General features: G+C 33.5%; 3 protein-coding genes and 1 non-coding gene across 4 annotated transcripts; all 4 read right to left on the bottom strand.

The window, feature by feature from the left end:
- Window positions 1-23,938: 23,938 nt before the first annotated feature.
- On the bottom strand, window positions 23,939-30,562 carry LOC107900547 (SNF2 domain-containing protein CLASSY 1). The gene is made up of 7 exons (XM_016826174.2): window positions 29,965-30,562; window positions 29,377-29,438; window positions 28,950-29,197; window positions 26,967-28,424; window positions 26,663-26,800; window positions 24,346-26,294; window positions 23,939-24,159 (listed from the first exon to the last, which is right to left on the bottom strand). The coding sequence occupies exons 2-6, from the start codon at window positions 29,423-29,425 to the stop codon at window positions 24,381-24,383; spliced, it is 3,807 nt and encodes a 1,268-aa protein (XP_016681663.1). The 5' UTR covers window positions 29,426-29,438; window positions 29,965-30,562; the 3' UTR covers window positions 23,939-24,159; window positions 24,346-24,380.
- Window positions 30,563-31,445: 883 nt separating this feature from the next.
- On the bottom strand, window positions 31,446-33,918 carry LOC107900546 (laccase-5). The gene is made up of 6 exons (XM_016826173.2): window positions 33,786-33,918; window positions 33,526-33,677; window positions 33,154-33,398; window positions 32,942-33,070; window positions 31,897-32,856; window positions 31,446-31,815 (listed from the first exon to the last, which is right to left on the bottom strand). Exons 1-6 carry the CDS (start codon window positions 33,873-33,875, stop codon window positions 31,685-31,687), a joined length of 1,707 nt encoding a protein of 568 aa, XP_016681662.2. The 5' UTR covers window positions 33,876-33,918; the 3' UTR covers window positions 31,446-31,684.
- A 6,410-nt stretch (window positions 33,919-40,328) lies between these two features.
- LOC121219017 (small nucleolar RNA R71) lies at window positions 40,329-40,435 on the bottom strand. The gene has a single exon (XR_005915499.1). It is a non-coding gene; the product is annotated as a small nucleolar RNA R71 (small nucleolar RNA).
- Window positions 40,436-47,876: 7,441 nt separating this feature from the next.
- LOC107900220 (probable methyltransferase At1g29790) lies at window positions 47,877-49,108 on the bottom strand. Its single transcript, XM_041095613.1, has 2 exons — window positions 48,629-49,108; window positions 47,877-48,587 (listed from the first exon to the last, which is right to left on the bottom strand). Exons 1-2 carry the CDS (start codon window positions 49,106-49,108, stop codon window positions 47,877-47,879), a joined length of 1,191 nt encoding a protein of 396 aa, XP_040951547.1.
- Window positions 49,109-60,948: the final 11,840 nt, after the last annotated feature.

Here is a 60,948-nt window from a genome sequence, read left to right as displayed (position 1 = left end):
TACTTTTTCAGTCCCGGACCTTTCAACCTGAACTTTAATCTTCAGTTGATAGTTTTCTTCTTGAAGGGCACTAAGGTCCCGAGACATCTTGGCCTTTTCTCGTTCGAATTCTTGTCTTGCCATTTCTAGCTCAGACGGCGTTTCCTCCGAGAAAGGATTCTGGATGGTGTAGTTTGTTGATGAGATTTGCTGACTATTTACCCTTTGCTTCCTCCATATATCGTAATCTTGGGTAAGGGTATCAACATACAAAGCTAATTCCATGAAATGAATTTCCTTCCAATACTTTGCAGTGTCTCGGACTCTCTTCATATATCCTTCACCCGCGAAAGCGAACTTGAACTGTGCTAATCCTCCAGTTGCGGGGAGGAATTGTCGTGAAGAAAATTGCCTTTGGACTAATAGCGGAGCATATTTAACTCCTCCCCATAACCCGAGTAAAGGTACCCAATCTTGGCTTCCACATTTGTATAGCAGAACTGAAGGACGGATCCAGGGTGCTCTCCATGTTATATTCTCGGCGCGAAGATTCTGAAAAGCTGATACCCAATGTTGCTCGGTGACTTCCTTCGGCCATTCTTTATTGAGGTAAGCTTCTAGCGGGGAGAATGTTTTAGAAAACATATGGAACGGAGTGCGGTCTACTTTCCAGAAGTGACTCAAAATCCAAACATTGAGCAACTGCACACATCCGATAAATCGTCCCTCCCCTTTTCTTCGACAACTACTCAGGGACCTGAAGGTCTCGGCTAGGATGGTCGGGACAGGGTTGATTCCTTGTTTTAACCTTTCGAAGAAATCAACTACTGCAACTTCGAGATGTCCGAGAACTTTTGGGAAAATGACCAAACCATAAATGGCCAAAGCGAATAGATTTAGCCTTTTTAGCATGTCGGGATGGTTCAGAGCCAAATCTCGTAGGGAGGACCATGGAATGAAAATGGTTTCATTCTTCTTCTTTATCTGTTTTTCGGCCCATGCATCAGTCATGTCTGTCAGTCTCACTAACTTGTCAGTCTCACTAACTTTTTCTTGAAGGTCATCGGCTTAGGCTCCTTCATATATATTTTACCGAATTGTACATTGTCGATGCGGAGTAAAGCAGCATACTCTTCTATGGTTGGAGTCATGTCTTCTTGATTGAAGGTGAAACACTGATAAGCTGGGTCCCAGAACCGAACCATGGCTTGAATCAACTGTTCGTCTATACGGATGGTGATCAGATGAGCTATATCTCCATACCTCTCAGTGAAAATGTCTTTAGTGTCTGAATCCCACTGATTCCAAATTCGAACCAAATCCTCAAAGTTATTTTGGCGAACATTTACAGTTATATGTTCGGGCAAATTAGCGACACACCCTTCCACTAGATTATCCCCCTTTTCTCTCTGAATTTTTAGAGACCAGTCCCGAACCACGGCATTCTTCTCGGTTATTTGTGTAATTGACTCCTCCATCAGAAACCCATTTTTTGGCAACCAACTTTTAATCAACACCTTCCTAATATGATGCCTATGATGCATGATGAAAATAAAAATAAAAACAAACAAACTTGGTTAGTAAACACAACAAATATAATTTGAAAAACAAATTAAACTACCCAATCCAATTATTTTGCATAAACAGTGTAAATAAAAGGCAAAAGGCATTTTCCCCGTGTACTTATTTTGGTGACTATAAGCGGACAGAGGTTCGGCATGGCTCTAATTGGATAGCTTGTATGGTTCGTTATATGCAGTTTCGGTTCTAGACAGGTACTCGAATTTCTCGTACTATTATCTGCTAAGATCAGCACGAAGCCTCGGTCATAACCTATCACAGGCTCACGAGTTCAATTCGAGGGATTACATTTGCTTATGCCTATGCGGAGGGACAAGTTAACTCACGAAAGCATAAGTCATATGTAACCCGAAAGTATTCACTAGCCTGTGCGGAGGGACGAGTTAACTCACGAAGGCGTAGCGTTTACTTTCACTTAAACGAACGGAGCCCGGGTAGAGAGCTCATGTTATGCGAAAATGCAAGTACACGGTGTGTGGGGAACAACTCATAAACCTTTACGTTTCACTTAAAGAAACTAAACCAAAATTAAAACCATAAAAATTGAAAACTGAAAAACAACCAAATAAGCAAGTTAGAAGAAATATTTACAGCACGATACAAATGCATGAATTTTGAAAACGAGATTTTCGAATCACGACCAAATATTTACTTTGAACAAGGAAATTTGAAAATTTTGACAAAAAGTGTTTAATTCCAGACACGACTCTCAACAAGGCTGTCCGTAGCGGAGTCGCCAGCTGTAGCGACGTAAAAATTTTGGTTTGGGGCCACTAATTGTGACAATCTAGTGAAAAAGTTTGAAAACTGAAGTTTGATTTTTAAAAAAAGAGGGAGTCGACACCAATCCTTTTCCTAGGTGTGATCGGACACCTATTAGATTCATTTTTTTTAAAACAAAAGGAAGGCTGAATTTAGGTCTACGTTAAAAGCCAGAGGAAAATTAGGGTTCGGGAGTCGGTTACGCGCGAGGAAGGTATTAGCACCCTCGCGACGCCCAAAAATTGTTATCTCATAAACACATGTTGTCTTAATTTTCAAAAATGCGAATTCAATGTATAATATTAAAATATAATATTAGAGATACACATAATAGTAAAAAAATAGATACCTAAATAATATTAAAATATACATAATAATATATATAAAATATAATATTAAAAACTTATGTACGTAACACGTATAAAAGAAATATAATATTAAATCATTTACATAATATACACATATGATTTTCAGGTTAAATACATATTTGAGTACTAACATTACATAAAAATATACTTATATATATAATATATTAAAGTTATGTACATATATAATAAAATACATGAACAATACCACATTCAACATGTATATAATATATAATTAAAATGATAATACATACAACATATAAATTACATAACAAAACATGCACTATGATAATAATAATAATAATAATAATAATAAAGATAATATTGAACTAAGAAGAAACAAACACAACATTCATGAAATATTAAATAAAGTGGGATAAAAAATATTGAATATTAAGCAATACATATATACATACACATATGAAGCAAAAAAAAATTAACACATAATAATAATAATGATAATAATAACAATATTAATGATATTAATAATTCAAAAATAATGATGATATTTAATAAAAATAACAAAAGAGACGAAGAAGGACTAAAATTAAAACAATAACGAAGTTATGGGGTCAATTTAAAAAGGAAATAAAGAGGAGGGACTTAATTACAACACGCGCGTAACTAGGAGGGTCAAAAGCACAATAAATCCAGATGTTAAAACGCTGCGCAGCGTGGGGGACCAGAACAAAATCAGGGCAAAACAGCGGGGCCGAATTTAAAATATAAAAAAAATTTATTATAAAATGTTGAAAAAGCGGAGGGGCCAACTGCACAAATAGCCCCTCCCTTAAAAACACGCGGATCCCCTGGTCGGACGGGTCGGGTCGACCCGACCCGCATCAAAACGGCGTCGTTTTCTGCTTTAAGGGGGTCCAAAACGGTGCGTTTTGGACCCTTATATAAGCCAAAATTTTTTGTTTTTTCATTTGAAACAGCTGAGAGAAAAAAAAGAAAAAGGGGAGGGGAGAGGGAAGCCCGGAGCGATTTCCGGCCAAGGGGGAGGGCTCCGGTCCGATCGCTGGACCGTTGCCGGCGCCGGCGCCGGCCACCGCGTAATTTTCTATTTTTTCTCTCTTTTTTTTGCTTTTTATTTCTTTATATTTATTTGTAAATTTTTATGTATTTGTGGTGAAAAATGGACTTAAAACAGTTATTGAAATGAAGAATTACCTTCGGTTTTACTCACTTTTGAATCTTCGATCTTTTGTATTCTGCCTGCTTGGATGTTATTTTGCGTTCAAACTCTAATTAGGCTGCTATTTTTTGCTCTATAATCGAACCTTCCTGTCGTTTTTATTTTTTAAGAAACAAAGAACCATCCCGCCCTTTACAGAAATCCAAATCGGCTTTTATAGCCTTTACAATATTTTATTTAATATTTGTTGTCTTGTCTCTTTTCTGGTCTTGCAGGGTATGGAGGTGCCAGGCATGCGGGGATGGTGTTGGCAGAAGCATGGGGCGTGGTAGCCGACATGGTGGTGTTCGGCGCAAGTGGGCAAGTGGGGGGTAGGTGGCTAGGGTTAGTGGGATTAGGGTTTCTGAATGCTGAGTTTAGGTTAATGGGCTGGGGTAGTTGGGCTTCGGGTTTAGTTGTTTAGGCTTGGTTTAGGATGAGATGGGTATGGGGTTTAAGTAGGTTTAGTTATTGGGTTTTGGGGGTGGCCCAAAATTGGCCTGTAAAATAGTTTTGTCTTGGATTTTTGTTTTATTTGATCATTGTATAAAAAAAATTCTCAAATTTCATTTTATAATAAAGGATACATAGAATCATTCTTGAAGATAGAGGATTATGAGTATTCACTTCTTAACTAAGCAATCCGATTTGATTTAATTTATCATCACTTTTACACCACAAATAACTCTTTAATGTTATGTACAGTAGGGATATTATTTTTTTATGCATGGTTTAGTAATAAATTCATTCAATTGATAAAATTTAGTCACTTCGATAATTTATTTTTAGTAAAGAGAAAGAAAAATTTGCACTTATTTTGAAACGGTCTTATTTTTTTATAAAAGTTTTTACCTATCTTTTTATTTTCAAGTTTAAACTTATACTAATTATTATTTATTTTAAGTCTAATTATTGCAATATATATATAATAAATATATTTTTTTCTCATATGACTACACTAGAAATTAAACGAGACGTCATATTTATATTAATGTAAATTAAATAATTGTTTTTTTAAAGAAACTGTTAAATTAAGTTATTATAAGAAGACGTAATTAAAATTATGGAATAATGAGGGTGGAAATTCTTTGCTAAAATTAATACAACAAGCTATTATCATAAGTAATTCAGTCCATTTGTGGTAGCAAACAAACATCAAAGCCCCAATTCCAACAACAATGTCCCCATCAATTAAGATAGCCACCAAGGTTGATTTTTTATTTTTTATTTCTTTTAATTTTGGTAATTTCAATTTTCAACTTCCTTGCCCAGCTGGGCTTCACTTAATTCAGTATCCAAATTAGTAAGTATTTTAATATATTAATTTTATTTTTTAACAAAAAAATTATTTTTTTTACAAAAACATTATTTTTAATGTAATACCCAATTTTAGCCCGGGCTCACATATGAAAACATAATTTTCGAGGATATACAATCTTAGATATGATATGCAATCTTAGATATGATATATACAATCTTAGAAGATATGATTTTGTAATATTAAAGATTTAATTTGTAGATACCCTTTAATCTTAGCTGTTGATGTAATTGATCTATACCATTGGATTTGGGGAGGCTCAACTATAAATAAAGGCCTCTCCCTTCACACACACACAAAAAAAAGGAATCAATAAAAAAGGGAGAACGATTGGCAATTTTTTAAAGGTGGCTTACTATTTTTTTCGATTATTTTTTACTTATTTACGATTTTAAAAAAGAGAGAAGGTAATACCACTACGAATTTTATTTATTTATTTTATTTAGCCCTAATAAAGTGACGCGTTTCAAAGGATGGAGATATTTTCCCATTCGAGCCCTATGAGTTATTCGCGCCTTTTAATTGGGCCCTTCATTTTTTTTAATTTATGTTGATTTTCAATTTAATCTTTAATCTTTCATTTTAGGTTTTTAGTCTGTTTTATTAATTTTGTTATTTTTATTTTTATTATTATATTATATATTATTATACCTACATATATGTGCGCATATGCATGTTAATATATATACATATATATTTTAAACGTTTTAATATATATACATACTATATACATACTTTATTATTATTTTATTTTCATAGTTTTTTATACATATATATATGCACATTTATATTTCATAATATTTATACGTTTGCCTATATTCTATGATTTTGATATGTTTATACATTTTTGTAATATATACACATATATTTATACTCCATTCAAAGCTTACTATAAATATTTTCCACGTTTTATATTATACTTATATATTTCATTTTTTTGTAAATGCATGAATATATTTTATATGTATATATTTATATTTTCCTTGTTTTCATAAATGAATTATGTATTATATATATAAGTTTTATAACCCAAAATTTTATGATTAAATTATCTTTATGTCTTTTATTCTTCATAATTTCAAATGTATATATATTTTGTACCTTTTTCTCTTTATATATTTTTTTGTTTATTTCCTTCATTTGCTTATTGATTTATGTTTTCATTTATATTCATTTGATATTTTACATGTCATTGTTTATGTACATTAATTTCGTTTATTTCTATGCCATTGTTGTGTTTATTATTACATTTTATATTTAATGTAGCATCACATCATTTTTTTTTATTTTAAAATTTTCAAAATTGAGATAACACTCGTATTTAGGATTTCCAAGCAAATTGAACCTTAACGTATTGGGTTCCAATTTTCTTCGTTAAATCCAACGATCGAGGGTTGCTCATTAATAAAAAAAATATATAAAATAAAAAGCTTGTTGTTGGGGAGTTAAATATGTTGTATCCTAACGTATTGGATGTGACGTATTGATTTCTCGAGACAAAGATTTTTGAAAAAATAATAATAAAGGAAATATTTCAAGTTTGGGATTTTGAGGAATTGTGCCCTAACGTATCGGGCCACGATTTCTTAAATCTTAAACAAATGAATATTCTTTTAAATTTTTATTACACGAGTATTCTAGCCTAATTCAGTTTTGAGGAAATTAGAATGCCGTGCCCTAACGCATTGGGTGTGACATTTTCTTTCTCTGGAATGATAAGGGTCTTAATACGTAACGTTTTTAAGTTTTTGCTAAGGATTATATATTTTCAAATTTTCGACATTAAGACATTAATTAATTAACTAGGTACCAATTTTTGGGCATTATGAGGGTGCTAATCCTTCCTCATACGTAACCGACTCCCGGACCTGTTTTTCTAAAATTCGTAGACCAAAGTCGTTTTTAGGTGACCCATTCACACCTTAATAAAAGATTGGTGGCGACTCCAAATTTTCATCGACAACTAATTTTTGTTTTTTTTTCCAAAAATAAAAGTTGGTTTCGACAGTTTGGTGACTCCACTGGGGACACATACGAGAGTCGAGCCACAAAGTTGATTAATTTCTGTCTTATTGTCGAGAAAATAATTTTTTTTAAAAAATCATGAGATCATTGTGCATTCATTCATTTTCTTGCTTAATTGATCTTTGCATTATTCATTACATGAGTTGAATGATTTTACCCTTCTAAGTGGGAGTGAGAAACTATTCCTTCGTGAGGTTTTCACCTCTGTATAGGATAGTGGATTGCTTTCGGAATACATCAGTACCTATGCCTTCGTGAGATTATTATCTCCGTACAGTCATAGGGAAAATGTGCTCCCCTGAACCGAACTTGATCTATATGAGCCTATAATGGATGAAGATCGAGGAATCTGCTGGTTCGGGTACCCTTACTTTAGAACCGAACCGCATATAATGAGCCTTAGGAGCCTACCCTAGGTAGAATCACACCGAATGCCTAGAGGTCACCCAAAAACTTGGTTTAAATTTACGATCATTTTGTTGTATTTTGTCCATTTTTGTTACGATTATAATTACTTCGGTTTGTAATTACTTTATTGGTTTGGATTTTGATGTTTCTGCATATTGCATTACATGACCATTCGATTATATCCTTTTAAGTGGGAGTGAGAAGCTATTTCTTTCGTGAGGTCTTCACCTCTGTGCAGGATAGCGGATTGCTTTCGGGATACATCCGTACCTATATCTTCGTGAGATTTTCATCTCCGTGCAGCCATAGGGAAATGTATTCCCCTGAACTGAACTTGGTTCGTATGAGCCTATAATGGGTGAGGATCGAGGAATTTGCTAGTTCAGGTACCCTTACCTTAGAGCCAAACTACATATAGTGAACCCTAGTTGCCCACCTTAGGAATAATTACACTAAACCCTAGTGGTTTCCCGAGTAGGTACTTTATTCCTTTGCTTTTACTTTGTACTAACTTGTTTTTTTATGTTGTTTTTATTATGATTGCATTACATTTGCATCTTAAAAAAGAGGTGTTGATTCACGTTCGGTTGCTAAATAGAGAGCTTGTCATAATAAAATGGGTTTCTTGATAAAGTGGATGACAATATGGTTGTCCGAATATGGTCTAAGAACACATGATAAGAGAAGGATGATAATTTAATGGAGGGCTACACGACTATGGCTCCGTTGCCCAAGGATTCAAGATGACAAAGATTATTCGAGAGCTGCTAAACCTTCTTAAAGAGAAGCCAACGAGCATCACGAGGATAAGTGAGCAACGAGTTGCGACCCGGATCGAGCAAAAATGAGATAGAAAAGATGTTTTTTGAATAGTTTGTGAGATTTATCTTAACGCTCGAATGAAGAAGAGGATTGAATATTTACGCCTATGAGGGCAAGGCCGTATAAATATCAATTTTATGTAAAGAAATTTGTTTTCTAGTAAAGTTTTCTAAATGGAATTGAATCAGAATCAACATTTCTTTATGCATCCATTGCATGCATTCGCGTTACATGACATCATACGCATTAAAATCCACTAAAAGAGCCTAATCGATTAAAATCATTCTTCAGTTAATTTGGAAACCAACCAACCTGCTAAACACTGTTATAGTACCCAAGCAAAGATCAGAGAAATGGAATAAAAGTTGGAAAAATTAGAGCGAATGCAGATACAGATGCAGGAGAAATTGATCAAATTTTAGCAGGAAATGAGAGATCAGATGCTAGAATTATAGAGAATCATGATTAGCCAGTTTGACCGATTGCTAGCTGGAGAGTTAGAAGAAATGAAAAAAATCGGTGGTCCACCTTGGGGTTGATAATGAGGATCTTGCTTATTCTCTAAGTGGTACTCCGATAAATGTCCAGGTCCAGCCAGATGGGTGTCCACAAGGGGCATTCTTAGCTATTAGATCCCAACATTATCAGACTGGTACATCAACACCAGTGAATTACTAGACAGGCCTAGGATCCAATTTTTCTGTTACTCTTCTTAAACCAGTAGAAATGCAACAGTCGAGGGTGGAGTACCTAGATACTACAAAGGCCCCAAGGAAAAGGGCAAATAAATGGGATAATGCAAGTAGATATAATAAGGGCCACTCAAAACCAATCACTGTGGGTCGGCCAAAAACAGAAACCACCAGACATCAGAGCCCTTTAAAGCATGAATCTGGTGGGAAACCAGGTACTGAGAAGCTCCAGTTCACATCAATTCCGATGGCGTGTAAGGAGCTGTATCAAAGCCTATTCGATGCGCACGTTGTTGCACCTTTCTACTCAAAACCCCTACAACCTCCGTACCCTAAATGGTATGATACAAACACGCAATGTGATTATCATGCGAGAATTACGGGGCACTCAGTAGAGAATTGCATTGCTTTCAAAAAGCTAGTTGAAAGACTCATCAATATAGGTGTTATCAAAATTGATGGTTCATCCAGTGCAGAAAATCTGTTACCCAATCACATAGATGATGGGGTGAATGCAATATATGAAGAAGGGTTAGGAAGCGTTCACATCAATGCCGTGCATGAAGACAACTGAAAAGGGTCCTTGTTGGATATTCGCCATTATCAGCTTGGAGGTGTTCTAAGTAATTGAATTGCGAAAGAAATCTCTGTAGTCTTTAGTGTTTATTTAGAGTAATGTTCAGAACATTCTTGTTGTTTTTAGGCTAAAAATGATAGGAATTCCTTTGTGAAATAGGCTCATGTCTGAACATCATTATTCTAATAAAATAACATCTTTACATTTATTTTTGAGCCAATATTGTTTCATTCTTTGCGAGTAATTATTCTTTCATTCTTTTGGGTTCTCTTCCACATCATTCTTTCATTCATAATTATATTGTACAAATAATTATTCATAAATTCATACATTCTTTTGTATATTCGTTGGTACTTGCTACAGGTCCCCATATATCAATGACGTGAGTGACGCTGCGACAGACTCAAAATTTTCTTTTTGAGCGAGACATGTGTTTAGTGAGATCTCATGACTTTGAAAATGACATAGATTGTAGCCTATCTCCGGACTTGTTGAGGATGGTAGAGCATGAAGGAAATTTTACTTCCTGAGGAGACAGTAGAGATTGTGACCTTAAAGGAATGTACATAACCGGAGAAACAAAACAAGACCTTGTTGAGTTACCTCAAGAGTTCAAAGTTGTCCTCACATGGCCATATTAGGATATGCCCAGGTTAAGCATTGTCATTGTAATCTAAACAGTAGTACGACATCAAAAATTTGCAGTATTTTCAAGATAAACAACACGAACAATGCAGTTAGAATTCTTTGTTGGGGCAATGCTTTCTTTTTTGGCTCATCATAGTTTTACCCGTTAAAGTCAAGTTGCCATTTCTTCATATTGAAAAGGAAGATCTAAAGTTTTTTCGTCAAAGTTAAATTTCGTCCCAAAAGGCTCTACGAGAGAAACCTGATACTGAAGAAGATCTTTCGCATACAAAATGAAAGTGGAAGATTTTTATAAAACCTTATCTGGAATGACATTGATTTTGATCAAAAGGGATGACAACAACTTGTCTCTGTCGGGGCTTTGCCTTTCTCTTGGGCCTATCGCGGTTTTTGCCTATTGAAGACAAGATTCTTTCTCTCTGAGTTTTTGGATCCAATTCTAATTGAAGAGGAATATTCAAAGTTATCTATCATGGTCAAATGCGCCAGAAGAAGATAATGCGAGCTAACAAAAGGTTCAACCCAGAGAATTCCACGAGGGTGACCTAATGTTGAAGATCCTCCCTCTACAAAAATATATTTTGGAGGGAAACGGATTGGAAAGAACCTTATGTTGTAGAGAAGGTTTGTTTTTCAAATGAGCTTTGATTTTGAGCGAGATGGATGATAAACCTGCAAAGTCCTATAAACTCAGATTCAATCAGTAAATACTCCGCTTAAGGAAAGAGATGACTAAGGTAAGAAACCCACAAAAGGCACTTTGAGTCGGAAAAAAAAATGACGAAACGAAAAAAATGAAAAAGTGAAAAATGAAAAATTAAAATGGAGAGGCTAAGGTGAAAACCCGCAAAGGGTGCCTTAGACAAAAGGGGATTTGAGTTGAAAACCCGAAAATGGCGGCTCAAATATTGATCAGAATGGGCATGAGGTAATTAGCGCAGCTCAAATGTTGATTAGAATGGGGCATGCTGTGATCTTTCTATACCTTAGTCAGCAGGAAAGGGTACGCGATATCTTGGGGCATTGATAGAGTAATGTAGATATCCTAAATACATGTCAAACTCAGAATGGTCTTCAGGAAGTTTGTACAGAGAAGTTCAAGCTGCGATATCTGGGGCACCTCATCTCCATACTATTTATTTTGAATTTGTTGTTCTTGGAATACTTCATTCTTTTCCAAGATACGCATTCCCAATCAATTTCTTTATCATTCTTTACTATTTTTGATAATTTATTCCTTTCGAGCTATGCTCAGAACTAACTTTATTCTTATCCATTGTTATGACCTTTTTCGCAAGCATGTTGCATTGGAATAATGATTAATGGACTAATAAAACTTTCACAATGGAAGTTTTGCATATTACTCTATAAGTTTCTAAATAATACAGGAGCCTGAAACATGACTATTATTTAGAATGCACCAGGTTTAAAGGTTGGAAATCTGAAAAGGAAGAGTCTAAACTAAGACTTTCTCTTTGGATTTTGTTGTCAAAAACATTGGTACCAAATGATAAGATGTCGTGTTGATGACAAAGCTTAAAGCAATAGAAAGAGGCTACCTCGGGGAAGAGAGCTTTCATTTACGCATGAGCCTTTGGTACGACACCCTGGGAATGGTGTAAGAGACCAGAAAGATTTAGATCCTGTATCCTTGAATTGTGATAGGAGTGGATTGAGAAAAAGCTATATATATCCACCATCGGGTTACAGTAGGACAATGATGGTACAAATTTTACGTCCTAGTGGATTGAACTTTGAGGTTTACAGTGGGGGCAATCTGACTAAATAAAAACGTCAGCTGAGTGAGGGCATTATAGCGCGTCAGTGATAAAACCTTAATAAATGTCGAGCAATGATAACTTAAGCGATAAAGAAAGATCGTTATATAAAAAAAATGAAAAAATGACATTCTGCATTAATGCAAACATCATTCATACATACTTAATTAGGAGCATTTGACTCATTCTGATCATGACATCCTAATCACTAGGCATAATTAGGTTCATAAAATGAATTATACAGGTCATGTTCCCCAGAGAACAAACCGGTGAAACACTAAGCCTTGTCTCCCTGAGCAACAGCGGAGTAGGTTGAGGATCGTAGATCTTATCTCCCTAAGCAGTAGTGGAGTAGATCGAGGACGGCAAATCTTATCTTTCCAAGATAGTGGGAAGCAGATTTAAGCCACCAAGCCTTGTCTCCCAGAGCAGCAGCGGAGTAGGTTGAAGATTGTAGATCTTATCTCTCTAAGCAGTAGTGGAGAAGATTGAAGACGGCAAATCTTATCTTTCCAAGATAGTGGGAAGCAGATTTAAGCCACCAAGCCTTGTCTCCCTGAGCAGCAGCGGAGTAGGTTGAAAATTGTAGATCTTATCTCCCTAAGCAGTAGTGGAGCAGATCAAAGATGGCAAATCTTATCTTTCCAAGATAGTGGGAAGCAGATTTAAGCCACCAAGCCTTGTCTCCCTGAGCAGCTGTGGAGTAGGCTGAAGATTGTAGATCTTATCTCCCTAAGCAGTAGTAGAGAAGATCGAAGATGGCAAATCTTATCTTTCCAAGATACTGGGAAGCAAATTTAAGCCACCAAGCCTTGTCTCCCTGAGCAGTAGCGGAGTAGGCTGAAGATTGTAAATCTTATCTCCCTAAGCAGTAGTGGAGCAGATCGAAGATGACAAATCTTATCTTTCCAAGATAGTGGGAAGCAGATTTAAGCCACCAAGCCTTGTCTCCCTGAGCAGCAGCGGAGTAGGTTGAAGATTGTAGATCTTATCTCCCTAAGAAGTAGTGGAGCAAATCAAAGACGACAAATCTTATCTTTCCAAGATAGTGGGAAGCAGATTTAAGCCACCAAGCCTTGTCTCCCTGAGCAGCAGTGGAGTAGGCTGAAGATTGTAGATCTTATCTCCCTAAGCAGTAGTGGAGTAGATCGAAGACGGCAAATCTTATCTTTCCAAGATAGTGGGAAGCAGATTTAAGCCAGCAAGTCTTATCCTCCTGAAGTTGCAGTGGAGCAGATTAAAGCTATAAGTCTTATCTCCCTGAAGTTGCAGTGGAGTAGATTGAAGCACGAATTCCTATACCTCTGAAGATGCAGTAGGATGGATGTGGCTGCTTGAAGAAGAAGAGCACCAAGATCCAGCGTGACCGGGCAAAAATTGGCCATTTCTAAAGGCTTTGCTCCATTCCTATTACACAACAATGAGCAAAGAGGGGCAGCTGTAATACCCAATTTTAGCCCGGGCTCACATATGGAAACATAATTTTCGAAGATATACAATCTTAGATATGATATGCAATCTTAGATATGATATATGCAATCTTAGATATGATATATGCAATCTTAGAAGATATGATTTTGTAATCTTAAAGATTTAATTTGTAGATACCCTTTAATCTTAGCCGTTGATGTAATTGATCTGTACTGTTGGATTTGGGGAGGCTCAGCTATAAATAGTGGCCTCTCCCTTCACACCAAAATAAAAAGGAATCAATAAAAAAGGGAGAACGATTGGCAGTTTTTTAAAGGTGGCTTACTGTTTTTTTTTCTTTTTCGATTATTTTTTTACTTATTTACGATTTTAAAAAGGGAGAAGGTGATACCACTGCGAATTTTATTTATTTATTTTATTTAGCCCTAATAAAGTGACGCGTTTCAAAGGATGGAGATATTTTCCCATTCGAGCCCTATGAGTTATTCGCGCCTTTCAATTGGGCCCTTCATTTTTTTTTAATTTATGTTGATTTTCAATTTAATCTTTAATCTTTCATTTTAGGTTTTTAGTCTATTTTATTAATTTTGTTATTATAATTTTTATTATTATATTATATATTATTATTATACCTACATATATGTGCGCATATACATGTTAATATATATACATATATATTTTAAACGTTTTAATATATATACATATTATATACATACTTTATTATTATTTTATTTTCATAGTTTTTTATACATATATATATATACACATTTATATTTCATAATATTTATACGTTTTCCCATATTCTATGATTTTTATATGTTTATACATTTTTGTAATATATACACATATATTTATACTTCATTCAAAGCTTACTATAAATATTTTCCACGTTTTATATTATACTTATATATTTCATTTTTTTGTAAATGCATGAATATATTTTATATGTATATATTTATATTTTCCTTGTTTTCATAAATGAATTATGTATTACATATATATAAGTTTTATAACCCAAAATTTTATGAGTAAATTATCTTTAAGTCTTTTATTCTTCATAATTTCAAATGTATATATATTTTGTACCTTTTTCTCTTTATATATTTTTTGTTTATTTCCTTCATTTGCTTATTGATTTATGTTTTCATTTATATTCATTTGATATTTTACATGTCATTGTTTATGTACATTAATTTCGTTTATTTATATGCCATTGTTGTATTTATTATTACATTTTATATTTAATGTAGCATCACATCATTTTTTTTTCGATTTTAAAATTTTCAAAATTGAGATAACACTCGTATTTAGGATTTTCAAGGAAATTGAGCCCTAACGTATTGGGTTCCTATTTTCTTCGTTAAATCCAACGATCGAGGGTTGCTCATTAATAAAAAAATATATAAAATAAAAAGCTTGTTGTTGGGGAGTTAAATATGTTGTATCCTAACGTATTGGATGTGACGTATTGATTTCTCGAGACAAAAATTTTTGAAAAAATAATAATAAAGGAAATATTTCAAGTTTGGGATTTTGAGGAATTGTGCCCTAACGTATTAGGCCGCGATTTCTTAAATCTTAAACAAATGAATATTCTTTTAAATTTTTATTACACGAGTATTCTGGCCTAATTCATTTTTGAGGAAATTAGAATGCCGTGCCCTAACGCATTGGGTGTGACATTTTCTTTCTCTGGAATGATAAGGGTCTTAATACGTAACATTTTTAAGTTTTTGCTAAGGATTATATATTTTCAAATTTTCAACATTAAAACATTAATTAATTAACTAGGTACCAATTTTTGGGCGTTATGAGGGTGCTAATCCTTCCTCATACGTAACCGACTCCCGGACCCATTTTTCTAAAATTCATAGACCAAAGTCGTTTTTAGGTGACCCAATCACACTTTAATAAAAGATTGGTGGCGACTCCAAATTTTCATCGACAACTAATTTTTGTTTTTTTTTCCAAAAATAAAAGTTGGTTTCGACATTTAAAGAGAAAATATTTGGTATAGTAACGTATTAAAAAATGTCATAAGTCTATGCGTTTTTTAAAAATTTAGAATTTGATCTCTATACTTTTATTTTTAGGAATTTAATCCCTCTACCTTTTAGATTTCAAAATTCAGGTCCGATTGTTAACATTATTATTATTTTGTTAATTTAAAAAAGTAAAAGGACTAAATTTTAAAAAGTATAGGAACATATTTCAACCTATTTTTAAAATACACACGAATGTCTCAAATACTAACCCATTTTTAAAATAGAAATTAATTACATTGTTTTAATATATATATATATATATATATTAACTTAAGCATTAATTTCTTCTAAAAGAAACTTGAGCATTAATTTATATTCTACTTTTAAGAATATTATATTAGTAGATATATTTTCTAGATGCATGGAAATTCATTAAATTAATTATTATTTATGGAATATTTAATATAACTTTTTTATAAATAGTAAATTAACTTTTCTTAAAACATATTGTTAACAAAAATATAATTGCATAAACATCAACTTCAGATATCAAGTTGGTTGTACTCTATCACCCACCTTTAGTTTTAATGGATAGATATCCAAGAGATCCCTAGACCATAAGGCTAGAAGTAATTTGGTCCCTTCCAAAATAAGGGAAGCAATTAGTTTATGTACTACCGGCAGGTGATCGAATAAGGCCAATTGGGGATAATAATCAGCTCCAAAATTATAAGATACTTTGAAATTCATAAAGGTTATAATATTCAGTTCCAAAATTTTGAAAAAAAAATAAAAAATGTTTTTTTAATTTAAAAAATTCTTCAAATAATATTTAAAATTTTGGAATTATTTTTATTTTTAGCATAAATTATACAACAAATCACTCTAATTTTTTTTGTTAATTTAGTCACTCTAATTAAAATAATTACTCAAATTAGTCACTGTCGTTAAAAATTTCATTAATCCACTAACGGATTTGTGACATGACATTTTTTTTACTTTTAACTAAAGTTAGAGAACTCTCTGTAATTAGTCCAAAACACTTTTTTTTGATTTATTTGCAACATAAGACTAAAATTTGCAAGTTTTCTCTTTTTCCTTCTTATTCTTGTTTGTTTATTTGGAAAAGTAATAGAGAAAAATGATGATAGTTTTGACTCTTTTAAACAACCTAATCCCATTCTCACCCTCAACTTAACATCCTTATCGTAGTTTCTCTTAGCCATTCGTAATCACACTCATCTTGTGAATTCAATTTCCAAGAAATCAAGCAAATCTTAACAATCTAGTAATATTTACACAAATATTTTCATCTTAGCAATAGGTTGTACCAAAATCAATAATTTTACTATAAATTTTTTAAAATATTGAAATTGTAAAAAAAAAGTACTGATTGACAATAGAGAAAATAGCATTAAAATCAGAGGTTTTAAAATCTAAAATGTCATTGCTGCCATGGGAGAAGCATCAGAACCATTGGTAAATGATAATTCCGCAGATGGTCTCCAACTGCATTCTCAACTTTTTTTTATACTTTGAAAACTAAAAGGAAATTGATCGAGTTGAAGATAAATCGAGAGAGTTTTTCTCTACTTTTATTGTCAAAATATTAATTAAAGAAAATTTTAATGTTTTAGTATTTTAAATTTTGTCTCCTATGCGTGTAATACTAATTTTACTAGCTGTCATCCATGAGAGTGGGGTTGTGTTGTTTTAAAATAGTCAAAATTATCCTCATTTTATTCTATTACTTTTCTCTAAAAACAAACAAGGAGAAGGAGGAAAAAGAGAAAACTTACAAACTTTAGTCTTATGTTGCAAATAACCAAAAAAGATATTTTGGACTAATTATAGAAGGTTGCTAGCTTTACCCAAAAGTAAAAAGAAATGCCACATCAACAATTTGTTAGTGGATTAAGGGAATTTTTAACGATAGTGATCAATTCGAGCAATTATCTTAATTAGAGTGAATAAATTGACAAAACAAAATTTGAAGTGACCAAAATAGGAATAATGCTATTTTAGAGTGACCTGTAGTGTAATTTACCCTTATTTTTAACATATATTTTTGAACTTTATATTTTTAGAATATTATATAATGTTTTTTTTAATTATCAATTATGTGCGGGAAGATGTTTTTAACAATTGTATTTATCTTTGTTATTTTTACCAAGTCAACTTTTACATGGTTAATACTGTAATGGGCCAATTTGGCCCGGGTCTTAAAGTAGTAGCCAAAAATAATAGAATCCAAGATTACAGTCCAAAATTGAAGGTCCAAATTACAATACAAGCCCACTACTCAAATTAAACCGAATCTAACCTTAGCCCACAAACTAAAAATTTTCAGCAAAAAAAAAAGGAAAACCCTAAGCCCCAGCGTCGCATGCCTTGCTGCTACCGCCACTCCACCTCCTCCCACGCCACCGCCGCCACTTGCCTATCACTGCCCATGTGCCTGACACCTGCAGGACCAGACCACATGCAACAACAAGAAACAAAAGCAAACAAATAGCAAAACGACAAAAATATAATAACCAAGAGTATTGGATCTGGCTATAAAAGCCTAAATTTCTCCTTTGTATTTTTTTACGCAAACATTGATTCCGAATACCAAAGAAATCAATAACAGAATAGAGTTTCAAAGGTGGTTTTTTTTATTTTCAGTTATCATAGATTTATTTATTTTTTTATTAAATAAAAAACAAAAATAGAATAAAACAAAAGGAAGTTGAAAGTATCTGTGGTCGAGCCGTGCGCCACCGTCGGAGGTCTCCTCTGTTCGCCAAGGCCGCGAAAACCCTTTGGGATGAGATAAAAAAGGAGACAGTGAGGCCGAAAGGCCATTCTTTTTTTCTTTTTTTTTCTTCTTCCATTTTTGATTTAAAAACACCCAAATCGGGCATAAAACGTTTTAAAAAGGGGATCTTTAAAAAATTTTGGGTTTTTGGTCGTTTTTGGCCTTTCGGCGTGGCGGCGCTACGGCGGAGCTGCGGTGGAGCCACCGTGAGAGCTTGCCTGCGTCATAGGCCAAAGAGGGAGGGGTTGAAAGAAAACTCTTCGTTTTTTTTTGAAAAAGGAGAGAAATGAATTTTTTTTTAAAAAATCTGATTTATCAAGGCTGACTAAACGACGTCATTTAGGGCTAATCACATAGCCCTAAAACGACGTCGTTTTCCCCTACCCGCGCTCGCGACCCGACCCGCCAGGGATTTGCGCGTTTTCAGAAATGGGGCCAATACCCGTTTCAGCCCCTCCGCTTTTGTGGCATTTCACAATTTAGAACTCACTTTTTTTCTTTTTTAATTTTGGCAGTTAAATTTGTTGAGTGTTCCAGTTTAGCCCATGGTTAAAACGCCGCGCTTTAGGACTGGGAAATATTTGCCTCGACGTCCCTCGCTCTTTGAGCGCGTTTCATTTCAGTCCCCTAGCAACCCTATTTTATTTATTTGTAATTTAAACCTTAATTTTTAGCCTGATTTCAATTCGGTCCTCAACCTATTTAATTAATTTTTTATACATATATTTAAAAAAAATAGTTTCATTAAATATTTCAATTAATATTTATTTATTTACTCATCTTCAATTTTTAATCAAACTTACACCATTATTTATTTTATTTATTATTCATTTTATATATATGTATTGGTTTGTGTATTTTATTTATGTCATTATTATTACTATCATTTCATTATCTAGTTACTTGTTAATTTTCAAATGTTTTCAAATTTTAAATTTCTTAGTATTATCTTTATCGTTATTGTTATTATTGTTATTATTATATTGTTACTTGCATTATTATTCATGCATGTTAGCATCAAGATTTATTAGTTTTGTGATGCATACTATGTCATGATTATTGCAAATGTACGTTACTATCGTTGTTAGCCATGAATAGCTCCTTTTTACGTATTCAACAACTTCTTTAAAAAACATAATAAATTTAATGCATTTTTTATAAACACTTCTTTTCCCTTTTACCCTAATTGTAAAAAGAAGAAGAAAGATCTCAAAATAAGGTAATGTTTCAAGATTTAGAAACTCGAAAAATCGTATCCTAACTTATGGGGTTTCGATTTTCTCATTAAACCTAAATAGTGACATATCCTTTTAAATCTCAAAATACGAAATTTCAATAAAATTAAAGGCAAGTTCATTCTCGAAGGTTCTAAATATCGTGTTCTAACTCACGGGATGTGATATTTAATTACCTTGAGACGAATGAGTCGTTAACTCTCTTTTTGGTTTATTCGAGTGTTTGTATTAACTTTAATAAAAGAGGATCGTATTTTTAAATTTCCCTTTGAATTTTCAACTTTCGACATTAAGACATTAAGTAATTAGCTAGGTACCGATTTTGGGCGCGTCAAGGGTGCTAACCCTTCCTCGGGCATAACCGACTCCCGAACCCTTTTTTTGGATTTTGTAGACCAAAAATGATCGTTTTAATAAAGTTAAACTTTTATTAAAATGGTTACATTGCGAGGTGACCCAATCACACATCATAAAAAGGATTGGTGGCGACTCCCATTTCTAATTTTCGTTTTCAAACCAACGTCGACCTCGTTTGCAAAAAATGGTTTTGAAAAATACCATGTAAAATCATCTTTATTGCTTACATTTGAATAGTATAGGGGTTAAATTGTTCTCGTTTAATTTGAAAGAGATTAAGGGCCAATTCTCCATTAATGTTACAGTTGAAATTGCTTTTCAAAAGAATTTTTGAAAATTTTGAAAAGTGTGGTTGATGTGTGTTTTCCGTGACTAACTAAAAAAACAACAAAGGCAAGTGCACCTATCGATAAGTAGTATAGCTACGGTGAGTAAAGATATCGTATTCACAAGAACTAAAAGTATTAGTAATTACCGTTTTCTTATTATTTAGCCAACAAATTGGAGTGATGGGTTTTAAGCTAAAATTACTAAACTAATTTAGCTAAGAACTCAACAGAGAATGAATCAGAAAAGTAATTGAAAGATAACCAATGAGAGAGATAATACCTAGGAAAGAATCCACCTAGACTTCATCTATTATTATGAGTCTGATTTAAATAATTTATTCACTTGGTGTCTTGATTCGTAGAAATCTCTAAATTATGCTCATATCTCTTTCGAGAGTAAGAGCAACTGACACTAGGTTGATTAATTGAAATCTCTTTCTAATTAAAACCCCTATTTGTCGCATTAACTCGATCTATGGATTCCCCTATTAGATTTGACTCTAATCCGATAGATTTATGTTGTCCTATTTCTAGGATTGCATGCGACTCCACTCAATTATGCTAGATCTACTCTTAAACAAGGACTTTTGCTTCTCTGATTAAGCACATTAAACATGAATTAATATCCCAAAAATATTAAAATAAGAAATGAGCACACATAACTGAGAACAAGAATCAAGTATTTATCGTGTAAAATAGAAATTAAATAATAGAATTCATCATAGGTTTCATCCTCCCTAGGTATCTAGGGAATTAGTTCATAATTTTGAATAAAAACATCTCAAAGTCAGAGAAACCACAAGAAACAAAGAAACTCGTAAAATTTTCAAAAGAAATGAAAAGGAGGTCTTTGATCTTGATGAAAATCTACTTTGGAGTTGGCTCCAATGGTGTTCTTCGAGTTGTTTTTTCGATATTCTTTGATGGCTTCCGCTTCTCTTCTTCTAATTAGTATTTATAGACTTTAGAATGCATAAAAAGCTTAAAAATTGTGTTTTTTTCGTGCATTTGGGATTCAAGTTACGAAATCGACACAGTCTGGCACATGATCGTGTGTCTAGCCCGTGTGGAAAGCCCCAGGCCGTGTGACTCTTGGAAACAACTCTATTTATCCGATTTTGGCTCATTTTTCGCTCCTTTCGCACTAAAATGCTCTCCCAAGTATAGAAACATGAATTTAAAGGATTAGGAGCATCAAATTAACCAATTTGCATAAATAATCATCCAAAAACTCATTAAAAATGAGATTAAAATATGTTACTTTTATCGTTTATCAATGGTAGAAAAATGCCATGGAAAAGCGTGGTTGTTAAATTTTATTATTTTTCATTGCCACTAAAAATTATGATTAAAAGTTAAAATATCTATTTAAAACATGATAATAAAAAGTAAAAAATTTAGTTAAGTTACATGATATTTAAGAAATTTAATATAATAATACATGAAATATTTAAATAATAATATATAAACTAACCTAATTTTTTCATATACCTTTGAAGTAGTTCATATAAATGAGGAGATTTAGATAATTTAAACTTCTGAAGCTAAAAGTAGATGAATTTCGACTTTTTTTTTATCACACTTTTAAATTTAACTCCAAAAGCCAAGTGATGTTTTTTTTTTTTACCTTGTAATTAATGCAGTCATCAAATGCATTTTTTCTCACATTCTAATAATACAGGGATTGAATTCTCCTCTCACTCGTAGAGAAATTTGTTAATTAATGAGAATGTCATTGTCTTCATCGTAAATGAAGGCTTTTTGAGAAGAGAATATGGCGAAAGATCATATACCTAAACCTAATTCAAGAAGAAGTTAAGAACAAGAAAGCATATACTCTTTGTGGAATTAATAAAAATGTTTGGTAGATAAGGTAATAATTAAATTCTAGTAGCCAAGTTGACTGATGAGGGAAATATAAATAACTAACTGGTCAAGCTCATGAATGTGGTAGGGTCTATGTATGGAAAATTTTAAATTTATTTAAGGTTGCCAATTTGTCATTAAAGTTGTTTGGTCATGGAAGCTTCTCCAGACAACCCTTTTTTCTTTGTCTTTCATAATTTAATCCGGAATTGTTATTAGTTTATGAGAAATTAATTTTTCAATTCTTTTGCTTTACTAAAACACATCACAATTTAAGAATAAAATCCAAATATATTATTATACTCATTCATACCGATAATTTGGAGATGGCCAAAACTTTATAAGGTCGTGTGATGTCTGACGGATTATGAGAATTGAAGGACTGTGATGGATTAGGTGTGTTTTTAGGAAGGCTAATCTAGTTGCTGACTATTTGGAAGACAAGCTTACAGGTTTATAATGACGCCCTTAATGAAGTCTTAAAAATTCTACAGCAAGATAAAATTAGTGGTGTTTTTTGGACAATATAATTTGAGGTAACTTCGTTATTTGTTTATCACCAAAAGAAATAATCCAAATATACTAAATACTAAAACATAAATGTAATTACACGTTAAATTTTGATTTTGTGATGGACTGAATTGTAAATGTTGGAAAAAACCCAAATATACTAAATGTACAATGTTATAAAGGAAAATGATATGAATTAGTTCATTTATATGTATAATTAGTTGAATTAAACTAAAACTTATAAATGGCATTCAATCAATTAAGTGATTCAAGTAATTTTACATTTTGAAATAATAAAAACACCTTGGATGATAAATATTATTTTGAATTGATAATCTTACATTTTTTTACAATTAAAAGTAATTTCACTATCAATTTCATTGTAAAATTTTGATCAATTTTATCCTTTCATTTTATGATAGTTTTTATGTATTAAGTAAAAAAGTTATTTGATACTTTCCTAGTGGAGTTTTTTAAAAGAAATAATTATATAAATAAATGCAACACTTGTCACACTCTCAATCTATTTGTGGAGTCTACAAAATTTCACTGACAATGTATCAAATGGTTACCCTATTAGGTTAGTATTAAGAATACTGACAATGTATTTTTTTTTATTCTACAAGCAACATTAAAAAATTAGCATGTGTCTTTTTTAAATATTTATTTTTAAAATTTTACTAAATTTTTATAAGACATTTGTCAACTCCTAGCTTTACTTATAGAGTTTAAAACTCTATAGTACATTGACAATGTTATTTTTTACCTCCACAAGTAAAGTTATAAATTTGCCACGTGTCCTATTTATTTTTATATACTATTTTTTATTTTGTTTTACTATATCCTATACATACTTGTCATCAACCCAACCTTGCTTGTGGAGTTTTTAAATTTCACCGACCGCATACCAAATAGTTTTTCTAAATTTTGAGAAAAAGAATTGTAGCATGCCTAGTTTCAATCCCCAAACCGGGATTCAAAACCCATACCTACTAAAGATACCATCACTTAATTATTGAGGACATGGTTTTGTAGTTAATTTTATTGAAAAAGGGTTACAATATATATCCCTGGTTTCAAGCTCCAATCCCCCATGCCTACCCATTGTTTTTGACATTTAGCATTTCTTAATCTCTTTCTATATGATTAAGTAGAGTACAAGAAAACCTTTTTATAGTGGCATTCCTAGTACTACTCTCACTTTACAACCATTATTGTTAGATGGCATTTAAAATATCATATCTCCACGTCCATGTTTATCTATAGAATACATGGATGCTTTAAGAAAAAAAATACCAAAGCAAAAAAGTTATCTTTGAAAGAAGGGAACTATGAAACAGCAGGAAAGTTGTGCCATTTTACAAGTTAAAAAGTTATTACCTGTAGAAAGCACAATTATAAAACATAATACAAGCAAGCTGAAGAGAAAACAATCCAAGTTTGGCCTACCTCTTGCTCTCTCTCCTTAAACATCAAGTCTCGAGGTCTGAGTTCCTCCTCTCTAGACTTGCTATCTACGAAAACGAAAAAAAAAAAAAAACCAATTAATTAAGCTGTAGAAAAGGTTGCAGTTTTGATTCACTGTACAGTCTTTCCATGAATCCAGTGTACATATTCATGCATAAAAAATAGATATATACATATGCATGCATGTATGCAGGGAGTAATTAATTTGTAACAGAAGATGACAAGTTTCTTACAGTTATTACTGTGGTCGGAAGCTAGTCTCTGATCATCAACCTGTAGAAGCCTTTTCGTTTTTCATTATCATATGAAATGACTTAACTTTGTCCTCTGCAACTATCTCTCTCAATACATCATCTTCGATCTTTTCTGCTTGCCACTGAGACGGATCTTCCACGAATGCTTCGCTAAAAATCATACTGGATACCCATTCTTTCCATGTGGTCCTACGATACTTGTCCTCTTCAAGCGTGCCAGTTGCCAACAGCTGATACACATAAACAACCTTTTGCTGACCAGGCCGGAAAGCCCGTGCAATAGCCTGCTTTGTCTTGGAAGGATTCCATTCCGAATCCAATAAAATCACCCGAGATGCAGCTGTCAAACTAATGCCTTCAGCACATGCGGTAATTGAAGCGAGAAGTACCCTTGAAGCACCACCTGGTTCCTCAAACTTGTCCATCACTCTTCCTCTCTCGAATAGCTCCAAGTCTCCTGTAAGGACCAATATTTCTCTACCCTTTCGCCATCGGAAGATTCTCTCAAACATTTCCGCAAGCAAATAAATGGGGGCAATATTGTGGCAGAAAATGAGAACCTTTTCATTCTTGATGATTCGATAAACAAGGTTCAAAACAAACATCACCTTGGAACCTTTTCTAAAATCGAATTTGATCTTCTCAAGTTCCAGCAACTCTTCTGTACTGAAAAATTTAGCACTACAGTTTGAAGTCCGGACCAAACTAGGATGTATTGATGCTAGCGTTATCAAAAGCTCCAATTCCAATGGATAGCCAGTATATGTAGACATTATTTTGTGGAGTTTTACCAAAATCTCATGTTGTATGTCTGTTGAGTTCATCATTAAGGTGTAAATTTGTAAACCAGGGAGGCAGTCAAAATTCCCACCTTCGTACACGTCAATAAACCCGTTGGTGATTTTCCTCAACATGTTAAGACCTTCCATCCTCTCTTCTCCGACGCTAGCATCGATCTTCCTGGCAATTTTGTCTAGGAAGAGTTTTCTTGCTCGGTTTTCTAACAAATTGCGAGCTTTGTCGAACCGCTTCTTTCTCTTGTATTTAGGGTCTAATCGCCGCAAAACTTCAAACACAAATTTCGGTCTTGCGAGGCACAGGGTGTTAAAATATTCACAGAAGTTGTTCTGAAACAATGTACCCGAAAGCAATATCCTCAGATCTGTCTCAACTTTCATCAAAACCTTTCTCAATCTCGATTTAGTACTTCGAGGGTTGTGCCCTTCGTCCAATACCAGGAGCCCCGGACTTTCACGCAGAACCTTAGCCATAAATTTTCTGTGCTCAAACTTCGAATCTTCTCGCATTAACGTCAAGAACGAAGTGTAGCCCATGACAAGAACACTTGGTTGAGCATGCCACTTTTGTATTTTATCTAGACAATCCAAAACATGCATAACATCTTGACTAGGTCTCGGAACTCCATGAAACTTCACTGCATTCTTCTTGAAGACTCTATAACTTCTACGGCCATGAATTAAATGAACGGGCACAGGGATTTCCCACTTGATAAATTCCTTGTACCAAGTATATAGAGTTGTCTTTGGAGCAAGGACCAAAGGCCGCTTTCCCGGGAATAACTTCAAGTAGCTAGCAAGAAATGCAATAATGAGAAACGTTTTCCCAGATCCCGGTGAATGAGAAACTACACAACCACCTGTTTTTTTCGATAATGGCTCCATTAGTGCAGGTATCAAAGAACCCGCGATATTTAGCCATAGGAATTCAAAGGCCCTTTTCTGGTGGAAATGTAACTTCTTCCTAAGTTCAGGGATTAGTGCCCATACATTGTCACTTTCTTCAGATAATCGTGCCTGTATGGTAGTGTAATCACAGAAAAGATTCAGGCCCTCTTCTCCGTCTGCTTTATTCTCTGTCTCATCTCTGTAGCACGAATTACCATCTGCTACCCAGGTTTTATGTTCCAGCTAGAAAAATGGAGAACAATTTAATCACACATCTAGTAGAGCAATATAAATTAATAGACCGCCACAGTCTGATAAACTGAGCAAAACAGAGACAACGGTCTAAAGTTAAGCGAGCAGGAAAACTAGTTCCCCAAGTAAGCTTATAAAAGATGCCAACAAAGATGGTACATCCTAATATTGGCAAAGCATCCATGTGGCCAACACCAACACCGGGACAACCACATATTTGACAATTATGAGAAAGAAAAAAGAAAAAAATTGTGGCAATGCAATGTGATAAGATGTTGTCGGTGCTTATAGGGGAAACAACATTAAAAAAGAAAAAAGAAGTAACTGGAAAAGCTTGCAGTCTTGAGTTTTGGACTTACGAATGGTGCGGAAACATGTTTTATTTCAGTGCTAACAAAGCCACAGATACGACATAGAACCCCGACTTCATCATCCAATTTGAATTCATGCTGACAATTTTCACTAGCTTTCTGGAGAGACTCAGCAGATACTCTAGCCTGAAAATCATTTAAACAAATTAACCATGGAGAAGAGAAACTTAACTGGGAAACAAAATTTCCTCATTTGGTATAAAGGTATAAATGCATCAACAACAATTAAACCTACATACTTCAGGTTGGGGTGGGGCGAAAGGGTGTTTGTATAAATTTCAGTTACTCTTACCTCATCGTCATCAAAGTATGATGATGCCATACATATTTCCATTTCTCTCCACAGCATTTCAGTTTCAGACATTTCTTCCTCCTCCTCAACTGGTGGTTCTTCTGGTTCTGTTTTCTTATTCATTTCCACGGACGTTGCTTCCTTAAACTGATTCCACCGGTCAATGATGTGCGACTCATCTTTTACGGATGTAGAATCGATGTTCTTCATATACGAATTTATAAGTTTATTGTATGCACCTGCACTCAGAGTTGTCTTTTTGTAAGTTTTCAGTTCATCAAAATCTTCCATTCGTGTTTGAGAAGACCTATAACTTTTACTCTGTGCTTTCGTTGGTTGAGGTCTTCCCTTCCACCCAGTTCCATAATCTAGATACTCTAAAGCAGGAATTTTCTTCTTCTTGTTCGCAGTGTAGCGTTTCATGTTATAATAATGCAAAGAGAGTTGTTCAATCTCTTCTGATAAATTCGTCGGAGTTCTCTGCATATGACAGTTTCCAAAGGCTGGATCACCTGTTTCCGAAGACACAGGAACAATAGCAAGAGTATTTTCATCTTTCCTTGGATTTTTCACTCTTGGTCTCCTGGGATATTTCACACCTGATCTGCTCGGATTTCCCACACTTGGTTTCCTCGGAGTCGTCACATCTGATTTTACCTCCTTTGATACATTCTTACTTTTGGACATGGTATCTCTTTTTTCAGACAGGGTAAGCTCTTCCGTTGGACTTGCATTGATGCATAACAAGTGTGATAGCGGCATGTTCATATCAGCTTCTTGTTCCTCTCCCTCTTCTCTCCAGTTGCTAGTTCTACAAGCAGCTGTAAGATGCCAGCTAGTATCTGTCCCTCCAGGATGATCGCAACCAACAAAACGCTCAGGTTGTACAAACCTGCGTTTAGAGCGTCGCAAGTTCATAGCATCATAAACTGGCCATTGATTGGTTTCATCAACACTATAAACTGCGGCAGCTTCATTATTTCCAAGGGGGTCAAATTGGACCACATTGGATACCGAAATACCATTATCCGATTTGATATTTACAGCATGGAAATAATTATTATATTTTAAGGGACTGTCATCATCTTGATCCAGAATTTGATAGACAATCTTGTTCTGCACCGATCTCACATCAAATGCAATCTGCTTCAAAACAGATGTAACAAGCAGCCATGATATATCAGATGAGAATTTCCCCAAAAATATCTTAGTTCGTTTCAATGTCGAGCAGTCCTCTGAGAAATTCCACCTATAGTGCTGATCCTCGCATGCATTCTTTTCAAGCTTTTGGAGGATACAAATATCATTGATTCCTATTACTTCAGTCTCTTTGCTAAGAGTTCCTTTCTCAGAACCGAGAGGAGCACGGTTATCATACAAGTTTATGTAAAACTGGCACGAGCATTCAGAGTCATGAGGCTTCCTCTCAATGGAACTTATTTTAGCATCAACCCACACCTACACATAAACAGAAGCGTTAGGTCAAAACCGAATGCCGAAATCACAACTTTCCATAGGAATCATCTATGTCTAAAAAAGCTAAGTAAAGCATTAAATGATAGTTCTTTTAGCAAGAAATTAGAAGATTAAAATATTTGGATAACCACACAACCTATCAGCATTCAACTTTGCCCACAGTGAGCCTCTTATGGTTAATTTGTGAAGGGCAATTAATTTACTTCGTTGTCCGACATTATACCAGTGAGCTTGGCAAGGGATGAGAAATAGAGAATAGAGTTATGTTGGTCCGACTCTTCATTTTTCTTTAACTACTCTGGACATAGGTACGGGGATATGACCCTCCAAGGATTCCCCAAATATATACCTGTGTCAGACATAACAATGCCCGACACTGACAACAGAGTTCGAGTCATGTAGGAATTCCAAATGACAGATATCAGCAAAAGCTGCAATATTTAAATGAATTAATAAATTTTCAAATTAGGATGCTTGGATTGCTCAGTCTAAGAAAGCATAGCTTACAGGTTCCGGAGTCTCTTCATCTAGACTTTCTGTCTCCTGAGGGCGAGAAAGGATGCATATATCAATACCAGGCCTCAAAAAGCAAGTGCAATCGGGCAAAGTTGCCTTCCGAGACTTAACACGTAAATCAGAGAAGGGTTTCTTCTCAATCAGATATTGACCATCTATCAGATGCAAAGTCATGAATCCATTCTTAATTCTTATGAGTTCCACAGCTTGCCATGAGTCTTGGACGAAGACCTCGAAAGCTGATACACGAGAAATCAGCAGGGTAATACAAAACCAAAGAAATGGAGAGACATAACACTACTGTTATCCAAGTTACATGATAAACTACTAGGAAACCACACAAGCAGTCGGATTCCCATTCGAACAGACAAAATAAATACACCGAAAGTGCAGATTGTTAGGAGGTAATAATGCTTACGATATTCATCAAACGGATGCTCGGAATGATATAAATGCCTTTTCCTCATTGTGTTATATGTTCTGCAGTAAAAATGAATATATCAGAATCACATATAACTGCAAAGCTTGAAAAAAAAGCAGCAATTTTCACGTTCTGGAAATCAAATTCATGGTTATAAGGAAAAGAAGGGTAAAAAGTACATTAATTGAATATGTAATCTAACAAACATCTGTGTCCAGGTTTAAGAATGACATAAAAATTCAGTAAAACTATTAACAGTATCCAGTAAATATCCTACTTTACCTGAAAAATTGCAGGATCAATCATATATTTCCGAATAAAGAAAAAATCCTATACAATTATCACGGACAAGGAAAGGGGAGGGTAAAAAAATGCAAAAGAAAGATCAGACTTTACCATAAAAAAACAGGATATAATTTGACAGAATATGACCACCCATTTCATGCAATGATCAGCAGAGAAAAGAAAAGAAATAAAATTATAACATAGCTGAAAAAGATGAAGATCAATAAAAGAAAACCATATGATTATAATCTAAAAAACCAGAAATGAAAGGGGAAAAAGAAGTCTTTACTTAACATTTACCTGAAAACTGAATCTGGGTATTAAACAAAATCAGATTCCAGAGAGACAACCATTAACACTGAATGAAGTGAAGAAATGAGTGAGTGACTGAAACAAAGGAAGAGAAAAGGGTAGAAAAAAAGGTGAAAAGATAGACAAGGACAGTGGGGGCGAGGAGTTCTATAAATAAAATATATGTCTGAGAATCTTGGGTTTTGGGTTGATGACTTTATGTTGCAATTTGCATGACTCAAAAGTTAAGAAGTGGCCCCTGCTGTTGCAGGCAAGGGATGGCAAGTTAAGTAAATAAGAGAAACAAGAAAAGGGTAGTGATGGGAAGGTGTGTTTGTGAATGAACGGCGGTGATTGATGATCATTGGTAGTTGAGTTTTGCAGAATATAGGGGCCACCAGAAACTGCTGGATTTTGCTGATAATAAAAAATGAGATTTTTTTATTTATATATATATTTTTGAGGGTAGGTTAGAAGCACGTGTAAGATGAACAAATCAAAAAACAGCAGGGATGGAGTTTATATGGAAATCTATTTACTTCATTACCAAAAAGTTAAAGCCCCACTTTTTTCTTTTGGCTTTCACCTCTCTCTTTTGGGATTGGTTCAGTCACTCTGTTTCATTCATCACCTTGGGTTTTAAGACTTTTTAGCCATTGATACTGATTCTCAGGGAAAAAAAGAAAACTTTTGACTTTTTTTTGCTTGTTTTAGGGTGTTTTGAGGTTTAGGGTTTTATTAAACTGCAAATGATGCAGAATTGCATGCAACTGCAAGTTAACTTTTCATAGTGAATGTTATTAAGGTAAATATTATTACTAGAGAGAACTCTAATTATTATAAAATGGCATATTTAATTGGATGGTTCCTTAATTCATTTGTCACCGGACGTATGGTATCAAGAGAGCTTTATATGTATGAAAGTGAAAATGTCGGTTTGCACGAGGGGCAGCTTAAATAGCGTCTGGATGCACATGGATCTTCTTTTTGACAAAATGCTAGTCCGCGAAGGGGATCCTGATATTATCTTCTTGTAGAAGACGAACGACAAAAAGTGTCTACGGAGATGGTGTGGTGGATGGGTCAAGTCTGACAGTGATGGTGGCGAGAGACGGAAGATCGAAATGGGTCTCAATAGTCAGGGTGCTTGCCATATGCTTGTTTACCGCCAGATGCTTCTATCACCGTTTGCAACTAACAACAAATATGGGCAACGGTGAATTTGGGAGCTTTACAATTTTTTGGTATTATGATTTTTAGTCGACTAAATTTGAATTGCAATTGGAATCTATACTTTTCATTTTATGTTTTTTTTTAACTCCTAAGCTTTATATTTTATTTAACTGATTTTTATTTTTTATTTCCATTCATACAAAATTATTGTATTGCTTCAATAAAGACGTCCGTACTTCGTTTCAAAAGATAATTAGATTTTGGTAACACTTTAGATTATTGACTTCGTAAACACTATCGAAAAAACAAGCAAAATAAGAATTAAAGATTCGAAATTTATGATTAGAAGTTTCTCTGTAATAAAAAGAATAGAACAAAGCTATCCAATGAAACAGAGGATTAAACTAGTTTCCCAAATGCAGGGAAGAATTGGTATGCTACAATACCATAAAAATGATTAAGAAAAATACTAATAACAAAAAAATGGTAATGGAATCACCCTTGCTATTGGGCTTATGAATTTCATTGACTACGGCCCGATAACTGATGAACTCTCTTAACATATGGGCAAATCTGGCGGCGGCGGTTGAATGGTCTGCAATTCACCAACTCCATTGTCGACAAGGAAAGCCATTGCCAAACCCCAATTGATATGAACATCCAGGTGACAGTGCATTATCCACACTCCTATTAACAAAAATCAAAACGAATGGTTATTTCATAAACGAAAAAGTAGTAGTAATTGAAATGATGAAGAAGAGTGTTTACCTGGATTATCAGCGACGAATCTAATGACTGCCCATCCATTCACAGGCACTCCAACAGTGTTCCTCATAGGTGGATCAACAAGGTTGAATTTAGAAGTATCCTTTTTAGGATCGAAGTTCCCGAAACCTTGTGCAATGATATAGAAATCGTATCCATGAAGATGAATTGGATGATTCTCAGGTGTCACTATGCTTGTGTCTTGGAGCACAATTTGTACCCTTGAACCATACTTCAATTTGTACAACTTGGTTCCCGGAACAGGTTGAAAGAGCGATCGGCTCACGTTTCCGGTGTAGTCAAATTTCAATGGAGGGTTTGCTGGGAAATCTGTGGTGAAAACGCCAGGAATTCCTTGTTGGTGAGCTTGCAACAGAGAGAAGTTGCGCGGGAGCACGAATGAGACGTTGTTCATGCTCGCTGTGAAACGTGTACCGTTGGGTCCTTGGCAACGACGTTTCCGGAAATTGGGTGGGCAGTTGTTGAGTCCGAGGCCGATTGTGAAGAACAGGCTTTCATCTATATCGGTTGGGACTTCGGCCTTTTCTCGACTTCTAAAGCTTTGGCTGAAGGCCGTGACAGTGTTGGTGTCATTGTAGGCTGGTAAAGAAGGCATGATTGGAGTGGGTGCATTGCATTTTTTGGCAGCGCAAGACGCAGACTTGTATTCGAGAATGGCGGTGGTGGTCGTGTTGTCAAATGGTGCGTTTTGTGCGCTTTGGTAGGCTCGAGCTGCCATGTAATATCGAGATGGTGGCTGATCACCTCGGATAAGAACATCAGTGGTTTGGCCGGGGCCTAACATGAGGACGGAAGTGGTGAAGGGTTTGGTATAGGAAGCATCAGCTCCAACAACAGTGAGCTTATGGTTGGCTACTTTGAAGAAAAGCGGCTGGTTCAAGGCGGCATTGATCACTCTGAGGAGATTCGTCTCCCCGGAGTCAATGGGAACTATTGTAGTCTCTGCAAAAAAGAAAACATTAGTTAATAACATCGGCTTTGTCACCCGAATGTGCGGTACGAATTCAATTGGTTCGGAGCAAAATACCTTTGGAGGAGCATTTGTAGAGATCACCAGGTTGAGCATTGATGGTATATGCATCAGAGACATTTGGAGCTGCCCCTGTTCTTTTTGCTTCCCTCACCACATCAATGGGATTTGTATCCCACCATTCACCTAATCATAATCATATTCATCATCATAACATTTCATTTGATTATCATAATCATTTGTACTCGTAACCGAAAAGGATTCTTTACCGAGAAGAATCGGTGTTTCTCGTTTCGGCTTAGGGAAAGGGTAGGATTTGCCTTCTCTGGGACGGATGATGAGAGCTCCATAAACAGTGGCTCTAAGCCATGAACTGTGAGCATGCCACCACAATGTTCCTTCTTGTCCTTGAACTGTAAACCTGTAAGTGTAACTTCCTCCCGGTCTAATCGGACACTGAGTCACGAATTCCGGTCCATCTGCCCATCCGGTTCTCATTTGACGCACACCATGCCTGTATATCAAAGTGGTTAGGGTAATTCAAACGTGCAAATGACAACTAGAAATGAATGAAAGCTGATGAGATGCGTGCATGGCATGCATGCATGCGTGCATGAATGAATTTACAGTTATTAAATTACCAGTGGATGGTGACATTATATCGGGCTTTGTTGACAACTTGAACTTCAAGGGTGTCGCCATTCTTGATCTCCAAGGTAGGTCCAGGAAACATGCCATTAACAGTGATGGTGTTGTGAGTCTTGCACAGCCTCTTCACTTTTGTTGCTTGAATCTGTTTCATTCACCAACCAACATCAAGTTTTTTTATTTAAATGTCCAATGACAACCAATTTATCAGAAAGATATATATATCTCAAAAGAAAGAAGTAAAAGGACATACAACAAATCGATGTCGTTGAACTTCTGCATTTGCAGACAATGAAAGGAAAATGACAAGGAAAATGAAGGAAAACTTGTTGAAAATCCCCATTTAATCAAAGCTTAGATAGCAAAAAGCTTTGCTTGAGAGTGATATGAGACAGAGCTAGAGAAAAGGGGTTTTATAGGAAAGATAAGAGTTGTTGTTTAGAGGTTGTCAGATTAGGTTTTGATTGGGCTAAAATGGTGATTTTTTCACTTAGTTCAAACCTGCAACAGAGTTGTTGCACCCACTAGCCCATTAATACTGAATTATGTCTTCAATGCTTGCTTCACAAGAATTTTCTTTTTCTTTTTTCTCTTTTCTCTTTCTAGAGCAACAAATTTTCTTATAATTCCTTTTAATTCTTCTTTTCTTTTTTTTAAATAAGTTAGATGATAAACTCTTCCTTTGAAAATTAATCATACTACATGTAGTAGTCTTGATTTATACTTCAAAGTAATTAGATTGAAGATAAATTAACCAAGTCAACACTATTTTTTTAGAACTAAATTAACTATTGCCCTTTCCATTTTCATTTTTAACTATAAAATAATTCGAGTTTTCAATAATTTGAATCTGAGAATTTTTAATATATATTTGTATATATTTATTGAAGGTACAAAAGATCATTAGGTTCGTGAGTTATTCAAGTAAGTATATATTAGGATGCTATGATTTTAGGGTTGGTGAAAGTTTGAAATTAAGCTTAATATTTACCAAGTAAACGAGTTTAATACAGCCTAATCGAACTAGTTTGAGTAGTTTAACTTTTATCTCGAACCAAGTTCAAAGTTAAAACTGAAAATTAAATCACACTTTAAACCTTGAATTTCAAATTGAGTTAATTTATGTTGGGACCTAAAATTATCATTTGCTCAAAAAGAGTAAGTTGAATGGAAGTGTCTCATTATAGTAGCCACAGTGACTTGACATTGTAAAAACCGTGTAAACAAAAATAACAAAGAACACGAATGTTTGTTTACGTAGTTTGGTTTTTCCATATCTGCGGAATCTAATTCAATGAGTAATTCTATTATCTTTAATTCAAAATATAACAAGTGAATCATACTCTATTATTGTCCAAGTATAAAAATCACACCATTGTACCTAAAAACAAATACTCACCTCTAAATTCTCTCCTTGATTTTAAACATTAGAGGTTTACTCTTCAATTACACTTACACACTATAAGTTCCTTAATGAACAAGCAAATTGCTCTCAGTATACTCTAATACAAAACCTATACAATGATTGAATATAAAGCAACCTTTAAAAAACAAAATAGCAAAAAGTAATATACTAATAAAATCCAATAAAACGTCAATTAATGGAGATTCAGTTTCTTGATAATCCATAATACAATCTCGAACGATTTTTCATCACAATGCAACAAATTGATTTCCAAATCTTGACTCAACAATTTCGATGAACTCAACTCCATCATATTATTATAATAAATTCCGTGAAATGGCTAACCTTCATGAAAATGTAAATGGAAGATATATTGTCGAGACGTGGGAGATGAAGCAAAGTCTGTTGAAAGGAAATTAGTGTAGACTTAAAATGTAAAAGGTTTGAATGTATTTTTCAAAGAAAAGAAAATAAACAAGTCCAGTTTTGTTAGGTGGGAATTATTATTAAATAAAGAGATTTTGATTGAATCTAACAACTGATTTCTTAACGACATGTCGGGTGGGTGATTCAACCAGTCGTATGGAATTAGTTAGATTGTCTTAAAAACAGTTAAGAAATGCTGTTCTATCATATTTGCTGAACTAGAAAAGTTAGATAGTAGTCTTATTACCTCACGTTTTCATTTAAATTTGTAACAGTCCCAAGTGTGTTTTTTCTTTCTCCAGTCATCAATCTTTTATACATTTTTTTCTTCCTTGTTATAATATATGTACGTAAGAAAACGTTTTCACATTTAACCAAAAACAAATTCATCGGAATTCCAAAATGGACGGATTTATATCTAGTTTCACTAGCGTGAACTTAAATTCCAACATATATTTGAAATGTTGATTAAGCTGTTTCCATTGAAATGATTGGATTAAAATTTCTGTATTGAAAAAGCAATGATTGATTTAAATATGTTGATGTTATATTTAAATTTAATTTTACCACTAGGTTGTGGTTTTTTTATTTTATTTTATTTTATTCTGTTCGTGTATGTTATAAATTAATAAAGATTGCTTTTTTTTTTTAGAAAATGTCTTGCAAAAGAAGAAAAAAAATGATTTAACTTCAAGGACTAGGTTTGTTAATTGGTTCATATGGCATGAATGGCAGCCACTGAGAAACAACAAACAATGGCCGAAAACTAGCTTAACTGACAACGGTTGGTCTCTTCTATTACAAGCATCCGGCTCTAACATGAAATTGAGGATGAACACTTTTGACGAATGAGTAAAATTTAGAGTAGAATCATTTTAATCATATTATTCTTTCAAAATTTTGTTTGTGATTGATAAGATTTTAGTCTCTAACCTATTAATTTTTATGTTGAAAATCTTATTGTTTATCCAACTAAATAATTTTAATATACTATTATTTAAGCTCTTAATTAAATTGGTGTCACGAGTTAATTGAGTACCAACTAGATAAAGAAAGTTATGAAAATGTCCTTATGTAATTTAAAAAAATGATTTATTATTTGAGGGTATATTAATCTTTTTATTTAAAAAAAATGCATATGGTAAGATTGGAACCCATGATATTGCAATAGTAAAACTTCAAGTTTACCATTCAATAAAATTTTATTTTAATATGTAGATTTTATTACCTTATCAATTGTATATATCTATATTATTATTTAAGCTATTGACTAAGTTGATGCCACAAGCCAACTGGACACTAACTCGGTTAAGGAAATTTCAAAAATATCCTTCTGCAATTAAAATAAGTTATACTATTTGAGGTTATTTTAGTCTTTTTATTTCTATAAAAACTAATAAAATTTTTACATGTGATTGGATTTGATCATATGCTATTTATATCAATAAAACATTAATTCTACCACTAACCTAAAGCTTTATCTTAACATAATATTTACATTATTAATTAATTTCAAACGACGCGATTTATTATTTATTGTATATTATTTTCAAATACACTTTTGATGCCCAGCCCACGTATTGGATAAAGATGTGAGGAAGTTGGATTCACGAGCAAAATTGCGCATTTTTATAGGATATCCAAAGGGAACAAAGGGTGGTTTGTTTTATAATCCAAAAGAGTTTTACACATGTTACTTTCCTTGAAGAAAGTTACACGAATGACTTCAAACCTCAGAGAAAAGAAGTACTCGAGGAACTTTCGGGAAACACACAAAACCCTACAGAAACGATTCCAGAACCAACTCCTAATAGTAAACCTGCAAATGATTATCAACATAGGGTGCTTTGTCGTAATGAGAGTGTCTCTCGTAGGTCTAAGTTCTTCCAATCTGGCGGAAGTATTTTAAACACTAAGTCTACCAAACAGGAAGATGATGACCTACTCACGTATGATGAAGTGATGCAGAGTGTTAATTCCAAGCTCTACGAAATAGCTATGAAAGCTGAGATGGATTCCATAGATTCCAACTCAGTGTGAGAACTTGTAGACTTACCGAAAGGGATAAAACCTATAGGGTGTAACTGGATCTACAAAAAGAAAAAAAAATACAGATGGAAAAGTGGAAACTTATAAGGCCAGGCTTGTAGCAAAAGGTTATACTCAGAAAGAAGGTATCAATTACAAATAAACCTTTTCTTCGGTTGCCATGCTCAAGTAAATCCGCATATTGTTGTCCATTGTGGCGGCTCTCAATTACAAGATCTGGAAAATGGATGTCAAGACAATGTTTTTGGAACAACTATCTTGAAGAGAGCATCTATATGATGCAACCCACTAAATATATAGCTAAAGGAAATGAGTATAAAATTTGCAAACTGCTTAGATTCATATTTGGACTTAAGCAAGCATCCTGCTCATGAAATTAGAGATTTGATCAAACGATTAAAACTTTTGGAGTTGAGAAAAATGTAGATGAGCTTAGTGTTTATATATGTATTGGGGATGAAAATGTGGTATTTCTTGTTCTATATGTCGATGGCATTCTACTTATTGGGAATGATGTATGGACATTGTCATCAGTTAAATGTTGGTTAACCCAACAATTTAGCATGAAAGACTTGGGATAACTAATTTTTTTCTTGGTATTCGAATCCTAAAGGATCGAAAGAACAAAGTGATAGTGATAATATAGAGTTATCTTAAGCACTTCTAAACTAATAATTCATGTGAAGTTTGAGTGGTTAATAAAAAAATTGGAGTTTTTTTTCTTATAATTTTGTCCTGTTGGATGATGCTAAAATAAATTTGCTAAATTGATCATTTTATATAATAAAACACATGATTTTTGTAGTTTTAGAGACAATTGATACACTAGAAGAAAAGGCAGTTTTGAAGCTCACCTATTGATGCTCAATGCTGTAGCATTTCTACAGCATAAGCCATATAGAGTGGGTTGTTGAATGGTCATATTTGGATGCCCCAAATGAGATTAATTGGACTTTGGCAACATCCTTGTCCCAACTTAAAAATCAGCAAAGAAATCCCCACAAGTGACCGTCCACCTCCCCTCCTCATTTTAAGTCCTCTCCCCCTTGAATTAAGCATAAATCAAGCAAACTTTCAAAGCCATCCAATCATTCTCCTTAAAGCAAGGGTCGACCACATATGAAGAGAAATTCAAGGCTTCAATTTGTTAAAAATAGTCGGCCTCTACACATATAAATAAAGGCTCGTTATTCACTAATTTCACTCATCCCTCATTCATTATCTCTTCTCCCATTCTCCATTCTTTCACTTCCTATTTGAGAGAGTAACACAAGAGTTTGAGAGGAGCATTTCAGAAGTTCTTTTGCGTAGTAAAATTCGACACCTTAAGGAGCAATTGTGCAAAGGAGCAAAGCAGAAGAAATGATAAAAGGAAGCACAAGTTAGCTATAGAGAAAGACTAGATTTGTTTTCTAGTTTCTTTCCCTTTAATCTTTTTATTTTGTTCTAAATTGATAGACATGATTGCTAAGTGTTTTTCTGCTTTTAATTTAATTTAAATGACTTAATTATGTTATTGTTAGATTGATTGCATTCTTCTTAGCTTAGATTGTTTTTATTATGTTAATGATGTTATGTGCTTCGATTGTTTATGCATTCAAATAAAAACATGACCATGTTACTCATGCATTATGAATGTGGGGAATCAATTGAATTAATTATTTAATCCGAACAAGATTGTTATTAATTGACACAATATTTGAATAGTGCATGTTTGATCATTTAATGATTAAATTAGTAATAATATTAAACAATATTGTTACCTTACATGATCCTTTTATGATGTCTGCTTATGAAATTGTTAAGTTGATTGAACATAGAAATATGCTAGAGAAATTTAATAATTAAATATGCATGACTTCATAATTTATTCATGTTGGGTTAATAAATAGCCGAATTGTCATGGTTTTCTTTCGTAACTTCATTAACATTGTTTTGATAATCTTAAGTTAAAGAAGACAATTAATCTAGCTCTTTCATGTCATAATAATTAAACTTGTGAATTGTTGTTTTTTATTCTATGTTTACATTCCATTAGTTTTTGCATACTTAGTTTTAGTTAAGTTAATTAGTTAATTCAAAGTACTCACAATTATTTCCTTCATCAATTTTCTAAGTTTTTATTTTCACAATATTTGTCTATACAATTCCTATGAAGACGATACTTTTATTTACTACTTTGTTACATATTGACGGCTGTGTACACTTGCATATCATTCGAATATTTCATGACAAGTTTTTGGCGCCGTTACTAGGGACTGTTTTAAGAAATTATTTGTGAAGTTAATTATTTTTGCAATTTGATTTACTTTTCTATTAATTTTAACTTAGTAATTTTTGTGATTTTTATTTCAAGTGTTTATGAGCATAGATTGAATTATTGACTTACTCCCTGTTGACCCTAAAATCGAATGAACTTTTAGACAAAGAAGAAGAGAAAGACAAGCCCAAATACAAGCAGAAGAAATGAATCTTGAAAATTAGAATCAAGATAAAAGAAATGGAGTTTCTAATACTCGCAATCTGATCATTGTTACTGATGAAAAAGATCGAGCTATAAGACAATATGTCGTACCCTTTTTCAATGAGCTTAATCTAGGAATTGTGAGACTCGAGATCGAGGCACATCAGTTTAAGTTGAAGCCTGTAATGTTCTAAATGCTTCAAATCGTGGACCAGTTTAGTGGGATGCCTACTGAAGATCCATACCTTTATCTCTAATTATTCATGGAGGTGAGTGATTCCTTCAAACTAGTCGAAGTGTCTAAAGATACATTGAGGCTAAAGTTGTTCCTATTCTCCTTGAGGGATAGAGCACGAGCATAGCTGGATCCGTTGACACTTGATTCTATATCTACATGGCAAGAATTAGCAGAACGCTTTCTAATGAAGTACTTTCCACCTAGCAAGAATGCAAAGTTGTGAAACGAGATCACTACATTTCAACAATTGAATGATGGATCCTTATATAAGGCATGGGAGAGATTCAAGAAATTATTACAAAAATGCCCTTATCATGGTATTCCACATTGTATCCAATTGGAGACATTCTATAATGGTCTCAATGTACACACAAGAATGGTGGTAGATGCTTCTGTAAATGAAGCTCTTCTTTCTAAGTCTTACAATGAGGTGACTTGTCGTCAAATGAAGTAATTAATACGGGTCAATTCTGCCACTTAAGTAGCTTATTTTTCTATGTAATTTAGGATTTTATATTACATTTTCGGTATTTAGGACTTAGGATTAAATATTAATAAAATAATTATTTTTTAGCACATTTTATAAGTGTTGTGACCTAATAGGCCGACACAAGCCTTAGGTAGTACTAATATGTTTAATTGAGTGTATAGGATAAAGAATTAAAGGCCCAATTGACATGGAAGCAAGGGACGAATGATGCATAAGTTTCCTGAGCTGTCAATGCATGAAACGGAACCAATGAGGCAGAAATTGCATGTCTTGTCGTGCCATAAACATTGTGTGGTGCGACACAGGTTAACTTCCTACCCAAGTATATAAGGGTTATTTTTGTTTGCGCAATAAAATTTTAAAAAGCATTAACTTAAACTTAACTAAATGTGAATAAAAATCCAAGCTTTATTGCAAAAGCTTGGATAACACAACAATGGAACAAAAACAATAAACGAAAATGCTAAAGAAATGATTTTTAATAAAAGAAATTAAAGGAAACTGAATAACATTAAAGTGAGATTAAAATGTAACTACAAGAAAGTTTAAAGGGTTACTAAACAAATAACAACTAACTACAGTAAAAACTAAACTAACTAAGGAAATACAAGGAAAATAAAGAATCAAATAGAGAATTAAAACCCTAAACTATGAAGAAGAAAACTACCCTAAACCTAAACTAAAAGATGGAGATAAACCCTAAACTATAAAGCTTTCTAACCTAAACTACAACCTCTTCTTTCTTCAGCCAATTTTTGACTTTTAAAGCTAATTCTGACTCCAAAATGTTGCCCAAAATGCCCATCTCGGTCTTTTATTTGATTGGTGCTTTGGGTAGATAAAGATTACCCATATTTTATTTTTTGTCTTCATATGACAAGGGTATCGCGACAATGCCGATAGTCTACTAAAGGGGTGTCTTCAATGGTGGATGTCACGATGCTCAATGGTGGGTATCGCAACACCGCTATAGGTGGCTCTCATTCCTCTTCATTTAAGGTTTGTTGTAGGTGTTGCAATATTTGTGGTCTGATGTTATGATACCTCTTCTTGTAGAAATGTTTTCACTCAAATTTGGGCCACCAACAAGCTTCTACAAAACTCAATCAATCATTAGGGTCCAAATGGTGCATTTGACTATTTCAGGTCTCAAAAGGAGTAAAAACTCAACATTTCATTTATTAAAGTAAAAAAAAAATAAAAACTACATAAAAACATGAAAAAAACATATAAATTACTCAGAAACAAGCTCGTAAAGTGTAATGACGAACCTAATTTGACATATCAAATTATAGCAGATCAGTTGCGATATTGGAAGATAGGAGTTGTGATATTGACAAGTTACGACATCCATGATAGTAGCCAGAGGTGAAAGTCAATCACAACGTTGCAGCGAAGACGTGAAATTGGGAAGAAAAGTCGCGACACCCAAGTCACCCTATAAAGACTCGAGCAAACTACCAGGAAAGTCGTGACACCAGACCTGTGGTGTTGCGATATTGAAGCTTGATGGACCTAAAATTTGAATGGGTGTTTTAGTTCATACAATCAAAATTTTAATACTCAAGGTAGAGTTTTCCAAATTAGGTCAAACACGAAAAGTAGTATAAATATTACTTCTTACACATGATTAAGGGAAGTTTTTTACGATTATTAGTAGTTAAGTAGTTTAGTTTAAGGATTTTCAAAAACAGTTGTTATTTTCCGTTCTAGTTTTACAACAATTTCATATACTTGCAATTTCATTCATTGGTTTTCAATAGTTATTTTTCTTATTTTCGTTTGTTGCAGATTAATTGTCGTTAAGAGTGATCAATCAATTCCATCTGTGAGAGTTTCAGTTGCCGCCCCAACATGATCTCTACAATCAGAATTTTTGAATTACTGAGCATTTCTAAACCCTTTAATTCCTTGTTATTAAATTTATCAAATGGCTTACGAATTAAGTGGGTATGGTAGAGTTGTGATAAGTCGTGGCTAAATTCATTGGGAAGTTGGTTAATTGAAGTGACAGTTGTTAATTGAAATTAGGGTTTAAATTGAATAATATGACTAAACTGAATAAGATTAAAAACCTAGAATTGATAACTTTAGGTGAAATTTTAGGTAAATGATACCGAAAGGAGACTTTACCCGGTATTAATTCAATTGTCCCGTTTAGATTCATTAGGTCGAAAGATCAAGTGGACTAAATCATAACTTGGTAAAATTATAGGCCGAAAGGTATTAATTAGACTAGTTAAGAAATTTTTAATAAAAATCACTAAGTTTTGATTAATTATGACCATGAAAATTGATCAATTCTTATTTTTCATTCTTGCATGATTAGTTTGATATTTTTATCATTTTTACAATTAGATCTTTTTTTAGTTAATAGTAAGTTTTTTACCAGTATTTTGGGATTCGTCATACTATAATAATTAGAAAAGTAGGTGTTTAAACTTAGCTTTGCATGTTCTTGGATACTATTAATTTGATTTTAGTCTCTACCTCCATTGGATACGATCTTTGGAATACTTCTGTATTTCATCGTAATTAAACTATATGACAATTTGACATGTATACTTTTAGTACACCCTATTTATTCATATCTAATTGCATTGTTTATCTACCTCGGTGCACATGTTATGGGCCAAAGTTCAAAGCCCGTGACCATCGCACCAAATGCATCCAATGGATGTCTATTGCTCAGATGAGGATCATTTGGCCCACAAGAACTGACCCGATTCAAAGAGCTATTGGACAAGTCTGTCAGATTGAAGCCTAGTTGGCCCGATAATGAAGAGATGTCAACTTAGGCTAATATGGTAACTAATCTTAGAAGATAGAGGAAATCATATCTTGTAAAGATTAGATTAGATTTGATAAGGCTTATCTTGTAAATCCCTAAAATTAAGGGATATGGTTAAATCTCATCCGTCGATGTAAATGTATCTTGACCGTCGGTTTTGGGGGAGCTCAACTATAAATAGAGAGCCTCCCCCTCATTTGTACTCATTCCATTGTATTCTGAATTCTTAAGAGTAATAGAATTCTGAGAGCATTTACTCAGACACCTTGTGTGCAATCTTTTCTGTGGCTTTCTGTTGTTCTTTGGTTAGCTTCTTTTGGCATAAATCGCTTCCGCTCTTCAATTTGGCTGACTTAGGCGAGTTTAGACGAACGGATCACCTAAGGCCACACGGATTGCAAGACGAAAGGTCTAGCCCCGTGACACACACACCGAGGGGCAGTCAACATGATAAGTGCTTCCACACACACACACATTCTTACTCATATATTACCATATGCCATATATTTAAATTCTTTATATTATTAAAAGTTCAAACAAATAAAGGGACATAAAGTAATCACTTTCTTTTTATTATCAAGCATATAGCCAACTTTGAAAAAGGGTTCATGTGATATTAATGTATACATATAACTAAATCTCCATTTTTGTAACAACATACACATATTTCCAATTATTAAGTTGAGATTTTGAATGGTATGTCAATTCTATCAACAACTGGTAAAATTAGAAAATTAATCACCAAATTTACCATGATGTCATATTTACATGCACATTCATACCATATTTCACAAATTTCACATGTATCAAATCACATTTATTAACGATTCCTTGACAACCAAATTCTCATAACACATTTTTAGTTAATATGACACAAATGGCTAAGGTTCACCAAGCCACAATTTTTCAAACCACTTATTTCTAACATTATTAAGCCATGGAAACTAAACATATTGGCATTCAAGAACAATCTCATATTTTATACATCCTTTTCACCAAATTCTTAAACATATTAGTATAAGAGAAGTATGAGCATCCAAAGGTACTTACCTTTTGGATGTAAAAATATTCAAAATCAAGCTTCCAACACTTGAATCCATCCTTAAACAAGTTATTTCCTCATATTTCTCTACACAAAAATATAATAAAAATCAACATATAAGCTTTCCAAACTTTCTCATAACAACCAAACTCAAATATCAAGCTAAGAGTGAAAAACACCATTACTAACCTTATTGGAGCCTTTTCTCTCTAGCTTCAACTTTCTCTCTCAAGAACCCACGAAATCATTGCTGAAAATAGAATATTTGAAGGTGGATTCAAGCTTAGAGATGAGTTTCTGATGCGCTGCAAAACTAATTAAAAATTTGACTAAGGCAAGTGCACCTATCAATTAATAATATAGCTATGGTGAAAAAAGATATTGTTCCCACGAAGACTAAAAGTACTAGTAATCACTGTTTTTCTATTATTTAACCGAATAAATCGAGTGATTGATTAAAAACTAAAATTAACTAAATTAATTAACTACGAATGCGACAAAGAACAAAATACGAAAATAATCGAGTAACAACCAAGAAGCGAAATAATACCCAAGAAAAAATCCACCTAGATTTCATCTGCCATTATCAATCTAAATTATGTAATTTCTTTACATAGTATCTTGATCCGTAGAAATCCTTAAATTATACTAATATCTCTTTCGAGAGTAAAAGCAACTGACTCTAGGTTGATTAATTGAAATTTCTTTCTAATTAGAACCCCTATTATCGCATTAGCCCGATTTATAGATTCTCCTATTAGATTTGACTCTAATTTAGTAGATTTATAGCGTCCTATTTCTAGGATTGCATGCAACTCCACTTAATTACGCAAGATCTACTCTTAAACAATGTCCATTCCTCCTCTGATTTAAGCACATCAAACATGGATCAATAATCTAGAAATATCAAACCAAGAATTAAGCACACATAATTGAGAACAAGATCTAAGTATTTATTGCGTAAAATAAAAATCAAACGACAAAATTCATCATAGGGTTAATCTCCCTAAGCATTTAGAAAATTAGTTCATGCTTGAAAATAAAAACATCCAAAATACAATATAACCGAAAGAAATAAAGAAACTCATGATAATCTCCTAAGAAATCAAATGCGAATCTTCAATCTTGACGAAAATTTGCTTCAAAATCCGCTTCAATAGTGTTTTTCGAGTTGTTTTCTTCAATATTCTATGATGACCCACTATTATCTTCTTATTTTTGTCATATATACGTCTTAGAATGCTTGAAAAACCTAAAAAACATGATTTCCCACAGTTTATGGTACAAATTTGCGAAATCGACAAGGCTGTGTTGAAGGGGTCAGTTCGTGTGGCTCTTGTAGCTTGCTCTGATTTCCAATTTTCACTTTTTTTTCACTCCTTTTACTCTCAAATGCTCTATTAAGCATAAAAACATGAATTTAAAGGACTAGGAGCATAAAATTCACAATTACATTGAATAGTCACTCAAAAACGTATTAAGAACGATGTTAAAATATGTTACTTTTAGCACTTATTAGTTTCCTAATTGATTTTAGCAAAAACTCAAGGTTGGGGTTGCTAGATTTTGAGAGATTTGAAGAAAAGTGGCAAGGGAAAGAAAGTTTTTCTCTCTTCTTCCATGGATCAACTGAACAAGGTTGGAGGAAGGGGATTTTTCCTCTTTCTTTTCTTTTTAATTTATTTAAAACTTGTGATCCATGATCAATATCTTCACATAAGTCACATCCAATTGTTCAAAGTAATTCCAAATATAACTTATCTTATAAAAAATAATATTTCCAATATATAATTTTTAAGAAATAACCAAAAATCTCTTTCACAGCAAAATTACCATTTTACTCTTTTTTTTTATCTCTTTGCACAAGTTTTTCACATCAAATAGATATTTATCAACTAAATTCTCATAAATCATGTTTAAATCTTATTAATAATCCTTGGATGGTGGAAGTTACATTTTTACCCTTTTCTTGGTGAAAATAAAAATTTTATAATTTAGTTCTAATACTTTCACATCTTTCTAGTTTGGTCCCAAAAGTGATATTCACCACACCAATACACATTAAAAATTAATTCCATGCCAAGTAATCAATAATAATTCACATATTTTTTATCAAAAAAAAGAAAAATTCACATATTCTCTTTTCGGTCAAATTTGTACTTTAGTCCTCCGATTTTTCAAAATTTGCAATTTGATCCATTTGCCACATTCTCTTCCGATATCTTGCATGAAAATTCTCTAATTGACTCATTTTAAAATTTTTTCAAAATTTCATTATATCTAATCTCGGAAGAGTGCCATATGTCAAACTGAAAATTTTAGGGCATTATATGAAGCATCTTAAGAACACCTACTTCCTTGAACCTTTTGTTTTCTTTTTTGATGAAGAAGGTACATTGGGTCTCTCAGTGCGTGCGGTCCTCATTTGAGCAAGTAGTTCTACAATGGGGACATATCCTCTGGGTTAGTTTCTTCACTATCTTTAGACTCAAGATTCAAAAATGTTTCTCATAATATTCCTTTTCCTATTAGAAGCATCAAGGAACAAAGGCTCCTCTCCTTCTCCAACATTCTTTCTTGCTTCATAAGTGGCTTCGATTTCCTTTACAATAGATGCTCTCGTTCGTCTAGCTTAACTAGTAGCTAAAAACCAAAACTGCCTCTAACTTAATATAATCTCTTCAAATGAGTGATTTATATGGACTATCTATTTTATTTATTATTTATCTCAAAAATAGTTTATTTAATTAGAAATACAATAATCATTATTAATTAGAACTAAAGTCATACTTAAATAATAAAGAGTTTTAGAATAGTTTAATTTCTTGATTATCTCTTAAGTAATTTAATCTAATTTATAATAATAACATCATCATTTTCTTTGACACATCAACAGTTTATACTTGACACAAGGCCACCCAAGTTTTCTTGGTCTTAGTGGAATATTAAAAGATTGAGATAAATATTAAATTTATACATGAATTTTGACTTAGTGTAATTATACATAATTTGAATTGTGGTTCATATGTATGTATGAAATTAATATAATTGTTTATGTATGTGATATATCAACGTAAAATTATGTTAATTAGATTATGTTGTTAGTGATTTGTGAAAATTGAATAAAATCAAAAGTTCGTATATAAAATCACATAAAATTAAAGTTTATGGATGTAACAAATAATAAAGGCGTCCAAATAAGAAATCCTAGTAAGATTATAAATTGCATTTATTTTTATTCATTCGTCTGAGTGACAAATATGGAAATGTTTAACCTTGCTGCGTCTGGATGTCTTTGATTTATTGCTTCCAGCAAATACAATTGTTTTTCAGGTGAAATCCTGCACATTTTACAACAATATCCTCGAGTAAAACGAAAAAGAAATCGAGTTAGGTCATTGGTTTTTCCAACAACGCTGACAAATACCACTCACTCTTGTCAACTCCACGAATCAACCTTTTTCCCAACATTCCACCTTAGTTTCGCAAACCCAATTCGATCAAACATTGGAGCATAGGTTTGATTGAGCTGCGGTCCCTGACAGAAAAAATGGTCAAGCCAGAATAGCCCCCCTGATCTCAACACTCTGTATATGTCATACAAGGCGAACTCCAACATTGCATCTGGGATCCAATTGCTTAAAATATGCATCGAATGCACTATATCCAATGTGTTCTCAAAGAATAATGGAAGTCTCTGCGAAATGCTAACATGTATTGGGATCAAGCCCCTGGATGCAATGAAACTATTGAATGGTCCATCCAGGTTCATTGAACTAGTGATGATGGTGATGTTCCGCTCTCTCATCCTTGCTGCGAAAGTGCCACTCCCACCTCCAATGTCAAGTCCGATTCGAATACTTCCGGCTGGTTTTGTTTGAAGAACTTGATCGAGTCCATAATCTAATCCTCGATCGTAAAGCCATCTTCGTTTTTCTCGGCCTTGCAAGTCAAAGCAGTCCTTGCAGTCGACGGTCCCTGGAAAGTTTTTACGGTCAATGAGGCATTGGTAACTTTTGCAAGTGTAGGTATCCCAAATGATGCTGGTATCTGGTGGGGTTGCCCAAAGGCTATCAGGAAATGGTGTTGGCTCAACATAACCGATGGGGGATTTGGGGTGGCATCTACGGCGAGGTAGTGGTTCACACCCCTTGAGCAAAAGCTTTTGAGCAAAAACGTCATCCATAGGACATCGCCACCAATATCATATGTCATGTACTGAGCCAGCTCCTTTTGAAACCTCAAGCAGGCTGCTCCAACAGGCGGATAGATCTCATCAGATGCCATCCTTGGGGAGTATCCTAATGGGAGCTTGTGAGGGAGAATGGCAAGCTTGAGTTCATCAGACAAGGAAGCAGTAGGAGGAGGAATGCCGAAAACATCAGCTTCTTCGTCGACTGGTAATGAAGGCTTGCGTTCACGGGTGATCTCAATAACGAGGTCTCGCACAAGAAAGTTGGTGGAATTGATCTTGTGGTGCAAGTCAGCAATAAGAGAGTAACTGTCAAAGAGTTTAGACTTTGTAGAGTTGAGCTCCTGCAAGAGATGAGAAATGGTTTCCTGGTGAAGAAAGAGATGGGTATGGGGGGTGTTAGATGATGATAAGCTGAAAGGAAGGCTAGAAAAGAAAAAGATGGTGACAAGGTTGGTAAATATGAGAAGGAAAAGCATTTTAAGCATGAACTAGAGATTGTTGTTGTGAAAAAATTGCTTTCTTGGATAGTTATCAGCTTCACTTCCCATGCTGCTGCTCCTTGATTTTGATTTCTTCAAATGACTTGAGATAGAGAATAGGGGGGGGGGGATTTTATGGATAGATTGGATGATGGGATTCGAAATTAAGCTAATTAATTTGGTCAGCTTCGATTCACGTTCTAATGGAGCTTCGTTCATTGTAATTCGCCGCCTCACACGTTAAAACTTTCAAATATTGTGATATCTTAATATTAAATAATAATTTCTATTTTCCATTACTACTATTCAATAGTGGGGCCCAGTAGAGTACTAGGGGCCATTGCCCAAGGTCTAAAATTGTTACCATTTAATTTTTTGTAAATATATTATATTTTTTCCAAAAATATAAGTAGACCGGTTCAAAATTTTTGCAATTTTCCCTTTTTTTTTATTTACTATAGTCCTCCAAAAAATATAAGTAGTCCCCTCCAATATTTTTATAGTATTAAAAATAATATAAAAAATTATTCATGATAAAAATAAAGAGAAAATTTTCTTGAAAAAATTAAATTATTTATGATAACTTTTGAATGACATTTTTGTTAAATAATAAAAATAATATTTATTTAATATTTTTAAAAAATAATATTTATAAGTAATATAATAATATATGTAAAAAGAAAAGAAAAGATGAACATATTCATGCCTAGCAAAAAAGAAGAAAAAAAAATTCTTTTCATAATTTTTCCTCCAAATATTAAGTATAGGGTATTTTTTTTTTCAAATTTTGTCATAGATTTTGAATATGTATTAATAGTTTTTTATTTTATCAAGTGCATTAAAAGTTGTCATTAAATGATATTGATAAAACTCAAAAGCTTATAGAATTAAGTCAAATATGTATGTTTTTGGATAAAAAATGATTAAGAGACAGTTTCTAACTTGTTAGAAGTGTAAAAACGAAACAAAATAGCTAAATAATGTTATAGTAAGTTTCGGCCAAAGTGAAGGGAAGGAAGAAAACTTTGGTCACTTTGTTTAAAATTACGTCAAATGATAGCTTGTGAAACAGTGAGCATTTTGGTGAAAACGAAATAAAAAATGGTTAACTGAGTCGAGAGTAATGTGAATTTCGCATTTTTTTACCCAAACAATGCTTTGCAACAAAATGGAGGATGAGTTTTTTTTTTTTTTTTTACAGATGATCTTATTGTTTATATTGAGAGAGAGATTGCTTAAACTTTTAATTTAGACTCTATATTTAGTGATTTTATTTCCTTGAAAGAATATTGTGCACAATTTTAAGTAATGATATTCTATTTTTTCTTAATTGTTCATTTTAAATAGGTTTTTTACCTAAATAATGTGAAAAAAATAATTAATTACCAAAAGGCACCACACAAATTATTTAGGAAAATGGGCAAAATTTACTGTACCCGGCCGGTATCGCTGACGTGTCAAGCAGAAACCCAAAGTTTTCAGCACATCATTCATCCATCACTATCTTTTAAAAGAAATACAAATTTTTTTGTGTCCCCACTGTGTCAGGTGGCATCGGTGTGTATTTGGATGAGAATGAATTCATTTTTAAAGTTTGGGACTTAATTGTGAAAAATATACTTGTATTTGGATGATCAAATTTGGTTGATTTTGGATGACCAGGAATTGGTTGCACTTAATTGATTATCATGCTGAAATATTATTTCTTTTGAATCGATTGTTTTTATGTTTAAACCGATTGTCATGTTAGAATACTGTTTCTTTTAAATTGATTGTTTATATGTTTAAATCAATTGTCATGTTGGAATACTATTTTTTTAATAGATTGTTTACATGTTTAAATCAATTGTTGTGTTAGAATACTACTTATTTTAAATTGATTGTTTATATATTTAAATTAATTGTAATTTTAATTTGACCCTCCAAAATTAACATCTTCACTCCATGTACTGCTACTAGTTGACTGAAAAGAGGCTTAGCGTGCACTGCAATGGAAACTATACTTGTTAATAACTTGCACATGCTGTATTTGACAATCTAATATATATCAAGTAGAAAAATACGGGCATTCTCTAAAAATAATAATATGTAGGCTCTGTAGATGTGCTTCCCCATTCATAAAAAACACTCCTACCCCTTTATTTATTTATGGGATAAATTACGGAATTTTGTTAAATCTATTATTTTTTTTCATTTTAATCTCATTTTGTTAAATCTTTACTTTGATGAACTAATAAATAGTTAATTTTTTGTATTATATATGTTAAGTGTCTTTAAGTTTTTAATGGGAGAATGATGTGATAGTTAGAAAATTAATATAATAATAAATTTAGTCATCAATTTTGACATATTATATCGATTTAATTATAAATTAAAAAAATTAACCCTTAAATTTTATAAATAATCTCAATTTAATTATCAAAATTTACCGTCCTCTTTCACTTCCCCCAATAATTTACATCGTGGAGTAAAGATAAGATCACCCAATAATTGGTTGAAAATGATTTCAGGGTCCGGTTCATGTTTCCCCAGTGCATACAAGGTTTGCCAATTTATCCTTTGGCTGAAGAAAACATTGGTTCCATCTTCCCTCGAAGCTGGTTTAGTTTCAGGCCCAGATCAGTCTCATTCAATCACTCTCCTCTACAATCTCTCCATCCTGAAAGATAAAGTTCAGGAGGCTAAATCACTTGTTAGCATCCTTATACCTCCTGATCAAGCTCAACCGGAGTCAACTTCTTTAGCCGTCTCAAGCACAGCATCTTCCAACAGATGTCTCTTGGAACCGCTTCAGGTAACAATATCAACACTGAATAGCATCAGCAGCATGTTAGGGTGATTCCTGATAATCAGATCTCTCAACCACCCAACTTCAGTGATATTTGTGTCGGTAACATTGTTCAAGAAAAAGGGCAAAGCTTTTATTCTAATGCTGAAACGATTAGCTGGTATGACGACCACTGCAATAATTACCGTAACCACAACAATGGCAATAATAGGAATCGAAGTTTACGAGTTAGTAATGACGATAAGCTGGAAAGGAAAGAATTTGTTGAATTGCCTCGAAGAAATGAAACTAGTGAAGGGTGTGAAACGGTTTCAGCTAAGAATTATGACAAAATCGAATTGGATGTCTCAAACTTTACCATCGATTTAGTCCAATTTTTTACTCTACTATATTGGGCATCTCATAAGTTGTAATACTTTATTTTTTTCTTAATTTAGCAAAGTCTAGTGTTTGCCAGGATTTCTTTTCTTTTTATCTAAGTTGGCTTCCCCAAGTGGGGAGGAGGTAAGCAACTTTTAAGGGTTAATTTTTTAATAAATTATCACTAAATTTAGCCATCAACTTTTATATATTATATCGATATATACATTAGAAAAATGTTGAGATGCCTATATGTTGGGTCCGGTGTCCTAACTATAATATTTTCGTCTATGTACACTTGTATTTTTTTAAATAAATTAGTTTAATAAAATTACTCTTGAACTACATTAATACTCTTTGTGTATTGTCCTCAATGATTTTTACATGCAAAGCAAAATGGAAGCACGTATTAGCTCTGTAATACCTCAAAAATTTTTACAGTAAGATATTATCTTTAATATAATAAATTAAAAAAATAAAACGACAAAAAGGGGAAATTTTGGAGTTATGTCAACATTGGGAAGTATATTATGACATATTAGTTCAAGAAAGGATTAAATCGCAAAAGTGAGAAAAAATTTGTTGCTCAAGAGTAAATACTCAAAATTTGAGGGGTTAAAGTGTAAATATGAAAAAGTTGAAGGACCAATGGTGTAAATATTTTAAGGGTAGAATGATATAGAAACTAGGGAAAATGGATGGATTAGGACCAAATTGAAAAAGGTGAAGAATTTTGAGGGACTAAATCGTAATTTTACCAAATTAAATGATGACTCAAGGATGAAATTTTAAAAGATCATAAAGGGAAAAATGGTCAATTAGAAGAGAGAGAAATCTAGAAGATAATGATGATGTTAGAGATATTTTAGATTAAATAAATAAATATTAGTTTATTCATATTTTAATTTGATTTTTAAATGATATTTTGTTATTTTATTTAGTATATATATAAGAAAAGGAAGATGAAGAATCATCCAACCCACCATTTTTCCCATGCACCAATGTGAGAAAAAGAGAGAAAGAAAGAAAGTTTTGCTTTCTTTACAATTTGGTCATTCCACCAAAAATTCACCATTTTCATCTAGAAATCAAAAGAATTTCCATGTCCATCAAGAGAGAAAGATAACAAGGAGACTATGGGGAGCTAGAATATCAAGTTAGATTCAAGAAATAGAAGCTGGAGGAGAGAGAAAATCAAGTTAAAGATTGAAATCAATATGACAAGGTAAGAACATCAAGATTTTAATATATTTTTAAGTTTGATATTATTGAAAAAGTATGGAAATGATGTTAATGTAAAGTTTTCGTATATATGGTCCTATGTTCTTGATATGTTAGTGAAGAGAAAATAAGAGAAAGTGATGAGAAATAGTGTAGAGAAAGAAAATAAGGATGTTATAAACATGGTAATAAACATCTTGCACTAAAACAGTTTTGGACAGAAACAATAGGCTAAATTTGAAAAATCACCATAAATTATGGAAATCAAATTAGAGGATGAAAAAAATATGGAATTAAATATTATTAAGTATAGTTTCTCATAGAAGAAATAGTGTAAGTAATGAAATTTTAAATCATGATATATAATAAATTTTGTGAGATAAGGTCAGAATGAATTCGGGTTCCCCTGTTCTGAATTTGGAAAATAATAAAAAATAGAATAAAAATAATTAGAGATTTAAATTTATATTTTTAAAATCCTGAATGAGTCTATTTTCAATAGAAACAAATGGGAACATCATTCGAATTCTGTACAAAGAGATAATTAATTTTTAGTGAAGAGGGGTCGGAAGTGTCAAACAGTGAAACATGAGAAACTTTAAAGAATAAAATGTACTTATTGGATAAACCAAAAATTCTGAAAATTTTATGGTAAGAAGATATGTGAGTATAGTTTTATAGAAAATTCTCGGATCTCAATTCGGAGTTCTGTAGCTTAAGATATAATTAATTTAGTGACTATGACTCAAGTGAATAGCTTGTTATGAGTAAATAAGTAAATAGTGGTATTATGTATATATGAAGGATGTAGAATGGAGTGGAGGAGGAGGAAAAATATATGTGAATATTCAGCTAATATGAGTTTATTTTAAAATAGCTAATTTACATGTTTTAGGTTCAGTGACTAAATTGAATAAAAGTAAAATTTTAAGGGTAATTTTGTAAAACTGTCAAAAATGACCAAATTGCATGAAATGAATTTTTTTATTATTTAAAATAATAAATTGAATGAAATATTAGTTTAGATCAAAATTGGGTGGAAATTCGAGGAAAATGAGAAATTACCAAAATGTCACTGAATTTTGGTATTTCTACAATTTAGCCCGGTAAGTTCGTGTAACTTGAATTATATTCTTAAATGCTTGAGATGTTTGTTATTGATGTGAATATGATTTGAATGTTCATTGTATGAAAATTGATGAAACATTGGTATATTTGATAAAAGGGGAAGAAATCCCGGTTGAATGGAAGGAAAATTCGATGGATCTCTAAAAAGGAATTTAGCCCGGACGGGTGATCCTATTCTGATATAGCCCTCTCGAAGAATATGTGGAAAATGGATTTAGCTCGGACGAGTAATCTGAATTAGGGTCTGAATTTAGCCTGGACTAGTAATACAGATCCAAGCTTATTAGAGTAATTGTCATTGCAGGGGATTTAGCCTGGACTGGTAATCTCGACAATACTCTATGAGTTTATATTATAGGGGATTTAGCCTAGACTAGTAATCCCGCTGTAAGGATGAGGTTCGTGGGAGTGTGCTATCTGAAATGGAAATGTGCGCACATGAATATGAATTGACGGACCCGGATTTGTACACTAAAAGTGTACCTCTGAAAATCCATCGAAATTTCCAAGAAATTCAACGAGATAAATATGGAAAATAATAAGGGTAATAGAAAACATGGAATTGAATTATTATTGGAAATATATTATCGAATTTAATACCCAGTTTGGATTGAACGCGGGATTGAGTACAATCGTTCTATGCCAAAGGATGAATTGATGGCAAATTACCCAAGTAAACCGAGGTTCAGCATTTGTTGCGGACTTTCATGTTTACTATCTGTTTAGCTCTCATGAGCTTAAGTTCAGCCTTCGGGCTTCTGAAAATGATGTACTCATATCCATAAGTTGTTCTTCGAAAGGTAAAATATCGGGAGTTGTCTTGAATGGTAATATAATTATTTATATGATGCATTGAATTGGTAAGTATTTAAGTGAAAATATGCCACTTCTCATGAAAAAGTATTAAGGTTTAAATTAAACAATTTTCTTATGAAATGACTTATCATGTGATCAGTTCGGCGAAGGCTTTGGGTAAATGCACTAGCTTGTGACCATGGTTGAATGATATGTTTATGACTTGTGTGACATGCATATGGAACAAGCGTGGAAAGTAAATAAATGCAAATGAAAATAAATAAATTATCAAGAGTTAAAGTTATATAAAATCCTACTAAGCTTGGGATAATATGTTTAAGTGATACTGTGGATTTATTCACCTTGTAAGTTGATGAATATAGCTTCATGGATATTGTGGTATCAATATTGGGTTACCCTTGATATGTATAGATTTCATATTTTAAAAGAACTAATATGATTAAAGACTACACGAGCTTATTAAGCATTTATTGCTTACGTATTTTTTTTATTTACCCTACAGATTATTGGAAGCTCGATTGGGTTGGAAACTTGTCGGAGATATATCACACTACCCATTGGTTTTATCGGTAATTTTGGATGATTTGATTCTAGTTATAATGGCATGTATAAGTTAATTTAGCCAACATTGGCTCATTAATATTTTGATTTTGGTTGGTTTCAAATATGAATGCTAGATGAAATGAAATGTCTGAAAATTAATCTGTAAATTTCGGTAATGCTCTATAAACCTATTCTGGCGATGGATACGGGTTAGGGGTGTTACAAGCTCATTGGTTATCTAATGTTTAACTAATACAAAATGATATTATGTGGTCAGATCGTACGGTAAAAAGACAATTTATATTAGTAGATGAACCTGAACATGTCATTAGTTTAATCAGAAATGAGCAAACTGGTTGAAAAAAATAATATGCCTTCTATCAAGTCTAATTGGAGAGATGCTTTGTCTTGAGCATTGGAGTAGATGATTCCCAGAAGATAGAAAAATAGATGTGACAGATTGAACTGACAGTACATCAGATAGGACCCAAGTAGAATATATTCTGAATCCGATTATGGATTATTCACTTGTGACGTTCATAGTGTGACATACCTTAATACTGGGTGGATGATAGACTGTGTATGCATGACTCGTATACTTTTGATACGACCACGCCCCAAGCGCACTTTTGGACCAGCTTCCTAAGCATTGCAAGCAACCCCATGCGAGCTGAATTAGCTAAATTTTATTTCGTTGAGCTCCATTTAGCTCATTTCTAGCTCCAAGAGCTCGAATAAGCTCAAACTTGGCTTGGATTTTTATGTTATGCAATTATTAGTTGCTGGACTAAGTTAAATAAAATAGTTTAATTAGTTTATTCAGTTCAAAATAATTGTTAGTATTTAATTAGTTTAAAATCTGGACATTTTAATTAAGTGTGTTAATTATGTCTTATGTCAATGCATGTTTTTAATTTGTTCAAATTATTACACAGCATAAATGTGTTTGCTTTATTACAAGTAATTAATGTGTCTTATTGCTGATTTATTATGTCCAAGTCCAGCCGAATTTAAGTTTAATAATTAAGTTGTTTCAAACATGTTTTAATTGTGTCCTAAGGGATGCCAAATTAATGTGTCTAAAATGAATCTAATTTATTGGATGAATTTGCTGCAAGTACATCATACTTGGACGTCCTTGGTGCATGAAGGAATTAAAAGAAGGTACATGCAAGGGACAACACATGCATGTTTGGGAAATTAAAGTTGGCTTCTGTTTGAAGTCTCTTAAGTGACCATTCGGCCAAAGGAGCTGCTGTTTCCTACTCCCAAGCTGCCCATTCAGCGGAATTTAATTCTTTTCACATTGCTGGGCAAATGTTCACACATAATGGCTGTTCGGTTCAAAGCTTACACCTCAAAAAGGCTGATCAGTAACTCCTTAATTGCTGGTCACTTTCCAGCAATAGTTGCAATATAAATGAGCTTATTTAAGCCTATTAAATGAACCTAGCTACTGCCATGCACCTCTCCAAGCTTCCAAGTCCATTGTTCATTCTAAAAGCTGTCCATTCAAGCTCATATTCAGCTAAATCTTGTTAGCTTAATTAAATAGATTCATTTGCTTAGTTTTTAAGGATGCATGTGACTATTCGGCTAGCTTAGGCCCTACTTATAAATAGTTGAAAATTTCATTTTGTAAGGGACTTTTTGGGATATTTGTTAATGAATTGCTGCCGAATTTGTGAGGCATTTTTCTCTCAAATTTTGTTCGAGACCCATGAGACTTATCTAGCTTCTAGTGGCGTCTTTCCGAGTTTTTTCAGAACTTATCACTCCCTAAACCCGAGTGTGGCATTCAACCTTAATACCTTTGGTTCATACTTTCTTAAGTATTGGGTCAAGGTTTCCAAATGGCCAATTCTGACTCTTTTAGGTACTATAAGTTTTGGGTCAACACTCTTCTTTAGTGTTGGTTCATCCTTGACCTTTTTGAGCCAATTTGGTCTATTTCGTTTTTAAACCATACCATTTCGTATATATACCAAAACCATTCCATTTTAAAATCTAAATTGTAAACAACCAAATTCAAACTGCATCCTTTCTATCCTAACCTTACACATTATTCCTTTATTATATACGAATCAACTTTCTTTCTGTAAACTCGAACCTAGCCTATTTTCTTTTAACTCTAAGAATAAAGCATACTTCTTCGTTTATCGATCGGGCAACTAAACGACTCGGAATCATCCACTAAATCGAGGTCATATCATTTGGTATTAGAGCTAGTTAAAATGAGAAGTACGAGCACTCAAAGTCATTCCGGAATAGGTACATAAAAAAAGTTTGAAAAAAAAAAGAAATTTTTGAAATTAAAAAAAATATATATACATACGAATTTTTAAAAAAAAAGTGAATTGAAAAAAAAACAATTCGTGAATTAAAAAAAAGGAGTGTTTGTGTTTCAAGTGTTGTGCATTGAGAAGTTGTTCGTTTCTTTGTAAGACCGATCATTCCCTAATATTCTTCTTTCTTTTTACGCCACACTTAGCTGAAACCCAACTTTGTTTTCTTTAGCCTACCTATAACCCTAACATCAATCCGTTGTAAACCCCTTTGAAACCGACCCTCTGGACTAAGATAAGTCACAACGAGTCGCTTACGAAATCACGAGAGGAAATTGAGTGGAAAAAGGCACGAGTGTGTGAGCGCATTAGAGTGGAGGTAAAAGCCAAAAAATGAGCGCAAACACGAGTGTGAGTGACACCAACTTTTTCTTTTCGAGAGAACCGTGAAGTTTTTTGCTGTGAGGTTTTCTATTTCATGTCTCAAACCCCTGAACAAAACATGGCAAAAGGAGGTGGAAGACAACCAATTAGAAACATTGCACCCGGAGGAGGCGGAGTGCCGGATTTAGCTCAACAAGCCATGTTGCAAGAATTCCAACGCATGCTCCAAAACGAGATGGAATCATTTAACGTGCGATTGGAACGAGTCGAGGAGAGGACTCAACAAGAACGTACCCCACAAGGGCCATAAGGAGAACGAGGCCAACCGGAGATCAATCAAGAAGACCTCTATGACCTAAGTGAAGCCGAAAGTGATCAAGGGTCAAACCAAAGCGAAAGACAAAGAGGTCCAAGGAATCGAGGCAACTGGGAACGAGGACGTGTGGATGATGACTTGAAGAACATTAAACTAACTATTCCACCTTTCTATAGCCGTTCAGATCCGGAAGCTTATTTGGAATTGGAGAAGAAAATTGAATTAGTGTTCGAATGCCACAACTATTCCGAGGCCAAGAAAGTCAAGTTGGCGGCTATTGAATTCTCAGATTATGCCATGATTTGGTGGGATCAATTTGTCACTAGTCGATGACGAAATGGTGAACGTCCTATCCAAACATGAGCCGAAATGAAGGCCGTAATGCGTAAGAGATTTATACCTTCTTATTATCATCGTGAACTTTACCAAAAATTGCAGAATCTTACGCAAGGAAATTGAAGTGTGGAGGATTATTTTAAAGAAATGAAGATAACTATGATACGTGCGGACGTGGAGGAAGATCGAGAGGCGACTATGGCACGATTTTTGGCCAGAATTAACCGAGAAATAGCCAACATCGTCAAGTTGCAACACTATGTAGAGATCGTCGACATGGTGCATATGGCGATCAAAGTCGAGAAGCAACTCAAAAGAAAAAGGTGTTGTTCGTGGCTATTCAACTTCGAATGCACCAAAGTGGAATCAAGGCTCAAACAAGAATGCCTCTGAAAATCAAGAGAAAGAACCCGTGGTGCCTGTGAAGTCTACCAAGTCTTTGTCCGAATCTAGCAAAGGGAAGGCCATTGAAAATAATCAAACTCGATCCCACGATATTAAGTGTTTTAAGTGCCAAGGGAGAGGGCACATAGTGAGTCAATGCCCGAATCGTAACACGATGATCGTGCTTTCCAATGGTGACATCGAATCTGAGGGAGAGGAAGGGCGAAGAGAAACTGTACAAATGTAGCAAGCACGCTCTTGGTGGAGAAACTTGCCTTGTCAACTACTAAACACCCGAGTCCCTACAAGCTGCAATGGCTCACTGAGGGTATCGAACTAAAGGTAACCAAACAAGCCCTTGTTGCATTTTCCATTGGAAAGTACCGTGATGAAGTCCTCTGCGATGTAGTACCCATGCACGCGGGACATTTGTTATTAGGAAGACCATGGCAATTTGATCGGAGAGTCAAACACGACGGATTCACAAATCAATATACTTTCAAGAACCATGGTAGGAATGTAACTCTAGCACCACTATCGCCACAACAAGTGATGGAGGACCAGCAAAGAATTAAACAATCCATGGAGAGGTTAAAAAGAGAGAGTACAAAATCAAAAGAGAGAACGGAGGAAAAATCGAGTGAAAAGAAGTCTAGTAGTGAAGCAAATAAGAGTGGAGGGAAAGAAAAAGAAAGTGAAAGAAACTTGAGTGAGAGAAAGAAAAATGTTTTGATTAATCGTTGTCTTCATGTTTCTTCACCCTTTCAGGTTAAACCAAGCAAGGAATTACGATTACATTATATTGCGGAGGAGAAAAGGTTTGTGTTGATAGAAAAAGATGATATCGAATTTTTTCTTCCTATTTTTAAAGGTAAACAAGAAATGAATTTGGAAAATGCTAAGACATCCTTGTCTTATTCGCATGTTGATGAACACTTTGTTGATGCTTTGATCTTTGAAAAATATTATTTTCCTGATGGTATTGGTTGTTTGTCCTTAACTTGCAATGAAATGCATGTTTTGAATGTTCAAGATGAAAGCCCGTATAAATTGTTCATTCTAACTGAACATGTTGAAAAGGTATGGAAGTGTATTGTTGATTCTGATTGTGTGTGAAGATATTTGATTGACTATCATTTGAATCGATTGAGTTTGCTTAGTTGTAATAATGGCAAGACGAGACTGATTGACAATTTGAGATTTGCAAGTTTTGACTGAATGAGTCGAAGGGTTCATGATCGATTGAATAAACTTTTCATGTCTTGTGGATGTAAAT

This window comes from Gossypium hirsutum, chromosome D06 (genome assembly GCF_007990345.1).
Source record: "Gossypium hirsutum isolate 1008001.06 chromosome D06, Gossypium_hirsutum_v2.1, whole genome shotgun sequence".
Taxonomy (NCBI): Eukaryota; Viridiplantae; Streptophyta; class Magnoliopsida; order Malvales; family Malvaceae; genus Gossypium; species Gossypium hirsutum.
The sequence above is the reverse complement of the archived record's forward strand: the minus strand, read 5'-3'. Positions and strand labels throughout refer to the sequence as shown.

Excerpts from the sequence above, each read along its gene's own strand:
- LOC107900547 (XM_016826174.2), bottom strand. The coding sequence starts at position 29,425 with ATGAGGAAAAGGCATTTATATCATTCCGAGCATCCGTTTGATGAATAT. Across the intron at positions 29,198-29,376 it reads GCATCCGTTTGATGAATATC|CTTTCGAGGTCTTCGTCCAA; the intron begins GTAAGCATTATT and ends CTCGTGTATCAG. Across the intron at positions 26,295-26,662 it reads AACATGTTTCCGCACCATTC|CTGGAACATAAAACCTGGGT; the intron begins GTAAGTCCAAAA and ends CCATTTTTCTAG.
- LOC107900546 (XM_016826173.2), bottom strand. The coding sequence starts at position 33,875 with ATGGGGATTTTCAACAAGTTTTCCTTCATTTTCCTTGTCATTTTCCTT. Across the intron at positions 33,678-33,785 it reads TTCAACGACATCGATTTGTT|ATTCAAGCAACAAAAGTGAA; the intron begins GTATGTCCTTTT and ends TGAATGAAACAG. Across the intron at positions 33,399-33,525 it reads TATAATGTCACCATCCACTG|GCATGGTGTGCGTCAAATGA; the intron begins GTAATTTAATAA and ends TTTGATATACAG.
- LOC107900220 (XM_041095613.1), bottom strand. The coding sequence starts at position 49,108 with ATGCTTTTCCTTCTCATATTTACCAACCTTGTCACCATCTTTTTCTTT. Across the intron at positions 48,588-48,628 it reads CATATGATATTGGTGGCGAT|GGGTGTGAACCACTACCTCG; the intron begins GTCCTATGGATG and ends CTTTTGCTCAAG.